The sequence below is a fragment of the Momordica charantia genome (assembly GCF_013281855.1).
Source record: "Momordica charantia cultivar OHB3-1 chromosome 4 unlocalized genomic scaffold, Mcharantia_2.0 BLBB01000004.1, whole genome shotgun sequence".
Taxonomy (NCBI): domain Eukaryota; kingdom Viridiplantae; phylum Streptophyta; class Magnoliopsida; order Cucurbitales; family Cucurbitaceae; genus Momordica; species Momordica charantia.
In genome coordinates this window covers 11,617,849-11,684,954 of record NW_028275162.1, presented here as the reverse complement: position 1 = coordinate 11,684,954, position 67,106 = coordinate 11,617,849, and the positions used below count along the sequence as shown (strand labels likewise).

At 37.6% G+C, this 67,106-nt stretch overlaps 2 protein-coding genes and 1 pseudogene across 2 annotated transcripts; 2 read left to right on the top strand and 1 right to left on the bottom strand.

The window, feature by feature from the left end:
- Nucleotides 1-16,987: 16,987 nt before the first annotated feature.
- Nucleotides 16,988-17,088, top strand: LOC148211808 (small nucleolar RNA R71; annotated as a pseudogene).
- An 18,913-nt stretch (nt 17,089-36,001) lies between these two features.
- Nucleotides 36,002-36,828, top strand: LOC148211807 (uncharacterized). Its single transcript, XM_088122924.1, has 2 exons — nt 36,002-36,162; nt 36,222-36,828. Exons 1-2 carry the CDS (start codon nt 36,002-36,004, stop codon nt 36,826-36,828), a joined length of 768 nt encoding a protein of 255 aa, XP_087979050.1.
- An 8,651-nt stretch (nt 36,829-45,479) lies between these two features.
- On the bottom strand, nt 45,480-66,008 carry LOC148211806 (cation/H(+) antiporter 15-like). Its single transcript, XM_088122923.1, is given in 8 exon segments — nt 45,480-45,740; nt 45,874-46,519; nt 59,744-60,366; nt 60,368-60,904; nt 61,013-61,851; nt 61,854-61,986; nt 62,059-62,257; nt 65,998-66,008. Coding segments are annotated over 8 exon segments (3,249 nt in total).
- Nucleotides 66,009-67,106: the final 1,098 nt, after the last annotated feature.

Here is a 67,106-nt window from a genome sequence, read left to right as displayed (position 1 = left end):
ATACTATTCCAGTTACATCACATAACCTAGGATGTTAGTTTATTGGATTTTGGTTAATGCAATTCTATCAATAACAACTTTATTGAATGAATATTTGTTTTATGTTTACAAACCACGAGTTTAGGGCATAAAACCCAACATGTACAGTATCACAATCGCACCTTTTTAGCACAGCTCGAGCAATTGTGCGGCACTTGATCTAGCTCAAACAAGCAAGTCAGCCGAGAAAAATTGTAAGTCGCGGGCAATCTCGGTCGATGGTCTAGCCTCCGCTCACGTTTTACGAGAAAATTGGTTTTGGAAAACGTGAGAGAGAAAAATAGTTGAAAACATCTTTAAAACAAGCATTGTAAACATTAAATGCAAGAAAGTTTTGATTGCAAGAAAGTATACAACACTTGGTCGGGGGGAGGTTTGATGACTACTTGGTCCCCTCTAAGGTACATTATAAGGCATTTTTTGGTGTGGCAGATGTAGACATACAAAATGGCGAAGAGTCAATCGGTGGCCTCGAGGCCCCGTGTGAACTCTGATTGGCTTGAAATTTGACGTGCTTACATATCTTATCAATACACACTTAGTTCCAAAGCCACTCGGCCAAATTCCACCTACAACCCCAAAAATCCGGTACAAGCAAAATACATTAGAAAGTTTTAAAGACATGAAGTAAAGCGAGTGGTGAGAATGGTTTGGACATGTGGCCATGGGTACCACACCCTGGACAGTCTATTTCTTCTTGAAAACAACAAGTCCCCTTCGACCCAAAACTGGCGGGTCTTCCCAGTCTTAGCCAGCTCAACCACAGTTCGGGCAGAGGGGTTTCTTTGGAGATATTCTCTAATGAGATCGCGAATCGACCCGTCCACCTTCCTGGCGTGGATGTGGGCTAACATGCACAGGGTTGCATGTTCGCCTTTCCGACTAAAAGCGTCTGCAGCTTGGTTGGACTTTCCTTCCTGCTCGAACTTGAAATCAAACTCGGCTAACAATTCTTACCACTTGGCCTATTTGAACGGTTTCGTCACGTCACGTCGACTAGCCCAAGTACTGGGCCTTTCATCATGGCCGCCACTAGATCTTCGAAGGCGTCCTGGCTTTCTTTTGACCACATCCAGGTCTTTCCTTTCTTTAGTAACTCTGTCATTGGGGAGGCTCGCCTTGAGAATCCTTCGATAAATCAATGGTAATAGTTAGCCAACCCCAAAAAGAAGCGCAACTCGGTCACAGAGGTAGGGACTCTCCATTCTTGGATCGCCTTTACTTAGTCTGTGTCCATACCGATTTGCCCCTGTTCGATCACATGGCCAATGAACGTGATCCGCTTTTGTGCGAACGCACAATTTTCTTTCTTCACGTACAACCAATTCTGCCTTAGTTTGTCGAAGACCAATCTGAGGTGCATTTGGTGCTCCTTCAGCGTTGGATTGTAAACCACTATGTCGTCCAGATAAACTACCACAAACTGATCGAGGTATTCGTGAAAGACCTGATTCATCATCGTACAGAATGTGGCAGGGGCATTCGTTAATCTAAAGGGCATCACGAGGAATTCGAAGGCCTCATACCTCGTTATGCAAGCAGTCTTAGGTTCGTGACCTTCTTCAATGTGTACTTAGTAGTAGCCCGATCTGAGATCCAATTTCGTGAAGTATTTAGCTCCATGTAATTGGACAAACAAGTCGATTATGATTGGGAGGGGGTATTTGTTGACTTTGTTGAGGGCTCTATAGTTAATGCACAGATGCAACGTTGCATTCTTCTTCTTCTGAAACAGCAATGGGGCTCCATAAGGAGCTTTAGTTGGGCGGATAAACCCAGCATTTAACAACTCGTCCAGCTGTTTTCAGAGTTCAGCTAGCTTAGGTGGTGCCATCCGATAAGCATTCTTTGCTGGAAATTTAACCTCTGAAATGAGCTCAATCTCGTGGTCAATCCCTAGATGAGGGGGTAATGTCTTTGATAAACTGTCTGGCATTATGTCAACATACTCTCTCAGAAAAGCTTGAATTTCGGGCGGGACATCTCTTGCCTGCACGGTCTGTTCGACCATCGGAATGGCCATGAAGGTGGGTTCCTCCCGGTTGAGGCCTTTCTTTAACTGTAATGCATATATCATCCTTATACCACCAGGCTGTTTGATGCTAGCAATAACTACGGCAGGATTACTACTAGTGGCGATAATGCATTTGACCAAAGGCATCGGTATGACTTTATGCTCGATGAGGAACTTCATCCCCAGTACAACGTTAAAGTCGTCCATGCGAACCACTACTAAATCGACACTGCCTGTCCACGTCCCCAATTTCAACAACACTCTCTTAGAAACTCCCACAATGGGTAAAGCTTCAGAATTGACGGCCTTCATCTTGCCTGTATCCTTCTCGATGGTCAATTCTAGTCGGCGGGCTTCCTGCTCCCTTATGAAGTTGTGGGTTGCACCTGAATTCACCATGGTGCTGTTAGCAGGTTTAGAGTTGATCGTAGCATCTACGAACATAAGCCCCTTTTCAAGCGTTCTTTTGGGTCCATTGATCCTCTTTTAAATGGTAGATAGGAATTTTAACGCCTCCATTCTGGGTGTTCCTTCGTCTTCCTCCTTCTCGACCTCCGTTTCAACTTCAGGTTCATCACACGACTAAACGGCCGCTTTAAGGGCAGTAAGGGTGGCTCGATGCGGGCATTCAGCTACCCGGTGAGAGCCCTTGCATAAGAAACATGATATCAGCCTTTGAACGTTTTGATTTTGTGGATACAGTCCTCGAGAAGGACCGACGTTTAGGCCTTGGGGTCTCTTGTCAACTCCCCCACTCTTTGGGGTAAAGCGTTTGAACGTCTTGTTTCCCCCAGTGGGGTTTGGAGTGTTCTTTTTCGGTTGGGACGGCTCACTGCTATAGTCTAGTAATCATTTGACAGCGGCCATGGCGGTGGCAAGGTCTTACACTTTCTATTCATAGAGCTTTGTTCTGGCCCACGGTTTCAACCCTTCGACAAAGACGAACACTTTGTCTTTCTCTGACATGTCGCGAATATCCAGCATCACAGTAGAGCATTGTTTCACATAGTCTCGAATTGTTCGTAGCTTCCTTCTAGCCATGAACTCGACATTTTTGGGGAAGAACCAACCCCTCAATTCCTTCTTAAGATCATCCCAATTGTTGATCGTGCATAGTCCATTCTGAATGTCGTTGACTTTAGACCTCCACCATAGCTTTGCATCATTAGTATGATGCATGGTGGCTAAAGTCACTTTCATTTCTTCTGACGTTGTCCCAGTAGCCTTGAAGTATTGTTCTACATCGAACATGTAGTTCTCGAGATCTTTCGCATATCTATTGCCATTAAATGGTTTGGGCTCTGGGACCTTGAGCTTGTTGAACCCCATGTTCGCTTGGTTGGGAGCTTGATTTCCCACGGCTCGCATGGTCTGGTTAACTCGAGTGCTTAATTCAGCCATCTCAGCTCGGAGATTGTCTATGGTTACCTTGAAGTCCTCCGTCATTTCGTTAAACAATTGCATCATTGCTGACTGTGAATTGTTTAACTCACCCATACGTACTTCTATCTGGGTGTTTGGGTTCATGGGATTGTCTTCACGTTTGAAGCTACCAGGACGCGTAGCTTTGCTTTTTAGGGCCTCAACCCTTGTAGCTAGACCTTGTATCGGTAACCCGTCCACTCGGGCATTCACAGCGTCTATTTCTCCAAACTTATCGGAGAACTCATCAACTCGCATCTCCAGAAGACGGAGGGTATCTGGGACTTCTTTCAGATAGAGAAGTTGTTCTTCTATCTCGACTAGTTGGTCGACGTGCGACTTGCTCAATTGTTTTGTCGCCGACATGGTTCTGGTCTTTCTCGGGTCGAGGAGCTAACTAAGCTCTGATACCACTTGTCACAATCGCACTTTTTAAACAAGCAAGTCAGCCGAGAAAAATTGTAAGTCGCGGGCAATCTCGGTTGATGGTCTAGCCTCCACTCACGTTTTACGAGAAAATTGGTTTTGAAAAACGTGAAAAAGAAAAACAGTTGAAAACATCTTTAAAACAAGCATTGTAAACATTGAATGCAAGAAATCTTTGCTTGCAAGAAAGTATAGAACACTTGGTCGAGGGGAGGTTTGATGACTACTTGGTCCCCTCTAAGGTACATTATAAGGCATTTTTGGTGTGGCAGGTGTAGACATGCAAAGTGGCAAGGAGTCACTCGGTGGCCTAGAGGCCCCGTGTGAACTCCAATTGGCTTGAAATTTGGTGTGCTTGCATATCTTACCAATACACACCTAGTTCGAAAGTCGCTCTGCCAAATTCCACCTACAACCCCAAAAATCCGATACAAGCAAACTACACTATAAAGCTTTAAAGACATGAAAGTAAAGCAAGTGGTGAGGATGGTTTAGACATGCGGCCATGGGTAAGACACCCTGGACAAGCATGTCCACAACACACAGCCGCCTCTATCAAATGCCAAGCATTGTTTTAATTACTTCTACATTTATGGTTCTTTTTTTCAAAATCCTAACCGACGCTTGATCTTCGGACTTTCCCTATTTAAAGTCGTACCTTATCTTTGCTTTCCTTTACTTAGACCTCTTTTCACAACTTCTCCTTTTCGTTCAAGAGTTCCCTCTCCTTCAGGTGAAGCATGTCTGCGGAGGTGAACAGCCCCTTGTCGTATTCATGGAGATTTCTTCCAACCACTCGGGAAGCGATTCTTCCTCTTCTTCCTCATCTCCCTTCCCTGCTTCGCCACACTCCCCTATGCACTCTCCAATAAAGAAAGAGCCTTCCCCAAGTCATCAGTGTGGATACATTGTGCCTCACTCACATTACAAACTGTAGTAGGCTAAGAGAGTGAACTGGTTAAACTCGAGAGCGAACTACGGGAATCGACTATCAAGTCCTGAAAGTTCGAGTTCGAGTGCAACTTGCTGATGGAAGAGAATGAAATCTGGGAGGAGGAGAATCAGACCATGGAGGAAGAGATAAAGGCGAGGGAAAGGAAAATCTCCTTTCTTGAGAGGCGGCTGGCGATGGAGAAGCAGCAAAGGCGAGGGCGCAACTTGGGGATAATGTAGGTTGACATCCCTATTCTCTGTTTATAAAATATCCCCCCCCCCCCTTTTTTGTTATTTTTAATGTAAATACTGGTGCAAAATCTGGTTATTTTGTGGGATATTAATGGACCGCCTCTTATTGCTTCTTGTGTAGTCTGCTCCCATTTTTTTTTTTTACTTACATGCTTGAGATGTACATATCCATAATGCATAGAAAGAACAATGGACAGAAAGAACACACGTGCATACGGAAAATCTCTTATATTTATAAGATGTTGACATATAACAGTGGTCATATAATGGTAGCCCCTAATTTGATCAGGAAAATGGAAGTATAATGAACAAATTACATGAGTTACTGATAGTAAAAGTTCAAATGTTCACCATTCCAAGGATGTGCAAGTTGTTTTCCATTTAAGTCTATTAGTTGGTATGTCCCAATTCAGACTACATCTTTGATCTTATAGGGTTCATCCCAATTAGGCTCGAAAGTCCCAGTTTTTTTAAGAACTTTTTTCAACACTAAATCCCCTATTTTGAAGCATCGCTACTTTACCCTTGCATTATAGTATTTCGCCATACGGTTATGATACTCAGCGTTTCGTAGTTGTAAAACAATTCTATGTTCCTCCAGTAGGCCTGAGTTCAGGCATAGTGCTTCGAAATTTTGTTGTTCGTCCAAGAGTCACTCAATTCATTCCAAAGGTAGACCTATTTTTACTTTAATCACCGCCTCTAATCCGAAAGCCAAGGTGTACAACATTTGATTCGTTCAACCCCTGGGTGTGGTCCAATAGGACCATATAACCCAAAGCAACTCTTTAACCCATCGCCCTTTTAGTTCTTCTAACATCATCTTAAGCCCACGTTTCAATACTTTGTTGACAGCTTGAACTTGTCTGTTAGCTTGAGGATGCGCAGGCGACGAAGTAATGTGTTTGATCCCAAGCTCTGCGCAAAATTCATCAAATTTTGTATTGTCGAACTAGTTTCCATTATCGGTTATGATTGTGTATGGTATCCCGAATCGGCAAACTATGTTTCGCCATACAAAATTTCTTACTTTGGCCTCCGTGATAGTTTCTAGTGGTTCAACTTCTGCCCACTTAGTGAAATAATCGACTGTAACGATGGCAAATTTGGTTTAACCTTTCCCGAAAGGAGTGGTCCAATTAAACCAAATCCACATTGGGCGAACGGCCACGAGCTTAAGATTAGCGTTAAATTCTCTGGCAGTTGTCGAATTATGTCTGCATATCGCTCACATTTGTTGCATTTTCATATGAAGTCTTTGGCATCTTTACATATACTTGGCCAATAGTATCCTTGTCTAATTGTTTTAGCCATCAGAGTTCGAGCCCTAGAGAGGCTCCACAAATTCTTTCCCAGTGAGGACACTGTCTCTCTTAAGTGTGGAGGGGACAGTCGTTGTGTCAGTTGTTGTTTCAGAAAGATAAAGTGTTATTTATATTTGAAAACTCATGCTATTTTCTTTTGAAAAAGAGTCAGTTGGAAAAACAAATGCTATTACAAAAAGAAAGTGTTGAAAAGAATAAGTGAAAAAAAAAAACAAAACAAAACAAAACAAAAGTTGCAGAAGAGTAAAAAAGAGTATTTTTGAGAGAAAATAAGAGTGGGGAAAAGACTTGTGTTAGAAAGAAAAAACAATGAGAGTTAAAGAAAATGTATTTATGATTTCCGAGTCCTACTGTAGACACCCAGTTAGTTTTAGGTTGGGTGTTGACTCTGAAAATAGCAGTAAAGATGGTGATAAGTGACTTCGTGTTTCTCATTGTCGTCGTTTTATGACCTAGCTGTTAGTTCAGAGTCTTTCTACGAGTAGCTGTGGTTGGAACCGATGTTAGTGTGTGAAAACCTCAGGGGCTAGTAGCCGGTCTTTCAGATGTAAAAGTCTTAGTGTAAGGAGGGAGTGTGCAGATTCCTTAGGGGTATTTGAAAACGTTTTCTGTTTTTGAAAGGAAAAAGGATTTTGAAAGAGAAAGTTTTTATCATTTCAAACTTGGTTTATAATGACTAAGCTTACAAGGGCAATAGAATGGTAGGCTTTGACATCTTTTCCTTGAGACAATTTATGATTGAACATCTCGGTTGCTTTTGCTTTTCCTTGTCCATGTGTTAGAAAGCTGATTAAAGTTGCTAAGTTTTGCTTGAGGACAAGCAAGAAGTTAAGTTTGGGGGTGTGATTACGCTTGTTTACATGCGTAAAAAGAAGGTTTTAGATGCTCTTTTTACTATGTTTTAACTTTGTTTCGGACTTTTTCTCGGTCGTTTGAGTTCCAATTCATGCAAAATTCATATATTATGGTTTGTGGTTGGCTTATATTGTATTTATGACATTTTAGGACCATTTGGGAGTGCAAATTAATCAAAAGAAGCAAAAAGACGGAAAAACCTACATGGGAGGCGCCAGGCGCCTGGGAAGCCTGCAGAAAAACTGGTTTTCTTCCAACTTTGCCCTTAATGAAACGCGTCTTCGAATGCGTTTTGGTGGTTCCAACCGATGCATACGTGTAGAAGAAGTGTTCCACTATCAGTTTGAGCACGATTTGGTCAGTCAAAAGAGTTGGAAATGGGTGATTCACCATCGTTTTAGGACCTACCTAACCAAGTCTGCACAGCTATAAATTCCAGCAACTTCTCCACCAAAGGCATCAAGCCTTGCTTCCTTCTCTTGATCATTTTTAGTGTTTCTTTGTTGCTCTCTAAGTAATTTTGAGTTGCTTTCATTAGTTGCTTTTGGTTTTTGAATCCCGAGCACTTTACATTCCGTTATTGAGCTTTGTTTTGTTTCCATTTGTACTTAGTTATTTTCTACTTATTCAAATATATAAAAATCCAGCACTTTGCTTATCTTCCCTTTGCCTTTACTTTATTTTTTAGTTAAGAGAGTTGTGTTTTTGGAGGAAAGAGCACGTGACACTCCCTCTTGCTTGAAAGAGAAGGACGAAGCTCTCAATCCCGATAAAAACTCTCCGTTAGTTAACTTTTGTTTTTCACACATGCATTTCAATTTCAACCACTCTACTTGCTGTATTTTCTTCAATATGTATTTCTAAATTCCCGTCTCTAGCCCGGTTATGAATAGTTAGCCTTTTTATTTCTAAAAAGGGTTTTTGCTAAGAAGTAGTGTTTTTGCTTTCCATTCATTGCTCAACATGTTTTCCCAAAAGTTAGGATTTAGAGAAGGCCACTGTAAGTCTTAACAAGTCAATACTGAAAAGGTTGCTTATTTGCATTGTTGAGTGGTTAAACCGAGGAGAGGAGCGCCTTAGACATAAGGGTTCCGCTTAAGTAGCCTAGACATAGGACCTTAACCCGAGGTTGCGACTATTTCCATCCTAAAACTAAGATATCTCTCATAATAGACATATTAGCGAATATCTTAGGACTTTGAACTTGCTTAGACATAAGTCAAGTGACAAGCGTAGTCGTTGGTTCCTTGGCGCTTATCATATCGTCTTAGCATATCCTTGATTCTTTGTTGGCTAACTTGAAGTAATTCGGGCTAGGTTTTATCATTATAAGTCCAAATCCCAAATCCAAAACCATTATTTGTGACCACTTCCCATTTTACAAGAATCACTCATTTCAACATTCACTGTTCTTTAAAACTTTAGAGTTTGGAAATTATTTAGAAGTCCTTGAGGATCGATACTTGGATACTCCATCCATTTTATATTAGTCTAACAGGTGTGCGCTTGCATCTATATAATTGTTACCACGCTTAGTGCGTGCGTTCAGCAAAAACGCCCAGTCAGGCAATCATGGAGGAACTCCAGCAAATGATGGTGGAAGACTTAGAAGCAGATTTGGAGGCCGCAGAAAAAGAATCCAAAATTGCGTCTGGCGTAATTTTGCCCCAATTTGAGCGTTTTGAGTTTTTGCAGCCGACAATAGCGAATTTCAAGACCTTGCAACCTTCCATCATTGAACCTCCATAATTGGAAAAGAAACCCCTACCTTCTCATTTAAAATATGCTTATTTGGGTTTAAATGATACTTTTCCCGTTATCATTCCTTCATATTTGTCTAATGAACATGAGTCTTTGCTTTTGCAGGTTTTATCAAAGTGCAAGAGGGCTATTGGACGGACCATAGCGGACATAAGAGGAATTAGCCTTACATTTTGCATGCACAAAATCATCCTGAAGGAAGGAGCCACCAATTCTATCGAGTGCCAAAGGAGGCTTAACTCGAAAATGAAAGAGGTGGTCAAAAAGGAAATCATAAAATGGTTAGATGCTGGAGTGATCTACCCCATCTCGGATAGCAGTTGGGTTATCCTGGTTCAATGCGTTCCCAAGAAGGGTGGTATCACGGTGATTACAAATGACAACAACGAGTTGATCCCAACTAGAACGGTGACTGGTTGGAGAGTGTGTATGGACTACCGTCGGTTAAACAAGGTAACTCGAAAAGACCATTTCCCATTACCCTTTATTGACCAAATGCTTGATCGTCTTGCAGGGAAATAATGTTATTGTTTCCTCGATGAGTATTCTGGTTACAACCATATTACTATAGCTCCGGAGGACCAAGAAAAGACCACGTTCACGTGTCCCTATGGGACATTTGCATTCCGAAGGATGCCGTTTGGTCTTTGTAACGCTCCCGCTACCTTCTAGAGATGAATGACAGCTATTTTTTCAGACATGATAAAAAGCACGGTAGAGATTTTCATGGATGATTTTTCTGTGTTTGGTGAGTCGTTTGATGTTTGTTTAGAGAACTTAGAGAACGTTTTAAAAAGGTATGAAGAGACTAACCTTGTGCTTAATTGGGAGAAGTGTCATTTTATGGTACGTGAAGGTATAGTCTTAGGTCACATAATTTCAAAAAAAGAAATTGAGGTTGATAGGGCTAAAAAAATGTGATTGCTAAACTACCCCCTCCTACAACTGTAAAAGGTGTTAGAAGTTTCATAGGACACGCGGGTTTCTACCGCCGTTTTATAAAAGATTTTGTGAAAATGTCTAAGCCCTTGTGTCAGTTGTTGGAAGTGGATCGACTCTTTGTTTTTTATGAACATTGTTTGAAAGCTTTTGAGACACTTAAGAATGCACTTAGCTCAGCACCTATCATAACTGAACCAGATTGGAACTTGCCATTTGAACTAATGTGTGATGCAAGTGATTTTGTTCTAGGTGTAATGTTGGGTCAACGAAAAGGTAAAGTTCTTCATCCTGTTTATTTTGCAAGTAAAACATTGAATAGTGGTCAGTTGAACTATATTGTGACTGAGAAAGAACTTTTGGCTGTTGTTTTCGCATTTGATAAGTTTCGTTCATATTTGATTTGGACTAAAGTGATAGTGTTTACCAATCATTCTGCACTTAAATATTTTTTTGCTAAAAAAGAAGCTAAGCGTAGGTTGATTAGATGGATCTTGTTGCTACAAGAGTTTGACTTAGAGATAAAAGATAGAAAGTTAACAGAAAACCAAGTAGTGGATCATCTATCTAGGTTAGAGTCTGCTTTGCAACATGATAGTTGTGAGATTAAAGAACGTTTTGTGGATGAGTATCTTTTAGCTATTTCTGAAGTCCCTTGGTATGCTGACTATGCGAACTATCTGGTGAGAAAAATAATTCCTAATGATTTGAGTAAGCACCAGATAAATAAGTTCTTTCATGATGTTAGGTTTTATAGATGTGATGAAAATTTCTTGTTTAAACTATTGACTGAGGTTATGCTGAACGCACGCACTAAGCGTGGTAACAATTCTATATATGCAAGCGCACACCTGTCAGAGTAATATAAAATGGATGGAGTATCCAAGTATCGATCCTCACACTACAACAAATCTTGGTTTTAATGTCGGACCAAAAAAACACATGCAGGAAATGATGACGGACAAGAAAAACAAGGAGAAAATGATGTCGGACAAGAAAAACACGGAGGAAACCATGTCGGACAAGGTAAAAAACGTGCCAATGTTAATATATATATATTTTTTACGTATCTATGTCGGGCCTAGCCCGCCATTGTAAGTTTAGTTTTAATGGCGGGCCAGGCCCGACATGGATAATGTGTGATTTTAATTAACCCTAACTTCAAAATTTCACCCAAAATTTTACAATCGATAATTTTTTGCCTCCCACCTCCCTTTGCGAACCCAACTTCAACTTCAAAACCCTCTCTACCATCGTTGTCAACCCAGCTTCACTACGTGGGAAGGCCAACGAATAGCCATGAACGGCGGTGCGAGCGACGGTCCAGGAGTGATTGTGCGGCAGCGGCGAGCTTCAATTCGGCGGTAGGCGGCGACGACGAGCGAATATATTAGGCGGCGGCCATAACATCGAAGGTTCCATTCTTCTTCTCTTCTCTTCCCTAGTATTAGCTCGTTTTCATCTCCTACTAGTTTGGTAATTTCTCATTTTCTTATGGTTTGAGTTTATGTTATTTTATCTATAACTTTAGTTAATTTTTTTTCTCTTTCTCTGTTGTGCCCTGTTGCACGAATGAAATAAAAAAAATTGGAGTGGGTTTAGATGGGATGAGAAGGGAAGGGGATAATATTGTTTGTTGGAGGGATTTTAAGATCCGGAAAATGGAAAATGAAGAGGAAAAAAACTAATGAACGTGAAATTGAACAGGGAAGAAGGAAAATAATCTTGTTTGTCCCTTGCCATTTCACTTTATCACCACTTGACAAACTAATCATCTGCCGCCTATGCCTTCACCCACTCTCTATCTCATCTTGTAGATTTGAGATCGGTAGTCCTAGTCATCATTTGAATTGGTTAAGTGTTGTTGCTGCTGCTTGGTGAATTGAATTGAGATGTGTGGATTTAGAAGACATGAAAGCAGTTGATTTTGTCTTGTCTTGGGCATAGAATGGTTTTGCCTTGTCTTGGGCATAGAATTTAACCAAAGTCGACAAAAGGGTGAAGCCGAATGGAATGTCAATTGGCATATTTTAAAATTCTAATTCCACACGCCATTCACCCTCTTTTAGTGTCTACTTTCTTGTCTTCTCAATTCTATTGTGCACTTTGCTACTCCCATCAATAATAATACTACTTTCAGATCTATATTCACTCACCCTTCAAACTGACCCAAATCAGCGTGCAGATGAGCTTCCATCTGATCATTGAAAAAAATAAACAAATAAGATCAAAGACCCGAATCAGATCTTTTTTTTTTCTTTTTCTTTTTTACAGCATTTTCTACAAACCTTTGAAAGTTAAAATAATAATAATAAAAACAATAATAACAAACACTTTTTCTTCTGTGGGTAAGTGTAGAGTACAGGCAGGTGGGGTCCATCTATATTTCTGTTATAACCTTCCATGTTTACTAGCTACCACTTTACACACCCCACCTTATCAACCATTTGTTTCTTAATCATTCTTGTTTTACTTCTTAAGAACATGACAAAGTACGCAAGCTTAACCATTGTTTTTTCTTTTTGTAGATTAAACTTTCATAAATTTAGTCATGGATAAGTCGTGGATGACAAAAAATTAAATGTCAACCGAGTATAGTTTAGGGGTTGAGATGTTTATTGAAAATGGATTAAGACATTCAAAAAGATCAAATGTCATTTGTTGTCCATGTTTAAAGTGTGTGAATGCAAAGTCTCAAAATGTGAATGTAGTAAGAGATCACTTTATTTGTTTATGGTATCGATTAAAGCTATAAGACGTGGATTTTGCATGGTGAATCACTACCGATTAAGAGAAACATTGAAAGTATGTCTGATAGTGTACAAGAAGAAGTTGAGGATGACGACTTTGATGACACAATACGGATGTTTGAGGCTGCATATGATTACTTTGATGAAAATCCACAAAATTTCGAGGAGCTACTGGGTGATGCGAAGAAACCATTATATTCAAATTGTAAGAACTTTACCAAAATATCTGCATTGTTGAAGTTGTATAATTTGAAGAAACCATTAGGTGAGTTTGTTTCACCATCCCTATATTTTAATGTTGCCAAAAGGAAGTCAAATTTGGGATTGCAACCTCAAGACCAAGCTGAATTGAAGACTGAGAGCTCACAACCAAAAAAATCCACAACTAAAGTCAGTAATGTCTCAAAGAAAAAGGAGAAAGGGAAGGAAGTTGTCAATGCACATACTAAAATTTTTATCCCAAACGAACAACCAACAATGGTAACTAATTTGTTTTAGTTTTGTCACTTACTGTTTTTTGGCACGACACTTATCTTTTTTGTGCTTAATATTTAACATTTTGCTTTTAAATTTTCTAAGGGAAAATTGTCTCATATGGCTATTGGATCGGTGGAGAACATTGTTGTAGTTGGCACAGTATTTGATAATGACATTCAGAGTCCAACAATTCATGGAGTGCCATTAGGTGTGGACAATGTCAGAGTGATGGTAGACATTGTCATGGGCGAAGATGCTACGATACCAATTCTTATGAAGGGTGAGACAGAGACATTAAATCAAACCATTGGTAGGTTTGTGGCATGGCTTCGTCGACTAGTAATTTTAAATGAGGAGAAAAATGTATGTCTTGTTCTAACTTGAGTGAAGTTTTAACTTTTCGTTTGTTAAATGTTATTTGTAATTTTGTTTGTCAAAGGTTGCTTCTCCTCGAACATCCAAGCCAAGAACACACTCATCTGAACATATTGAAGTCCACATGACTATTAAACTCCTAAATCAATATGACGTGCGTTCAATGAACAACAAGGATGTAATTGAATTCAATATCGATGATTACATATTTGGAATGGAGAAGATCATTGGTTTAATACGTGATGACATCATGCAATACTGCGAAATGATTCAAATAGGCTATATGTGTATGCTCACGTGCATCGCGTAAGTATATTAAATCTATTTCATATCTTAACGTCGCTAACTATGAAGTTTAATGTTTTACAATTATATGTTTAGGTATCTTTGGAGTGAATGTGAGGAGGAGACACATAAGAAGTTCTTGGTGGTTGACCCTGACAACATTGTACCATAAATTATGTCTTAAGAAACTTGTTCTAGACATCTAGCCAATAGGTTAGACATGAGTAACTTGGAACAAGTAGTACTCATCCCACATAACCGCTGGTAAGCTATCAATTTAACTTGATTTTACTTATTTACAGTTTCTTTAGTCCATCCATGAATGTAATATTATCATGTTGGTTATTAATAGTTTTCACTTAAAGTTATTTGTTATACATCTTCGAGACAATTGTGTTTATGTATTAGACTCTCTAGGAAGTAAGATTGAAGAAAATTATAAGGGAATCATAAACACGTAAGTGTCTTGAACTCTTATAGTTATAATTTTTATAATTATGTCATTCTAATGTTTCAAGTTATTTAGATCATTGAAAATGTGGCAAGCCAAACACTCTATTCAACATTGTCACAGTACTACAATTTGGAAACTTGTGATGGTAAATTTGCATTTGATTACATTTTAAATATGCTCAAATTTGCATTGAAATCTTTTGTTAACTCATAATTATGTTATTTTCAAATTTTCTATATGTAGTGTCCTCATCAACTAGGTTCTGTCGAGTGTGGGTACTATTTGCAAAATTATATACGAGAAATAGTACGGAACCCTAATACTCTCATAACTGAACTTGTACATATTATCATATACCTTTATGTGTTTATATATGCTTTATCCTTATATTAATCAGTATTATCTTTCTTTTTTTGTAACTTAATACAAAAAATGCCTACAAACAAGAAGAAATCGACGAAGTTCGAATAAAATGGACATCATTTGTTGGACGATTTGTGTAGTACCTATGGATTCATTACTTTTGTTTATTTGATGTAAGTATTTTGTTCGGGTTACTTTCTGTAGTAGTACTTAGTAGATTTGAAATACTTGGTCTTGTTTATAATATATAGAACTTTGGATTGTTATGCTGAATGTAGTTTTGTTGGAAGGACGGGCGGTCCCATTTGTTTCTGTGTGGAAGGGTGTTAATATATAGAAGTGTTTGGTTGTTGCTGAATGTAGTATATTATTGCTTTCCAAGTTAATTTTGAGTTATTCTAAAGTAGAGAGGTCATGTTGAAATTTGTACTTGTTTGATCAACTCTTAAATTATTGTGTTTTGAGTTTAAGGTTAGTTTTTCAGTTAAGTTTTAGAATAGATCATGATGTTGAAATTAGTTTTAGTTGCATATTATATTTTCAGTTTCAATAATATTGAGATATTATTTTGTGTCAATAAGTTGGAAGGAGATATATTGGTTGGTCAGTTTTGAGTTCTATTTTAAACTGGGGAGGCCATGTTGAAATTTATACTTTTTTTTTTATTGTTTGTGTTTTGAATCTAAAAGTTAGTTTTTGAGTTAAGTTTTTCGAATAGATCATGATGTTGAAATAGTTATGTTTTAGTTGCATATTAGTTTTTGAGTTGCAATAATATTGAGATATTGTTTGCGTGATTAGGTTGGAAGGAGATATATGGTTGGGGTTAATATTGAGTTATATATTCTAAAATGGAGAGGTCATGATGAAATTTGTACTTTTTATTATTTGTGTGTTTTGAGTCTAAGGTGAAATATTATCATAAGTCTGAAGGAAATATATAGTTGGTTAGTCACGTCTCGACAACCAACTATTTTTTTAATTAAATTATTCACGAAATAATGACGGTCAATGTCTGTCATGAAATATAGTCATTCCATGATGCACGAGACGTAGATACAATGACGCTCAAACAATGACGTACAAACAATGACGCTCAAATGATGACGTACAAATAATGACGCACAAACGATGACGTACAAACAATGTCGCACATATAATGACGGGCAAAAACTGCCATGTAAAATTAAACGAAACAAGGACACTCATAAAGATGTCGGTCACCGCCTGTCATTGTTATCCTTCCATGATGGTCATGTCCGTCATGGAAAAAAAGATTTACATGACGGGCAATGCCCGACATTAAAACTGTCCGTCATTGAAAGGAAACAAGGACACTCATATAGATGTCGGTCACTGACTGACATGGTTACTCGTTAATGACGGGCAATGCCCGTCATGAAAAGCCGAATTTGTTGTAGTGTCAAGGACTGCTAAATCATTTCCAAACTCTAAAGTTTTAATGAATAGTGAACGTTGAAATGAGTGGTTCTTGTAAAATGGGAAGTGGTCACAAATAATGGTTTTGGATTTGGGATTTGGTCTTATAATGGTAAAACCTAGCCCGAATTACTTCAAGTTAGCCAACAAAGAGTCAAGGATACGATAAGGACGATATGCATTTTACTTTAGGAACCAACGACTACTCTTTTCACTTGACTTATGTCTAAGCAAGTCCAAAGTCCTAAGACATTCCCTAATATGTCTATTATGAGAGATATCATAGTTTTAGGATGGAAATAGTCGAAACCTCGGGTTAAGATCCTATGTCAGCCGCCGCCGGAGAAGAACCTGAATTGCCATGGGCGACACCGTCGCTGGAGGGCTGGGTCGCAGGAGGGAGCTGTTGCCGGTGCTGCTTCGCCGGAGAAGAAATTCGAAGAGGGGGGGGGGGCGGCTGGACAAGTGAGGAAGAAGAATATGAAGTGGTTTAGGGTTTTTTTTTATTCTTTCCTTTTGTTTTGAAACCAAAAGCCCAATTCCCAAATCTTAAATGAGGCCCAACTAAAACTACAATGGTCAAAAACAAAAGCCCAATAATTATGCTTTAGAAATATAAAACCTATGAATAATAATTCAAAGAAAAGTAGAAATTAAGAGTCCCAAAAAAAAACCATGAATTTAAGATTTAACTAAAAATCTCCTACACAGGTCGAGAACTTAAATTATCTTAATGCAATGAAAATAAACTTAATTCTAATTTAGCCGAAAATTAGAATTTCGAAGTTAAAAGATCCAAGAATTAAAGTTATCAACTTAGGGAAAGATCCAAGGCACTATTTATCTCTGAAAATAAACGAGTCAGAGAACGCGGGGCGTTACAGGACATTTCCTGATTAGTTCTTTAAATCTTTCCCACGCCTCGTGAACAGGTTCACGATCATACTGTCTAAAGAAGATGATCTCCTCTCTGATATCAGCGTGGCGAGTAGGTGGGAAGAATTTTGTTAAGAACTTCTCCACTAATGACCCCCATGTGGTGATGGATCCCGGTGGAAATGCATTGAGCCATGCTCTAGCTTGGTCCTTCAAAGAAAATGGAAAAAGTGTTAGTCTAAGAGCATCGTCTGTTATACCAGGTAATCGAAATGCATTTGAAATTTGAATGAATGATTTCAGATGATCATGTGGATCCTCATGTTCCTGCCCTCCAAAATGTCCAATTGTTTGCAACATTTGGAACATCATTGGTTTAAGCTCAAAGTTTGCGTTGGCTGGAATAGGGTTGACTATCCCTGAGTCAAAGTTCTGAAAAGCCGTGGCGGCATATTCTCGCATTGCCACGTCTCTTTGTCCGCCATCTGGATATGGTTGAATTCATTATTTCTTGCGTGATCCCTCATATTACCGTTAACAGCATGTGGATCAACCGGATCACGAGGTGGAATATCTGCCATTGATGTGCTCGTACTCTCTACCTCACTTTCAGGACTAATTTCACCTTCTCCCTCTTTTTCCTTTTGTAGTTGTTTTCGAAGTCTTTGCTCCTTTCGAGTTTTTCGAAGGGTCCGCTCAATCTCAGGGTCAAGGGGTAGAAGAAAAGATCTTGTGCTCATGCACTTTAACTTACCCTTGTGAGATAAATGACCAAAAACGGTGGATGGAAATTACACCCAACAACAATTCACAAAAATAAAAACTAAAAGAACTTGAAAATAATTTTAAAACTGAAGTCATCGACAACGGCGCCAAAAACTTTTCTGAGGTTATGCTGAACGCACGCACTAAGCGTGGTAACAATTCTATAGATGCAAGCGCACACCTGTCAGAGTAATATAAAATGGATGGAGTATCCAAGTATCGATCCTGAAGGACTTCTAAATAATTTCCAAACTCTAAAGTTTTAATGAATAGTGAACGTTGAAATGAGTGATTCTTGTAAAATGGGAAGTGGTCACAAAAAATGGTTTTGGATTTGGGATTTGGTCTTATAATGGTAAAACCTAGCCCGAATTACTTCATATTAGCCAACAAAGAGTCAAGGATACGCTAAGGACGATATGCATTTTACTTTAGGAACCAACGACTACGCTTTTCACTTGACATCTGTCTAAGCAAGTTCAAAGTCCTAAGACATTCCCTAATATGTCTATTATGAGAGATATCTTAGTTTTAGGATGGAAATAGTCGCAACCTCGGGTTAAGGTCCTATGTCTAGGCTACTTAACCGGAACCCTTATGTCTAAGGCGCTCCTCTCCTCGGTTAACCACTCAACAATGCAAATAAGCAACATTTTCAGTATTAACTTGTTCAGACTTACAGTGGCCTTCTCTAAATCCAAACTTTTTGGGAAAACATGTTGAGCAATGAGTGGAAAGCAAAAACACTACTTCTTAGCAATAACCCTTTTTAGAAATAAAAGGCTAACTATTCATAACCGGGCTAGAGACGGGAATTTAGAAAGACATATTGAAGAAAATACAGCAAGTAAAATGGTTGAAATTGAAATGCATGTGTGAAAAACAAAAGTTAACTAACGGAGAGTTTTGCTCGGGATTGAGAGCTTCGCCCTTCTCTTTCAATCAAGGGGGAGTGTCACGTGCTCTTTCCTCCAAAAACACAATTCTCTTAACTAAAAATAAAGTAAAGGCAAAGTAAAGATAAGCTAAGTGTTGGATTTTTATAAATTTGAATAGGTAGAAAATAACTAAGTAACAACGGAAACGAAACAAAGCTCAATAAAGGAATGTAAAGTGCTCGGGATTTAAAAACTAAAAGCAACTAATGAAAGCAACCCAAAAGTACTTAGAAAGCAACAAAGAAACACTAAGAATGATCAAGAGAAGGAAGCAAGGCTTGATGAATTTGGTGGAGAAGCTGCTGGAATTTATAGTTGTGCAAAATTGGTTAGGTAGGTCCTAAAACGCTGGTGGATCACCCATTTCCAACTCCTTTGACTAACCAAATCATGCTCAAACAGATAGTGGAACACTTCTTCTACACGTATGCATCGGTTGGAACCACCAAAATGCATTGGAAGACGCGTTTCATTAAGGGCAAAGTTGGAAGAAAACCAGGATTTCTGCAGCCTACCAGGCGTCTGGCACCTCCAATGAAGGTTTTTCCGTCTTTTTGCTTATTTTGATTAATTTGCACTCCCAAATAGTCCTGAAATGTCATAAATACAATATAAGCCAACCACAAACTATCATATATGAATTTTGCAGAAATTGGAACTCAAACGACCGAGAAAAAGTCCGAAACAAAGTTAAAACATAGTAAAAACAGCATCTAAAACCTTCTTTTTACGCATGTAAACAAGCGTAATCAACTATGACTTGACAATATTCTTCGTATGTGTGTGTTGTTGAGCATGAACAGAAGGAGATTCTAGAGGCATGCCACAAATCACCATATGGTGGGCATTTTGTTGGACGTAAGACTGCAGCAAAGGTCCTCCAAAGTGGTTTCTTTTTGTCGTCTCTATTTCGAGATGCTCATATATTCACTCAAGGATGTGACCACTGTCAAAGATCAGGTAACTTGACAAGAAAGCATGAGATGCCCTTAAACCCAATACTGGAAGTTGAACTTTTCGATGTTTGGGGCATTGACTTCATGGGTCCGTTTCCACTTTCATACAGTAAGAATTACATTCTCTTGGCTGTTGATTATGTCTCGAAATGGGTTGAGGCTTTAGCCACCTCTACTAATGATGCCAAGGTAGTTTCTCTCTTCTTGCAAAAGTTTATTTTCACTAGATATGGTACACCTAGATGCTTGATTAGTGATGAAGGTACGCACTTTTTGATTAGGGCAGTAAGTAATTTGCTTAAAAAGTATAACATTCACCATAAGATTGCTAATGCATATCACCCACAAACTAATGGACTAGCGGAGGTATCAAATAGGGCAATAAAGTCTATTTTAGAGAAGTCTGTGAATGTAAATAGGAAGGACTAGGCTATTAAACTTGATGATGCTTTGTGGGTGTATAGAACTGCTTATAAAACTCCATTAGGCATGTCCCCATATTGCATTGTTTTTGGTAAAGCATGCCATGTTCCGTTAGAATTAGAACATAGAGCATATTAGGCTACGCGGAAACTAAATTTTGATTATGTGACTACAGGTGAAGCGAGATTGCTCCAGTTACATAAGTTGGATGAATTTCATCAGTTTTCTTATGAGAATGCCAAGATGTACAAAGAACAAACTAAGAAGTGGCATGATAAAAATATACTGGACAAGAATTGAGAATCTGGAAACTTAGTTTTGCTTTTTAACTCTAGATTAAAATTTTTTCCAGGTAAGCTTAAGTCTAGATGGTCGGGCCCATTCGTAGTTGAACATGTTTATCCACATGGAGCGGTGAATTTAAAGGGTCACAAATGTAATATCATTAAGGTAAATGGGTATCGGGTCAAGAAATATTATGGCGAGTACGTAAAACCTCTCTAATACTGAAAGACCCATGAGAAAACAGTGGAAACAGTCCCTCGGACAGTTTGGGGGGCATTTTTCTGTAAAATATTTTTTGTCTTCTTTTTGCGAAATTTTTACATTTTCTTTAAGGCTTTTTTGTGTAGATTCTAAATCTAATTTTTGTTTTTGCAGTTGAATTTTGCAGGATCAAGATCCAACCCTCGTCAAAATTGCGCCAAACGCAATTTAAGAGACAAAATCAATTTTTTTTTAGTTATGGTTAGGGCTTTCATGGGTTTTATGTGGACTATGTTTAAATGGGCTTTAGGTTGTTTTTAAATCAAAAGGAGGCCAATTTTAAACCCAATTTTGTTTTTAATATGTTTTAAACATAAAACAAAAAGCCCTAGGATTTGAAAACACCCCATTCGTGATTTTTACCAAATTTTTCTCACTTTTTTTCAAATCTTCTCAAGAAATCTCAAAGAATCTCAAAGTCTCTCTCATCTCTCTCTTTTTCAGCACATTTAGGGTTTATTGGAGGGATTTTCGTTGTCGATCGTGAAGCAAACTCAAGAACCATGGAAGGTTCATCTTCCTCCAAGCTGCACGACAAAGAGAAGGAAAAGAATAGAGTGTTGTTGCCTCCACGAACTAAACCGGGTATGATTCCTCTTGAACCTTCTAGGATTTCTGATGAAAAATTAGTTTTTGATCCTATGGAACAAAGAAGTAAATATAAGGAAGCTATAAGAATGAACCCTAGGATAAATTTATCCATAGGTAATACAAATTTTGAAAAAATCAATATGCATGGAATCTCATTATGCCAGGGTTAATAAAGAAGGTTCAAGTGAGAAGAAATTAGGAGGTGTTAGTAAAGTCTATCTTCGAAAAAATCAATCTTTAGAGGAAAAAGGTGTTGTTTTAGATGAAGAAATAGCTAGATTTCAAGAGAGAGCGGAGATGTTCAGTAAAAATAACGAAATTAGGGATAAAGAGAATGAGAGGGTTTATGCGAAAATTGAAGAACTAAACATAAAATGGCAAGAATTCATGGAAAACTCAATGAAAGTGAGTGAGGAGATTCAACTTGAGTTAAATAGCATGAGTATACGTCGTAGGATGAATCTTTCTCAAGATAACCCCGTTTACGAGTCTTTAGGACTATCTATCCCTCCTCCTCTTTCCACTACTGTTGATGTGCATGTTGAAGGTCAAGAACAGGTTAGTGGGGACTCAGAACACGACACGGAGCCCTTGGAGCATTCAGATTCAGCCACAGTCAAAACTCAATGCCAAATTACGCCTGGCGCAATCATGGATGACACTCCACCAGCCACTCTACAAGGTATTTTGTCTCCATCTTTTCCAGATTCTATCTTGACTAAAAAGCTCCTAGTTTTTATGATTTAGAACAGGAAAGGACAACACGGAAAATTGCCAAAATTTTGGTGGCGTTGAATGAAGCAAGGGGAGAAGACCCATTGGAGGATGATGGAAACAGTGTGGCGGCACAAGGACAATTGAATGTTGATGGAGAGGATGAAGATCTTGGAGAATTACCCCTAGAAGTACATGGAGATGAGTTTGAAGAGGAAGAAGAAAATGATGATATCTCTCAATATGAAGTGAAAGTACGAACTCCGGTGCATGAATCTCAGCAAGATGATGAAGAGCCCCCTGTACAAGAGCACGAAGGAATATCCGGTCTTGTGGATGTCCCTAGTGAGGCCATGAAGGAATCATCATCTTCTTCTTCACAAGGTAAGACCCCTTCTTCGTCGAGTTTGAATGTTTATGACCCAAACTTTGTTGCTACTACAGAGACTTCAGATGAGGAGGTGAGCTTGGCCGAAGTGGTGAAGAAAACACAAAAGAAGAAAAAAGTGGCAGAAATTGCGCTTGACGCAATTTCTAGTCCTAGGACCCGAGCCGCTGTAACACGTTTGGCTGCCCAAAAAGAAGCCAAGGCTGGTCCATCTAGAAAATCCAAAAGGTCTAGAGTGCAGAGAGGGGCAGAAGAGCCATTTGAGTAGGCCAACGAAGAGGAGCCCGATTCTACCGAACAAACACCATCAAGAGTAAAAAGGGTGAGAATAGAGCGTGAGGAGGCCCACCTTCACAACATGTGATATCCTCGTTGAGAGAGGTTTTGATGAGGCCCAAGAGCCGGTGCCTAAATATGTTAGGAGGAGGCTTGTGGAGAATGGTTGGGAGTCGTTGTTTGCCCCAACTACGCGTGTATCCGAGGCCTTGGTGAAAGAGTTTTACACTGCCATCAACCCAAACCGCGGGGATGTAGTGAGAGTACGTGGTAAAGTGGTTAAATTCTCGCCTTCCATTATAAATACTCACTATGGTTTGTTGCATGTTTTTAATGCCATAGGTAATGAAATTTTGGTGCATCCATCGGACGACCAAGTGGAAGAGGCGCGTAGGCTTATTTATAAACCACACAAGATATGGACCGTCTCAACCACGGGGAAGCTTTCCTTAAAGCCCCTTGACATTAATGAGCAAGCGACAGTTTGGATGTTTGTTGTGAAGAACCAGTTGATACCCACTTCTCACGATTCCTCTATTAAGCGCAATAGGGCGATGATGGTGTACGTTCTTATGAAGGGCATTGAATTCAGCTTTGGGGAGCTCATAAGGAACGAGATACGGAGTTGCTCCGAGAAAATTGTAGGTCCTCTTGTTTTTCCTGGACTAATAACTGAGTTATGCTTGCAGGCGGGAGTGGAGGTCGATGATGCCAATGTTGTGATGCCTAAGAAGCCGTTCACATCCCTAAGAAGAGTTCATGGGTATTCCATTGTTCTAGAGGAAGATTCTCCCATTACCGCCGCGGATCCCGAGACCCAAGGGGTGGTAATTAGGGAGCAGTATGATGAGCTTAGGCACAAGTACGAGCTTCTTTTGGTTACTCAACATGCCACATGTGCTTTCCTTAAGAAGATATACGGTGATGAAGCACCTCCATTCCCCAATGAGCTTGCGGCCGACTTACCATCGTTTTCCCGTTTTCCTACCGATTCCACCGACGATGAATCTTCTGATGATGAATAAGGGAGTATCTCCCTCTCTTTGTTTTAATATTTGGATCATGATTTTGTATGTTAGGTTGTTTAGTTTAGGTTGTTTAAATTAGTTTGCATATTAGGTTTTGTAGGTTGTTGTTTTGTTCATTTAGTTTGCATGATAGGTTTTTTTAGCTTAGTTTTAGTTTTAGGTTAGTGTTGGGATGTTGTGCTGTTAGGACTCCATATAAGTTGTGTTTTTGCATATGTTTAAAGTTGAAGCTTGCGCGCTTCCTTGTTCTAGCTACTAACTTGTCCTTGACTTCTTCAATGGATCTTTTCTAACCTCTCAACATGTTCATCTTTTTAACGAAATGCTTTCCTTTTGTTGGGTGTGTTGCCCTAAACTCGTAGTTTGTATTTTGTAAAAACAAATTTCTATTTAATAAAGTTTTATTCAATAAATTTGTTGTTGAATCATAGCTTTGCGTTGTCCAAAATCCAATAAACTAAACATCCAAGGTTATTTTTGATGTAATCGAGACAGTATATATACTGGGTATATAGTTAATATACGGGGTATATATTTGATATACCCCTGATATATGAATGAATACTGTCCCGTGAATAACCTAAAAGGTCTATGGTATATGGATAAGGCTGGGTACCTTATCCTGGCAACACTATGGATACTGCCCGCTCTGTAAAGGTTACAGACGACTCGATGGTTACCTTATCCTGACATGCGAGTGGGGATATCCTATACAATGAGTTTGTATAAGACTGGACCACGAAATAGGCAATCTTTAGATGTAACACCGTTAACTAATAGGTTGTTATTTCTTAGGATGACCAGGCAACTCGTTCTCAATCCTGAGTGAGTTATGGACTCCTGCCCGTGAGGGCTCGTCCTTTGATCTGTATGGGTGAGAGTGGCCCGAGTCGCCGACTCAACATTCCTACCATTTTGGGGACGAGACCGAGTGAGGAGCTGGGAACATAACTTCACAAGATGGAATTCACTCCTCCCCGACTTTAGGGGAGTAGATGTGTGTTCCCTTAAATGCTGACTCCGGGACTTGAACAAGGGGCCCCACCCTCTCATTGGCCGAGAAGGACTTCCGGTTATTGGTTGGACCATAACCGGGTTGTTCATTAGAGGAGCAGTGGTGTTTAAGGAGTAAGATGTAACTCAGGGGTAAAACGGTAATTTGACCCAACTTGAGTTACGAACACTCGTGAAGGATTGACTCGTCATTAATGGTCGTATATCCATGGACACGAAAACATTCTGTAATGAGAAGAGTGCAACTGCGGGTCTTTAGTGGAATGACCCGTAGTTAACGAATCTAGATTAACTCGGTCAATGAGTTTGACCGATTAATCTTGCATCGTTGGAGCTTCGGATCTGTAGGTCCATTAGATCCCCTTGCTAGCTCATAATGGGTAAAACAAGGATCAAATTTTTGGAAGAAGTTGAATTGTTCAAATAACTTAAGGGATTATATGTATATTGATACATTATAATATATATAGTTAATTGTAAATTAAAACTATATATTATGAGAGATATTATTTGAATGAGATTCAAATAAAATTAATATGAATGAGATTCTTATTAAAATTGTAGGTTAAAAATAATGTGCATAAGATGTACATTAAAACTATAGGTTATACGAGAGAAATGTTTTAGAATATGATTCTAATTTTATAATAAATAATTAAGTGTTAATTATTTATGTATATATATATTTATTAATTATTAATTGGATTAATAATTAATTATATTAATTAATTTTATATATATATTAATTATTATATATATATTTTTTAATTATTATTATTATATATATATATATATATATATATTAATATTAATATTAACTCCCATGCAAAATTGCATGGGAGTGGGAGGTGTTGTGACGTGGGGAGTTACCCCACGTCACCCTTCTTCTTCTTCTCCAAGTGTTGGAGAAGTAGAAGAACAAGTTTGACAGAACTAAAAAAAAGGTCTCCGAACAATCTCTCAAAAAATTCTCTCAATTTCTCCCTTTCTTCTATCAAGGTGCTACCACAAGCACGATCCCGAGACCCAAGAGGATAGCGAGGAAGATCCGGTGGTGGTGTTCGAGGGGAATTCACTGAAGCAACGTTCTTCAAAGGTTTGGAATTTCCCTTGTATTTTCTTCTTTAAAACTCGATTTTGTATCCAGAAAATCAACAATGAAAATCCGTTTCCTCTCCGGGAATCACATCCCTTCACCTTTGTTCTTTGTTTTTGTATCATGTCGATGAGGATTCTTAAGGGCATGAATAGGTTAGATTTCCTAGTTTTATGATCAAGTCATGAGTCATTTTCCATTCTTTTTGTTTTGGTTATAAAACTTTGTTCTGCTTCTTTTTTGTTTTGAAACCTTAACTTTTTCATTGCTTTGGAAGTCCTTGTCCTTTTTATGCCAAAATTTTGCATCTCTCAAAATTTCTTTCTCTAGTGAGAACACTGCTTCCCTTAAGTTTGGGGGAGACGGTGTGTGTCTTTTTGTTTTAAGAAAAGAAAATGCATTTTATGTTTTGAAAAAAGAGTCAAGAAAGAAAATGCAAGGAATAAAAGAGTCATATGCAAGAAAATTTTTTCGAAAGAAAAAGTATGAAAAAGAGTCCAAAAGAAGAAAAGCATGTCAAAAAAGTGTCGTGAGTGAAAATAAGAGTGGGGGAAAGAAAAATAAAAGTGAGAGTAAGAAAATAGTGGTAAGAAACATGAGAGGAAAGAAAACGCACTTACTTTTTCACGAGTCCCACTATAAACATTCATTTTCTTTAAATGGGTAGCATTAGCATCTTGGAAGGTGGTAGCCTACATATTAAGGTGACTTCGTGAAAACCACTGTCGACATCATTTTATGTCGGATTGTTACCTAACAAGTTTCTATGAGTGGCTGTAGTTTGAAACTGATGTTATTGTGTTGAAAACCTCAGGGGCTAGTAGCCGGTCCACGTGATGTTAAAATTTTTGAATCAAAATGGAAGTGTGCATATTCCATGGTTTTGTAAAAGTGTTTTGTGTTTTAGAAAAGAAGAGGATTTAGAATCGTTTTTATTTTCAAAACAAAGGATGGTTTATCGTTTGTTAGCCTGAGATTAAAGTTAGGACGTTTAGCTTGTGGAGCCTTTCCTGAGACTTATATGGTTTATTAACTTAGAACATTTGGATTGTTGATCATTCATATTTCTAGCATGTTGATTGTTTTAGATTTGTTGTCGTTGTTTTTGCTTGAGGACAAGCATATAGCTAAGTTTGGGGGTGTGTTAGGGTTGAGTTTTTACTGTAAAAACATGTGTCGGTAGCCCTGTTTGATCACGTTTTTGACCCATTTCACATTATTATTTGTCAAAAAGGACCACATATTCTTAAAGTAGAACATACATAGATTATTTCTGCATAAAAGTCAAACTATGGTACTTTAGAAAAAATATGAGATAAATGCGGTCAAAGTTGGAAGAAAATAACAAAATTCTGTTTTTGCAGAACTGCACCCGACGCATTTTTGGAGGGCACTTTGTCAAAACTCACATTTTGACTAATGAAGGGCAAGGAGGACATTTCCCACATGTTCAAAACCGTGAGTCCAAGTCCAAGTAAGGTGGTTAGGTGAATCTCAACCCTTTTCCACCTAAAATGGAAAGGAGTTTCAACCAACCTATGGTGCTATAAAAGGAAGCCATCCATCCCTCAGCAAATCATCCCTTCCAAGCTTCATTTCATCTTCTTTAAGATGCTATCTAGTTGTACAACACGTTTTTAGGGTTTATGTTTATGTTCTAGTTGTTCATTTCTTTGTTTTTCATGCTTTTACCTTTCGTATTGCCTTTAATTCAAGTTCTTACTTTCATTCTTTATTAATTCTATTATTTTAAAGTTCTTTAGCGAGTTTCAACTCCCCTCACGCTAGAGAGAGAAAAGGGTCAAGCTAGAACTCCATGTACGACTTATTTATTCATTTAAATTCAATGAAAAATACTTTCTTTATGTTTCCGTGCATTTACTTTCATTTAAGTATGTTCTAAATTAGTTATCAATCTCCTTGTGGAATCCCTTAGTCAAATGATTTTATTTTCAACACGCTCGGGATTTTGGCCAGATTGTACCTGACACTTTTTTGGGTTGGTTTCTAAAAACTTCTCTTTACGTCTTTTTTCCATTTGGCCAATGGGAACTTGATTTATACACCAAAGCCCAACCTTGGGAAAGGTGAGTTAGGTAAAATAATAGGAAACCAATATGGGATGTGACGTAGGAATAAGCGCATAAAATATGGTCATAGGAATAGGCCCTCTGACCCATAATGCAAATGAGTTCGTAGATATTCTCTAGGATTGTAATCACACATAGGAATATGATTGTAGGTTACCCTAGTCTCTGCAGCAACCAAAAGCGTTAGTGAAAGAGTAGAACTCAAATCCCAAGAAAAGTCAGGAATTGCGCCTGGTGCATTTTCCCAACATATTGTGCTTTCCATGTTTTGCATCAAAACCAAGGTAGGAGACAAGGAGCTTGAGTTTCATTAAATTGCTTGTTAGTTAAAACCCCAAACAACAAGATTTCACCACTATTTTCTTCCTCAATCACAATTGCATATTCAAACCATTTCATTGCATTACTTGATTTTGAAAAGCAACAAGTCCCTGAAGATTCGACCTAAGATTACTTCCAAGTATTACTTGTGACCGTGTGCACTTGCATGAGTCTCTAATCATTTTAAAGGTAGAGAAAGTCCCAACAACAACCAAGTTCATCAAGCACCGCCCGGCAGATGGGTCAGGAGTTGATGGGGCCCCGTGTAGAGCTCAACGAAGTTCGATCTGAGTTGGGTGGAGTTGCTCAGTTAAGGGCAAAGATTGCCAATTTGACTGCAGCTCTACGCCGCAACCAAATTCCAGAGACAATAGCAGGAGACACGAATGCACCAGGGCCATCAGTCAGGGTCCGGGAAGTTGATGTGCAGGAACATACTGATGAGTCTCCGATTCTAAGGGACCCAACGAGCAGAAAAGCCCCAGCGGTGTCAGGGGAATAAGATGCACTCCCACGCGTGTCGGTCCATGAGTGACTAAACTTAGAGGCAAGGCAAACCGCAACGATGGATCCAAGGGAAGGACTGCGGGTGCATATTACAGCGGAGGCCCCAGGTCTTTGCCAGACGACAAGTGAGTGTAGTGCACCTCAGCAAGCTGGTCAGCAGACTCCGACTACACCGAATTGGGGATCTACCCCCACAATAGGTAGGGTCAATTCGAACACAATTCAGTGGCCACCAGCTGCGGCGACCGCCACAACTTCGACATATCAGGCAACGGTCGATTGACCGGAGGTAAATGATTCCATGAAAGAAGTAATCAGTAAGCTTCAGAACGATTTTGAAGCTTTGAAGCAAAGCTGTAAGACTAATGATGGCAGTTTGGTAGAGCAGGGTGAACGAGAGGATCCTCATTTTAGGCAACCATAATGACATATCCACTCCATCAAAGATGAAGAAACCCGACATGAAACCGTACGATGGATCAACTGACCCGAGTGATCACATCGACCTATATGAAGGCTTGATGGAGTTAAATGCTACAGGAGACGAAATGAAATGCAGGGCGTTCTTCATCACTTTGAAGAGCCAAGCTAGGTCCTCGTACAGACAATTAAAGCTTAAAACGGTCGGGTCCTGGAAACAGTTTAGGAAGATCTTTATAAGCCAATTTTCGGTGCAGCATGATAGAAAAACGCCCGATACACATCTCCTCACCAATTATCAGTTGGAGGACGAGTCGCTGCGTGACTTCGTCCAGAGATTTATGGCAGAGAAAATCAAAGTCACAGACTGCTTGGATGATGCAGCCAGGATGACTTTCACTTCGACAATAAATAATCTCGACCTGGTACATTCTTTCGCCATTCAACCCGCTCGGACTTATGCCTAAGCAATCCAGCGAGCACGCCAGTATATGCTTGTTGAAGATGTACTCCGAGAAAAACATCTCCAGCATCAAACAATAATATCTAGGCATGCAAAGGCTCGAGGGCAGAGTTCGCAGCCGAAGAGAGGTCACGCAAGTCGTGATTATGAGACAAAGAAGCCTGTCCACGATAATTGATCTCGATAAGAACGAACAGTACGAGTTCATGATCGTCGTTTAAGGGAGTTCGACCATTACACCCCGCTCAACGTTCCTTTATCAGAGATCCTGGCCAACATCGAGAATAGCGATTTGCATATGATGTTGGAGAAGCTGGGTAAAATGAAGTCGAGTCCGGATAAGTGGAGTAAGAGCAAATACTACAGGTTTCATAGAGACTATGGACATGATACTTTGCAGTGCTTTGACTTGAGAGACCAGGTAGAAAACCTGATTGGGCGAGGTCATCTGAAAAAGTATGTTGGGAAGAAAGATTCCTGTTCTTCTCAGGGAAAGAGAAAATTCTACCGAACAGATCTTGATGATCAAGACAAATTTCCCTCACCCAGAAAAAGAGAAGCGGCTGGGAAAAGGCCCATGGTGATAAACACCATTTTTGGTGGTCCAAGTGGAGGACAATCAGGCAATAAAAGGAACGCCCTCATTCGAGAAATTAGCCACGAAGTCAATATGTAACGCCCCGAGTCCCTCAGGTTAGTTAGTCTCGAATCAGGAGATTTTTCATTTAATTTTAAATTGATTGTTAATTAAATTTATCTATATTATCGGGCTCTAACCTCCAATTTAAATTAATATTTACTGGACTCCGTGTGGTGGGTCTTGTTTAAGAGGGGATGGATTTCTTATCTTTTGAGCTTGGACTTGTTGGGTCACCATTGGGTTAATTTGGTTTTAAAACGAAGGAAAAAAAAAAAGGATTTCATCTTCTTCTCCTCCTTATTCCTTTTGCCCTAGTCGTCACACCCACCCCCTTTCGAACCTTCTTCTCCGGCGAAGGAGCACCAGCACGGCAACCTGATTACGCTTGTTTACATGCGTAAAAAGAAGGTTTTAGATGCTGTTTTTACAATGTTTCAACTTTGTTTCGGATTTTTCTCGGTCGTTTGAGTTCCAATTCATGCAAAATTCATATATTATGGTTTGTGGTTGGCTTATATTGTATTTATGACATTTTAGGACCATTTGGGAGTGCAAATTAATCAAAAGAAGCAAAAAGTCGAAAAAAGCATCATGGGAGGCGCCAGGCGCCTGGGAAGCCTGCAGAAAAACTGGTTTTCTTCCAACTTTGCCCTTAATGAAACGCATCTTCCAATGCGTTTTGGTGGTTCCAACCGATGCATACGTGTAGAAGAAGTGTTCCACTATCAGTTTGAGCACGATTTGGTCAGTCAAAAGAGTTGGAAATGGGTGATTCACCATCGTTTTAGGACCTACCTAACCAATTCTGCACAGCTATAAATTCCAGCAACTTCTCCACCAAATTCATCAAGCCTTGCTTCCTTCTCTTGATCATTTTTAGTGTTTCTTTGTTGCTTTCTAAGTACTTTTGAGTTGCTTTCATTAGTTGCTTTTCGTTTTTAAATCCCGAGCACTTTACATTCCTTTATTGAGCTTGTTTTGTTTCCATTTGTACTTAGTCATTTTCTACTTATTCAAATATATAAAAATCTAGCATTTTGCTTATCTTCCCTTTGCCTTTACTTTATTTTTAGTTAAGAGAGTTGTGTTTTTGGAGGAAAGAGCACGTGACACTCCCCCTTGCTTGAAAGAGAAGGGCGAAGCTCTCAATCCCGATAAAAACTCTCCGTTAGTTAACTTTTGTTTTTCACACATGCATTCCACATTCAACCATTTTACTTGCTGTATTTTCTTCAATATGTCTTTCTAAATTCCCGTCTCTAGCCGGGTTATGGATAGTTAGCCTTTTATGTCTAAAAAGGGTTGCTAAGAAGTAGTGTTTTTGCTTTCCATTCATTGCTCAACATGTTTTCCCAAAAAGTTAGGATTTAGAGAAGGCCACTGTAAGTCTTAACAAGTCAATACTGAAAAGGTTGCTTATTTGCATTGTTGAGTGGTTAAACCGAGGAGAAGAGCGCCTTAGACATAAGAGTTCCGCTTAAGTAGCCTAGACATAGGACCTTAACCCGAGGTTGCGACTATTTCCATCCTAAAACTAAGATATATCTCATAATAGACATATTAGGGAATGTCTTAGGACTTTGAACTTGCTTAGACATAAGTCAAGTGAGAAGCGTAGTCGTTGGTTTCTAAAGCAAAATGCATATTGTCCTTAGCATGTCCTTGATTCTTTGTTGGCTAACTTGAAGTAATTCGGGCTAGGTTTTATCATTATAAGTCCAAATCCCAAATCCAAAACCATTATTTGTGACCACTTCCCATTTTACAAGAATCACTCATTTCAACATTCACTATTCTTTAAAACTTTAGAGTTTGGAAATTATTTAGAAGTCCTTGAGGATCGATACTTGGATACTCCATCCATTTTATATTACTCTGACAGGTGTGCGCTTGCATCTATATAATTGTTACCACGCTTAGTGCGTGCGTTCAGCATAAACGCCCAGTCACTTCCCCCCCCCCAACGACGGCGGCGATTTGATCACGGTGGTAGCAGCCCTGATCCAACGAGATTTCACGGTTGTGGCATTCCCCGGCGGTGGCTCGACCACAAATCGACGTGAAGCGACTTCCGACGGCGACCCGGCGTATAGCTCCTCTAACAGCGTCCGGTCTTCAGATCCGGCGACATCCGGCAGGTCGCGCGACTCGTCCTTCGGTGTTTCTACGTGCAAGGTCGCGACGGTCCTCCTCAAACGGCAGGTCCGACGAGAGTCGCGCGGGTTCTGCAGCAAATCTGACGATACCCAGCAGCGGCGCGTTTTCCCGATGTCCCGGCGATCTGCAGCAGCGGCGGCGCGTTCCCCGGCGGTCTGCAACAAACCAGAACCGCTCCTCCTCGCGGCGGCACACGGCGACGGGTTAGATCCGTGGCGGCGCACGGCGAACAGGTTTTTACAGTGGCGAACCGGCGGGATCTGTGCGTTACAGCAGTGTTTAGGACGTTTAGCGGTGACCCACATCCGTTCGAAGCTCGATTTAGGCTACCCACACCTTGGCGAGCTAGATTTAGGTTACCCACATCTATACGAAGTCGGTTTTGGTGGTAATGCGTCATTCGAACCCTTTTAGAGTTGATTCGAAGGCTAAATAGCATACGTAACGTGCTGTATTTTCTGTTTTGGTGTGCTTAGGTGTGAGGTCGACGCAAAACTTAAGGGCGCGGTGATGAGTAAGTAGACAACGGGCGTGTGCGTGCGTTAATGTATGCTAAATGGTCTCTAACGTGATGATTTTGTAGCGTTTTATGCAAATTTTGTTACGTCATTGTGCTAAATAATTCTTGTTGTGTTAGTTGATGGGCTTGGAGTTGTGTTGGATGTTTGTCGATGAAAATGGTGGGATTTCTGCTTTGCTAAACTGTTGAGTATTGCTGCGGTAATGTTGGTTGCCTGGATATGCATGAATTGTTCGGCGTGTTTTGTGAGTCATTATAATTAGTAATGCTTGTTAAATAATGATGTTTGATATTAAGCATGATTGGGTTATTATCTCATTATTAGAAAGTTGTCTATGTTGTGGAAACATTCTGAATTGTATTTGTGAGTTGAAAGATGAAGGGGTAGTGGCTTAAGAAAGTATACAGTAAGACTCTGGTGAGAGTTGGATTCTTGGCGTGAATGAATGTGTGAGTGTCAGGGCCTCGGGTATAAATGGTCGGGGCTGATACGTCACTAATGGAGTATCGAGGCCTCGGGTATAAATGGTCGAGGGTCGATAGGAGGAGTCCTTTGGAAGGAAGACTATTGGGGCCTTGAGTATAAATGGTCAAGGGCCAATAGATGGTGAAGTCATCGGGGCCTCGGGTATAAATGGTTGAGGGCCAATGCAGCAGTGTCGGGGCTCTGGGTATAAATGGTCAGGGGTCGACTCTACTCGAAGGAGATAACTGTGGAAGGTTAAAATAGCTGTGATAAGCGTAGAGGTACTTGTGATGTTAGGGAGACTAGAGGTTGGTTGTTAACGTGTTTACTGGTTGTGGTTGTCACTAAATTTTATGGAATGTGGTTATGTTTGAATGCATAATGTGTTGAAAGGCATGACTACGATTGTTTCATAATATAGTTGAGCATGATGTGTGTGTGTGTTGGTGAGGGCTACTTACGGATTATATTTTATATACTCACCCCCCTCTACAATGATTGTTTCAGGTGAAGGACTCGGGGGCGACCGTGGTGATGGGACGGAGGAGACATGACGAGCGAGGACCATAGGCTACTTAGTCACTCCTGTTTAGTTTAAGTCATTGGTTAAGGCCTTATATTATGGCCAATAAACTATTTGTTCGTATTTGAATGATTGGGAGGTTCCCACTTGTTATTGATTTTATTTCAGGATAGGTGTCTATCTTAGTTCTCTACTATTCATTGAGTTTGCCTAGTTTGAACAATAAAATTGCCCCGTGAGGCTGTCCACGGATGTTGTTGATTGATATTCTATGAATTTGATTTATTGTTAAATTGATGAGAAGTGGAACTTGATGTTATATAATGGTTGCATAGGAAGATGGCATGACGTGTTTGGGGTTAAGTTTAATCAGTTGGGTAGTTAACGTGACTTAGAAGTGTGGGGGAAATTCTGGGTCGTTACACAATACATCATATGTTCGGTCAACGGTGGCAATATCTTTTTCTGTAGATGATTTGGAGGGAGTTCATTTACCACATAATGACGCTTTGGTGATCTCACCCATAATTGATAACGTACAGGTCCGGCGGGTACACATTGATAGAGGTGCATCCACCAACATACTCTCACTTTCAACATATCTTGCTTTAGGATGGGAGAAATCACAACTAAAATGATGTCCAACACCCCTAGTCAGCTTCTCAGGAGAAATGGTCACAACGGAGGATTGCACTGACCTTCCGGTCACTATTGAAGAAAATGACAACAAGGTTTAAAAGGTTACAGAGTTCGTCGTGGTCGATGGTGCGTCAGCATATAACGCAATATTGGGACGACTATATATACACGAGCTGCAGGTTGTCCCCTCCACATACCATCAGGTGATGAATTATCCAACCCCCTGTGGCGTAGGAATCATCAGAGGCGAACAGAAGGCCTAACGAGAATGTTATGCAACGGCACTGAAAGGTACTTGAACTTGTGTCGTCGTAATTGGAATTACATCATCTGAAGTGACACTAGGCGAAAAGCTCAACAATGAACTTGGATGGGGAACTTCGAAGTAAGAGCTCGAGCAAATTAAGCTAGAGTCTGATGAGAGGGTTGTCAGCATCAGACCGGGGCTAAAAGCTCCATTACGAACAGAGTTAGTTGATTTTCTGCAAAAAAATGTCGATTGTTCGCATGGTCCCATGAGGACATGTCAGGAATAGATTCCAGCGTGATAACTCATAGGTTGAATGTAGACCTAAATTATAAACCTATTAAACAGAAACGTTGACTTGTCAATGCAACTCGTAGCGTTGTAATATCTGAGGAGGTAAAGAAGTTTATGTTGTAATGGTAAAAAAGCAAACGGGAAGTGGAGAATGTGTGTCAACTTCACAAATTTAAATAAAGCTTGTCTAAAAGACAGCTTTCCACTCCCCCAGATTGACCAGCTCGTCGATGCGACAACCGGTCACGAGTTATTGACCTTCATGGATGCATATTCGGGATACAACCAAATAAGAATGCATGTGTGCCCAACCAAGAACATACTACCTTCGTAACAGATCAGGGCCTTTATTGTTATAAAGTAATGTCTTTTGGTTTAAAAAATGCAGGGGCAACTTATCAACGGTTAGTTAACATGATGTTCAACAAGTAGATAGGTTGAAATATGGAGGTCTACGTAGACGACATGTTGGTTAAAAGCCTTACAGCCGAACAACATGTGACCGACCTGACAGAAGCTTTTGACGTATTGAACCATTATCAAATGAAGTTAAACCCAACAGAGTGTGTGTTTAGGGTTTCTTCAAGGAAATTCCTAGGATTTATGGTCAATCGTAGAGAAATAGAAGCAAACCCAGATAAAATTAAGGCTATACTAGAGATGGAGTCTCCTAAGAACTTGAAATAGTTACAATGCCTGAATGGCCGAATAGCCGCATTGAATCAGTTCGTCTCTCGGTCAACCGACAAGTGTCTCCCATTCTTCAAAATTCTATGAACGAGAGGGAAGTTTGAATGGACAGATGAATGCGAGCAAGCCTTTCTCAAGTTAAAAGAATACTTGAGTTCGACACCTTTGTTGTCGAAGCCAAAGCATGGGGATTGTTTATATCTTTATTTGGCAGTTTCAAATTCTGTGGTTACTTCGGTCTTAATAAGACATAATGGAGGAGTAAAAAGTCCACTGTATTACACAAGTAAATTATTGAGGAACATGGAAGCAAGATATCCCAATATTGAAAAGCTAGCTTTGGCTCTAGTCAATTCGGCCCGACGATTACGACCTTATTTCCAGGCACATAAGGTAGTTGTTCTAACAAATTTTCCCTTACGACAGGTTTTTCAAAAGCCAGAGACATTGGGAAGATTGATGAAGTAGGCCCTAGAGCTAAGTGAATATGATATAAGTTTTGAACCTCGGTTGTCCATGAAAGGATAAGCAGTCGCCGACTTTGTGGCCGAAATGACACCAAGTCATCCGGTAACGATTCAAAACAACAATGGACACTCTATGTTGATGGCTCCTCAAGTGACAAAGGGTGTGGAGCTAGGATACATCTTCAGTCGCCAGAAGGGACTCGTTTCGTGTATGCATTACAATTCAAATTCAAAGCATCAAATAATGAAGCCGAATACGAGACATTATTAGCTGGTCTTCGTTTGGCTCAGACCATGGGAGTAGATTTTTTATTGATTTTAAGTGATTCTCAGCTTATAGTCAACCAAGTAATGGAAGAGTTCCAAGCAAAAGATGGAAGGATGGCCAAATACTTAGGAAAAGCGAAAGAAACTTTGGCTAAGTTCAGAGAAGAAAATTTGGCTAAGTTCAGAGACTTTGTAATTCGACAAGTTCCTAAGTCTGAGAATTCCAACACAGACGCCCTGGCAAAATTAGCGGCGGTGTACGAGACTGATCTAGCCCACACAGTACCGGTTGATGCTCTGAGCATGCCATCTGTTGAACAAGAAGAACACTGTTCAGTTGAGGTCCGACCTTGTTGCTGGATGGATCTAATCAAGGATTTTATTAAAGGAGTTTGACCAGACAATTAAAAAGAAATAAAGAGACTAAGGCGTCAAGCAGCTCACTATTTACTTCAAGGAGATGTACTATACAAAGGTGGATATTCGTTGCCCTTATTGAAGTGCCTAGCACCGGATTGAAGCAGACTATGTAATTAGAGAGATACATGAAGGAATCTGCGGAGATCATGCCAGGGCTCGAACTTTGATGTCAAAGATTATAAGACAAGGGTACTATTGGCCAAGTATCAGCAGAGATGCAAAGACTTTCGTACGAAAGTGTGATAAATGTCAGAGATATGCTTATTTGATTAAACAACCACCTGAGAGTCTAACTCCAATCTCCAGCCCGTGGCCGATCGAACAATGGGGAATCAATCTGATAGGACCCCTCCCTACAGGGAAAAGCCAAGTAAAATTCGTAATAGTAACAGTTGACTATTTTACCAAGTGGGCTGAAGCAGAACCTTTGGCTACTATTACAGAGGCAAAAGTAAGAAACTTTGTTTGGCGGAGCCTAATCTGTAGGTTTAGGAGTCCACTAGTGATAATTTCAGACAATGGAAAGCAGTTCGACAATGTAAAGTTTAATTTATTTTGTACGCGACTCGAGATTAAACACATCACATCTTCTCCCGCCCATCCGCAAGCCAATGGATAGGTCGAAGCGGTTAATAAGATTATTAAACATGGATGAAAAGTGAGACTGGAACAATTTAAAGGAGATTGGCCTGAGGAACTCCCTAGGGTTTTGTGGTCGTATCGAACAATACCAAGGGGGTAGACAAATCAAACACCTTATTCGTTAGCCTTTGGCTCGAAAGCAATGATCCCAGTAGAGATTGGATCACGGTTAGAACGAACTAGTCGGCCTTTCAATGAGGCTGAGAACGCAGAAGCATTGAATTTGAATCTAGACCTACTTGAGGAGAAATACTGTAACGCCCCGAGTCCCTCAGGTCAGTTAGTCTCGAATCGGGAGCTTTTTTTTCATTTAAATTTCAAAGTGAATGTTAATTTAATTTATCGATAATTATCGGGCTCTAACAATCCAATTAAATGATTATTAACCGAGCTTGGTATGTTGGGTCTTGGGTTGAGGGAATGGACTCCTCCTTCTTTGGGTTTGGGCTTGGTTGATTGGGCTTAATAGGAAAATTGTTTTAAATCAAAACAAAAGGGGGAAACCCTAACACTTTTCTTTTTCCTCTTTCCCTCCCTTTGTTTCTTAGCCGACAGCGCCCCCCCCCCCCAAGTTTCTCCTCCTTCTTCTTGTTCAGCCGGCAGCCCCTCTTTTTGTTCTCCGGCGAAGCAGCACGGCAGCGGCGAGTTTCTTCCCCGACAGCAGCGGCGAACGGTGGACCCACGAACTTGGCAATTCTCCGGCGATTCCCTTGCATCACCCTTTTTCTCCAGATCCGGCGACCCAATCTATTTTTCTCCTCACGGCGACGCGAATCCCAGCCTTACCTCGACGGCGGCGTGTTTGGTTTGGCGGTAACCCTCCCGTCCCTCAACGACTCCGACGGCAGCGGCCTGTAGCAGTGTGCGGCGGCGCGAAGAGCAGCAAACCCGGCGGTGACTCAAGAAGTTGCGGCAAATTCCAGCGGCGCCGGCGTCGTACAGTGGCGGCGCGTGACCTTTCCTGCGTGCAGCAAACTTCGACAGCCCCGAACAGTCCGAACTCGTGAAGCCCAACGAGTTTGGTGACGTTTTTCGGCCTTCCGGTGACGTTCGACGTTGACCCCTTCTTATTCGAACCCAAATCGGCATTACCCATTGTTTTTCGGCATCAGACCAGCAAGCGCGAATCATTTCGAACTTGGATTTGGAAGTCCGAACCCCTTCGACGTCAACCCACTCCTAACCCAAGTTGTTTTAGTGTGGGTTAGTAGGTAACGACTCTACCTAAACTCGGTTTCGTTTATAAATAAATGTTTCTAATTGGTTACTAACCTCGAGATCATGCTCTTTTGTAGTAGGAAGTGCTCAACGAGCTTAGGAGCTTTAAGACAAGTGTTTGTAAGTAGCACGGGGGCGGGTGTGTGCGTTGATGTTTGTTATTTGGTTGTCGATGTACTGTTTATGATGCGTAATATTGGTTCTGATGCGTGGTTGTGCAGTGTAACTCTTGTTTATGTAGTTTTGTATGTCTGGTTAGTGTTGAATGTCCGTCGGTGATAATAGTGTGAATTTTGTGTTGTTGAGCTACTGAGATCTGTTGTAGAATGATGTATGATTGTAGGGAATGTTCGTTAAAGTGAATCTATTTTGGAATGTTCGTTGTCTGAATTCATATGGAGTGTTTGGCGTGTCTCGTGAATATTTATTATATCTAGCAGTGCTTATTGATTTTGGACGATGGGTATTAAAAGTTTGGATGAATTGGGTCGGGCTCCAATCGTTTGAAATTTGTTGACTATGCTCTGTTATGACTAAACTCACTGTGGCGTTGTTGTTAGGATTTGGTATGTTGTGAAAGCATGCTTGATTTATTGTTTTGCTATTAGAATGATGTTTATGTTGTGGAAGTATGCTGTAATGTGTTGGTGAGTTATGAGATGCATTGAAATCATACTAGTGGTGGTGTTGTTGATGGGCGTTGTGGTGGTTGGTGTTATTAAGGGGTTAGTACTGGAATCTTTGTTGGAGGCTAGAAACGATATGTGGAGTTTTGCAAATTATGAAGTGAATGGGTGAGTGTCAGGGCCTCGGGTATAAATGGTCGAGGGCTGATACGTCACTAATTGGGTATCGAGGCCTCGGGTATAAATGGTCGGGGGTCGATACGCCAATACTGGATAAAGATGAGTATCGAGGCCTCGGGTATAAATGGTCGGGGGTCGATGCGAGGAGTCTTTCGAAAGGAGAACTATTGGGGCCTTGGGTATAAATGGTCAAGGGCCAATAGATTGTAAGACATCGAGGCCTCGGGTATAAATGGTCGAGGGTCGATGAACTAGTGTCGGGGCTCTGAGTATAAATGGTTAGGGGCTGACACTACCAAAAGAATGGTTTCAAAGAGCCCGAACAACTGAGGTGATCATAGTTGTATTTGAGTTGTTGTGAAGCCAGGTGGACGGTAATTGTTTTTATAAAGTTGTGGTTAGTATTGGGTATTATCGAACATGTTTATGGGTGAATATATAATGTACCAGTAAAGCATGTCTATGGTTGTTCGCATACTGTAATGATAGAGCATGACGATGCATGTTTTTCTTTTATGGTTATGAGCATGATGTTTGTGAGTGATTGGTGAGGGCTACTTACGGAGTATATTGTATATACTCACCCCCCCTCTTCTACAATGATTGTTTCAGGTGAAGGACTCGAGGGTGACCATGCTGATGGGACGGGGGAGACCTGACAAGCGAGGACTATAGGTTGCTTAGTTTTTCCTATTTAGTCTAATTCATTTGTTAGGGCCTTATATTGTGGCCAATAAACGGTTTATGTACCTTTGAATAATTGGGAGATTCTTCCCTTGTTGTTAGTTATGCTTCGGGTTAGGTGCCTATATGAGCTTTATTCCATTTGTTTAGATTCTTCTAGATTGAATAATAAACTTGCCTCATGAAGTAGTTCACAGATGTTGTTGCATGTTTTTTTTTCCATGAGATTGGTTTATCATTAATTTGATGAGGTTTGGAGCTTGATTTTATAAGCTTATGTGCTTAGGAAGTTGGCAGGTTGTAATCGGGGTTAAAACTGATTAGTTGGGTAGTTCATGTGACCTAGAGGTGTGTGGAAATTTCTGGGTCGTTTCAAATACAGAATATCAAAATAGAATGACAAGGTATTACAATTCACGAGTAAAGAAGCGATGCTTCAGACCGGGAGATCTCATACTAAAAAAAGTTCTTCAAAAGACTGCGGCTCTAGAGCCAAATGGGAAGGATTGTTCAAAATTAAAGATGTCGTCCGAACTAGAACATATAGTTTAGTTGACCTGAATGGCAAACAATTCGCTCACCCCTGGAATGTAGAACATCTTGAGTTGTATTACCAGTAAACAAGTAATTTATACAGTATTCTTCGAGCTCAATCCAAATTAGGGGCTATTATTGTCAATGTTACTTACATAAAATGTTTATCATTGACGTGACTTATGAATTCCTTATTAAATTGATTTTATGTGTCACTTATTGCAAATAAAGTGCTCGTCAGAATCAAAGAAGACAATGCTACACACGAATAAAATTAAACCAATGTAGTTCATTTCATTCTTAAAAAAAAAAATTCGGAGTGTGTACCGAAATTACATTGCAAATAAAAAAAAAATTAGGAAATGGGGGTAGAATCAGTTCAGCTTCCTTCTCTTCTCCTCCATGTTGACACGACGCTCCAGAGACCTAACCTTCCTCTCCATCGTGTGAAATTCATCCTCCATGATCATCTTCTCCTTCTCCCGGCTTTCCTTCTCCTCCTTCAAAGCTTAGCCCTCAAATTCAAACTGTAAAGACCCAACTATTGACTCTTGAAGTTCATGTACAAGACGAGAAACTTCTTGCTTAAGTTTAAAAACTTTTGTCGTCGCCCGTCGCAGTTCAAAACGGGAAGGAAGAGCAGTGTAACGAGGCAAATAGTAGGATGAAAGGTGCTCGCCTTGACAAATAGGGAGAAGAGTGGGAATGTTAGGAGATGGTGAGGGAGGGGAAGAAGAGGATGAGGATGAGTCTCCCGAGTGATCGGAGGAAATCTCCATAAAAGTCATCAAAGGGCCGTTTACTTCCTCGGACATATCCTAAGTACGGGAGTTTAAATAAAAAAATTAGAGAAAGGAAGAGATAGATAAAATGAGTTCAAAACATAAGGTTGAAGCGACGTTTAAATAGATGATTCACTCAGTTGAATCCGAAAAGACCTCCGCCACATAATGAAAGTTTTACAGAGGAAATAAATGCAGTTTCCTCGGAATACGCAATGGCGATTGAGAATTGATTTGATTACGGAGAATCAAAACTGCGTCAGGCAAAATTCAATGAAAGTGATGATTTCGTATTAAATTCAAAGTTTGATTCCGTGCGAAGTCTGTAATTAGATCTAGTAAAATTATAATAGAAAATAGATATACATGTGGATAAGAGAATTAATAAAATAGAGATTAAGCCAAATCAAGGTTTGCAACCCCGGGAGGCTCCATGAGGTCGTTCTGCACGGAATCAGCGAGGAAGGTACTAACTTCTCTTTCAGCATTTGCGGAGTCTAGCTCGGTAACTCCGACCTGGGGCTCTAGCTTGGTTACTCCAACCTGGGGTACCTCCTCGGGCACATTAACCTGGGGCGAGGAAAGGTTGATTCTCTCACTCGGATTCGAACGCTCACTCTGATCAGCTGATCTCTTCATAGCAAGTTTCCAGCGCGATCAAACAAAAGAAAAAGTTGGTCCAAATTAACCTCCTGAGTAAATTTTTTAAGCCACTCGACTGCGTAGTTAAGACCACCATATTCCAGATCCTTCTCTAACTCCTTGAAGTCTAGAAATTGAGACATAATCTCATAAAGAAAATCAAAATTGCCAAGTCGAGCTTCTGTATTTGCAAGCGTAGATTCAGCATCAGAAAGTTTTGTCATAGACTCAGCAACTACTTTCTCAGATTCATGGAATTTGGATTCAATGTCGGCCAAATGTGTAAAGACCCAGAATTTTACGCACACCTCTAGGTCACATTAATTATCCCACTAATCAAATTTAACCCCGGCTACATCCTGCCAACTTCCTATACACACAAACTTATAAAGTCAAGTTCCAATCCTCATCAGTTTAACGATAAATCAATCTCATGGAATAACATTCAACAACATTCGTGAACCACTTCACGAGGCAAGTTTATTATTCAATCTATATGAATCTAAACAAATGGAATAAAACATAAATAGGCACCTATCCCGAAGCAAAACTAACAACAAGGGAAAAAATCTCTCAATTATTCAAATGCAAATAAACCGTTTATTGGCCACAACACGAGGCCCTAACCAATGACTTAAACTAAACAGGAAATCTAAGCAGCCTATGGTCCTCACTCGTCAGGTCTCCTCCGTCCCATCACCATGGTCACCCACGAGTCCTTCACCTGAAACAATCATTGTAGAGGGGGGCATGAGTATATAAAATATACTCCGTAAGTAGCCCTCACCAAGCACACACAAACATCATGCTGATAACCATAAAGGAAACATACATCGTCATGCTCTATCATTACAGTATGCGAACAACCATAGACATGCTCTACTATTATATTATATATTCAACCATAAACATGCTCTATAAGACCTGATGCTAACCACAATCATATAAAAACAACTACCGTCCACTTGGCTCCCTAACACCTCAAATACATCTATGTTCACCTCAGTTATTCAAGCTCTTCAAGACCATTCTATTGGTTGTGTCGGCCCCTGACCATTTATACCCAGAGCCCCGACACAAGTGCATCGACTCTCGACCATTTATACCCGAGGCCTCGATGTATTTTCAACCATTGGCCCTTGACCATTTTTTACCCAAGGCCCCAATAGTTCTCCTTTCGAAAGACTCCTCGTATCGACCTCCGACCATTTATACCCAAGGCCTCGACGCTCATCTTTATCCAATATTGGCGTATCGACCCCCGACCATTTATACCCGAGGCCTCGATACCCAATTAGTGACGTATCAGCCCTCGACCATTTATACCACAGGCCCTGACACTCACCCATTCACTTCATAACTTCCAAAACTCCACATATCATTTCTAGCCTCCAACCAAGATTCCAGTACTAATTCCCTAATAACTCCAACCACCACAACGCCCATCAACAACACCACTACTAGTATGATTTCAATGCATCTCTCAGTTCACCAACACAATTCAGCATGCTTCCACAACATAAACATCATTCTAATAGCAAACCAATAAACCAAACATGCTTTCACAACATATCAATTCTTAACAACCGTGCCACAGTGATTTTAGTCATAACAAAGCATAGTCAACAAATTGCGAACGATTGGAGCCCAACACAATTCATCCAAACACTTAATATCCAGCGTCCATATCGAATAAGCATTGCCAGATATAATAAATAACTCATGAGAGACGCCAAACACTTCATACAAATTCCGACAACAAACATTCCCAAATTAAATCCACTTTAACGAACATTCCCTATAAACATACATCATTCTACAACAGATCTCAGCAGCTCAACAATACAAAATTCTCACTATTATCACCGACGGACATTCAACACTACCCAGGCATACAAACCAACATAAACAAGAGTTACACTGTACAACAACGTATCAGAACCAATATTAAACGTCATAAACAGCACATCGGCAACCAAATAACAAACATCAACGCACGCACCCGCCCCAGTGCTACTTACTACAAGATCCTAACGTGGTACTAAGCTCGCCGAAAGATCCAAACTCACGCCAAAACACTTGGGTTAGGAGTGAGTCGACGCCAAGGAGGCTTGAGCTTCCAAATCCAGGTTCGAGAAGCTTCGAGCTTGCTGGTTCAATACCGAAAAGAAATGGGTAACTTAGTTCTAGCTCCGAACAAGGATGGGTATCACAATTCGAGCTTCAATTTGGTATGGGTAACTGTCAAAATGCACCGGAATACTACTGCTCGCGTTGGGATGGGCTGTCGGCTTCAACTATGGCTTAATCAGGGTGTCGCGTTGTCGTTCCAACTGTCGAAAGATGTCTGAATGCTACGAACTGAGGCAAAAATCATCGAGACGCCATGGCCCGTCACTGCTGCACCTGTTCCACGCTCAGGCCACCGCAAACCCGACGCAATAACCCGCAAGGAAGACGTCGTCGGCCAGGCTGCCGTGGATGCTGCTAGGGAGTTACGCCGACGCTACCCGTGTACGAGGAAGATACCGATCGATGTTGGCACCGCTCGTGGAGAAAACCCGCCGGGGAAGACGCCGTCGTGGAGCTCGCTGTCGATGTCGGAGAAAAATCGCTGCTGCCGTCGAGATGTTTGTGGAGGGACGCCGCGCCGGAGGTGCCACTGTTGCTGTGCCGCTTCGCCGGAGAACGAGAAGGTGCTGGCTAGGTTGCTCGAAGAAGAAGAAGAAGAAATCTGGGGGGGGCTGGCGGCTCGGGCTAGGAGTGGGGAAGAAGAAAAAGAAGAAAAGAAGAAGAAGAAGAAAAGAAGAAACTTGGGCTAGGGTTTTGTTTTTGTTTTCTTTCTTTTTCCCTTTGTTTTAATACCAAAATAACCCAAAGGAGGCCCAATAAGTCCAAGCCCAAAGATAAGAAATCTACCCCTCTCTTAAACAAGACCCACCACACGGGGTCCGGTAAATATTAATTTAATTGGATTTTAGAGCCCGATAAATATAAATAAATTCAATTAACATTCACTTTGAAAATTAAATGAAAAAAAAATCTCTTGATTCGAGACTAACTAACCTGAGGGACTCGGGGCGTTACAAAATGTGACTTTGCTTGTGTGAGTGCACACTTGGTGTCTATGAGTTCGGCTTCAAGCAACTTATTCTTCTCTGCCTCTACACTTAGAATGTTCTCTGTGGAAGACCTGAGGTCGGACAGCTCGGCCTTTAATTGTGCAAGAAGAGGCCTAAACTAGTTAGCCTCAATAGTCAACTCAGAGACTCCAGTCAGCAAACGGCGATTTTCCTCCTCCAATTTGGTCTACTCGGCTTTATATTTGTTGTTCTTGACGATGCACGACATTGAGGGTTTCGCGTTTCAAGGTCTTGAAATCCTTTTTTTCCTTGGTCAGACCTTCCCGGTCTCTTCTGAGCTCTTCAAGAAGGGAATTGTACTCGGCCATTTGAGCAGAACAGGAAGCAGCTTTCTTGGCGGCCTCAGCAAGCTTGATTTTGTTCTTCCGTCTGGCTGAATCACGATGAAAAAGCTCGGCACCAACAGAGGTCATTACCCAGCAAGACAAAGCAAAAGCCTGAAGTCAAGCATAGGCATTTAAAGGTTGAAAACTACAACGAAAAATCAAAGAGTAAGGAATTACCTTTATGATACAGGAAGAAATTTCATAAAAAGAGTTCCTGAGAAGATGAAGGATTGATACAACAAACATGTTTTTCCAGATCACCGATGAAAGCATAATAGAGTTTGTTGGTGGAAGCTAAGATGCCCTCACTATTGAGGTTGATAAGAAAATGAGGAATCCCAGCAGCATGAGTTAGAGGACTCTTGGAAATCTCAAAAGAAGTGTCTCTTATGTTGGACGGACCAGCGGCGAAAGTTGTGTTGTCTCCTAAAGGAGAGTGAGAGTGGACTTCGTCGAGCTCTTGAAGGGAAATGCCAGGTCCGTCCCCCAGTCCAGCAGAGTCCGATCCTTCGCAAATTCTGAAGGTTGGATCGATCAGGGCGGTAGGCTCAACTTGGAGACCACTGGATTCGACCTTAGGTAGGGAAGATGTTGGAAGGACAGAAGTTTCGGGATTAGCCGTGGGACCGGTTTTTCTTTTTCTTTGAAGTTGACCGTCATAACTGTCATTCTGCGAAGTATGAGTGGAGGACGCATGCACATCAGCTCTCTGTTTGGGTTTTCTCTTCGAAAACATCCACCTGGGCGGAGGAGACTGATCACAATTCCATGCAGCAGTCCTGATCTCAGGTATGGAATGGACCTGGGGGTCATGGGCCACATTATTACCCCCAGCGGAATCAGCTAAACCATCTCCAAGAGGTACGCCTCGACAACAACTGCTGTTGAACCTAGAGGGACGGGGGCGGCCTATTTCCTCAGCGAGGAAGAGAAACAGTATGAGATATTATGAGTAAGGAAGATATGGAGATATGGCAAGTTAGAGATAGGGTTAACCAGATGAGAGTTCAGCTGCAAGTCCTCAACTTCTCAAGTTCCCATTGGATAGAAGGTCGAGACTATATCGATCTCTGGCTGAGAGGGTTGCGCAGCCAGCCAAAACTGTAACGACCCAGAATTTCCCACACACTTCTAGGTCACGTTAACTACCCAACTAATTACACTTAACCCCAAATACGTCATGCCAACTCCCTATGCAAACAAATATATAAAATCAAGTTCCACTTCTCATCAATTCAACAATAAATCAATTTCATAGAATATCAATCAACAACATTCGTGGACCACCTCACGAGGCAATTTTTATTATTCAAACTAGGCAAAACTCAATGAATGGAAGAAAACTAAAATAGGCACCTATCCCGAAATAAAATTAACAACAAGTGGGAACCCCCCAATTATTCAAATACGAACAAATAGTTTATTAACCATAACATAAAGTCTTAACTAATAACTTAAGCTAAGCAAGAGTGACTAAGCAGCCTATGGTCCTCGCTCGTCATGTCTCCTCCGTCTCATCACCATGGTCGCCAACGAGTCCTTCACCTGAAACAATAATTGTAGGGGGGTGAGTATATAAAATATACTCCGTAAGTAGCCATCACCAACAACACATACACATCATGCTCAACAAAAATCATGAAACATTCATAGTTATGTTGTTCAACACATTAAGCATTCAAACATAGGCACATTCTATAAAATCTGGTGACAACCACAACCAGGAACACATTAACTACCAACCTCTAGTCTCCCTAACATTTCAAGTACCTCTACGCTTATCACGGCTATCCTAGCCTTCCACAGTTAACTCCTTCGAGTAGAGTCGGCCCCTGACCATTTTTACCCAGAGCCCCGACACTGCTGCATCGGCCCTCGACCATTTTTACCCGAGGCCCCGATGACTTCACCATCTATTGGCCCTTGACCGTTTTTACCCGAGGCCTCGATACTCAATTAGTGACGTATCAGCCCTCGACCATTTATACCCGAGGCCCTGACACTCACTAATTCATTCCCTCCAAGAATCAAACTCTCACCAGAGTCTTACTATATACTTTCTTAAGCCACTACCCCTGCATCTTTCAACGCACAAATACAATTCAGCATGCTTCCACAACATAAACAACTTTCTAATAATGAGATAATAACCCAATCATGCTTAATATCCAACATCATTATTTAACAAGAATTACTAAGTATAATAACTCACAAAACACGCCGAACAATTCATGCATATCCAGGCAACAAACATTACCACAGCAATACTCAACAGTTTAGCAAAGCAGAAATCTCACCATTTTCACCGACAAATATCCAATACTAATCCAAGTATATCAACTAACACAACGAGAGTTATTTAGCGCAATGATGTATCAAAATTAATATTAAACGCCACAAAACCAGCACATTAGAGACCATTTAACACACTTTAACACACGCACACGCCCCTTGTCTACTTACTCACAACCGCGCCCTTAAGTTTTGCATCGACCTCACACCTAAGCACTAAAACAGAAAAATACAGTAAGTTACGTACACCATTTAGCCTTCGAAATCAATTCTAAAAGGGTTTAAATGACTCATTACCACCAAAACCGACTTCGTATAGGTGTGGGTCACCTAGATCTAGCTCGCCAAGGTGTGGGTAGCCTAAATCGAGCTTCGAACGGATGTGGGTCACCGCCAAACGTCCTAAACGCTGCTGTAACGCACAAATCCCGCAGCTGGAATTGCTGTTCGTCGGATCGTAGCAGCAGGTCGTCGAGGTTCGCTGTGGATCTGGCCCATTCGTTGTGCGCCGTCGGTTCGCCGCTGTAACAACCCGTTCGCCGTGCGCCGCCACGAGGAGGAGCAGTGCTAGTTCGTTGCAGGCCGCCGGGGGACGCACCGCCGCTGCTGCAGATCGCCGGGACGTCGGGGAAGTCGCACTGCCGCTGCTGCTGCTACAGATGCCGCTGCCGCTCGTGGTTGTTGTCGGCCGCCGCTGCCACGGGTTCAAAGCACGTCGAAGCTACTCACCGGATTTGTCGTCGTTCCGTTCGGAGTGGACTAGCAACATCGGTGCTGCGTCAAGGCGCCGGATGAGCTGCCGGAAACGAGAGGAGGGGGCGGCGGGGTTGGGAATGAAGAAGAAGTCGGGGGCAGCTAGGGTAAGAAGAAAGAAGAAGAAGAAGAAAGAAAGAAAACTTGGGCTAGGGTTTCTTTTTGTTTTCTTTCTTTTTCCCTTTTCTTTTACTTTTCCTTTGTTCTAAAAAAAACCCTAACCAAACCAAAAAAACCCAACATAACCAAGCCCAAGAGCAAAAGAAGCCATCTCAACTTAAGATAAAACCAACCACAAGGAACCGATAAATATAAGTTTAATTAGAGTTTAGAGCCCGATAAATATAAATTTAATTAAAGTTTAAATTTTAAAAAAAAAAACATAAAAATCTCCAGATTCGAGACCAACTAACCTGAAGGACTCGGGGCGTTACAAAAACTGACCTGGTCTCCTTAGTCAATTTAGGCGGAAGATCGATCAGCATTGCCGAAGAGATAAATTGATCGGTAAGAAGGAGAGCTCGAGTAAAGAATGCACATACCTACTAAACAAAATAGTAAGGGATCTATAAGCCAGGGTTTACCCAATCTACCGAATTCCATGGGCACCTCACAATAGGGGGCCTCTTCGCTGGTGGTCATAAGTCAATTCCCAGATACATAAAACCACCTTTGCTTCCAGTTCTTTATGGATTTAGGTCCATTCACGATTGAGGAAAAACCCTTTTCCATCACTGGTCCGTTAACTAATTTGGCAATACCAGGGAAGCAACTTAAATAAAATTGACCAGGGGCCCTAGACGACTTCTTAATGGTGTGGATAGAAAGCATGTGTTCAACGGACAGAACACAAGCTCTATCTCTGCAGAATCACCACCGTAAGTACCAAAAGCCCATGAGGGTGCCCATCCATTTGGTGTCAATTGAGCAGGGGCTAGGTTGACAACATTGAGGAAAAATTAGGCAAAAAGGTGTAAGGGTAACCGAACACCATATTCAAACATTTGAGGATAAAAACTAACACATCCTATTGGAGGTTTATCAATCGTTTCACCCGCTGTAGGAATCCTCAATTTGATGTCACTTGGGATAGAGTAGTTATACCTAAGAATCCCTAACAACTCTTCGGGACAGTTGGAGTACGAATAAATCTAGGTCTCGATCTATATCACTAAGGTCAGTATATGAATCTGCGTCGGAATAATCGCCACTTATTATTGGTGATTCACTTCGTTTGCGACGATGGGATGTTTTATTTTTGGCCGGAGGATCAACTAAAGATAATGGAGAAGTTGAAGCCCTGGACTGATTACGAGTATCAGCATCGAAAGATTAAGTCCTAGCCATTTACGAAGCTTAAAGAACTAGGACAAAAGTGAAATAAACGCAAGGTCAACTGAAATGCAAAGTGAATGAAGAAGAAATGCCTAACCTTGCAAGATTGCGACAATGGAAGTCCCCAACAACAAGAATGAATTAACTATTCAAGCAAAGTTCGTATTAAGCCTTTTTAAATACTTGATGGGAGACGACGTCAACTCGGAAGGGAAGGAAAAAAATGAGTTCGGCTCAGCGTTTCGCAAGTCTGACGTTAAACTCTACTTCGGGAAAGTTCGAATGGGTCATTACAATTTTCTCAAAGTAGGGGGCTATTGTTTAACCATAAAATTCTAAAGGACACGTCACCTAGTTTCAATCCATATAGCGCGAGGTCGGATAGTGGTCAAACTGAACACTCTACCAAGCTGGGTGTCAAGATAAACCGTTTGCTCCACTTTTCAGGCCATGATAGCCAAACTGCTCTCCCACTCAATATGCAGTTTTCCTATTTTCACGGAGATAAAACCGTATAATTCAAAAACGGAGCCAATCTCCACAACGGTCATCTGAGTGTGAAAACAGGTGATTATACTTCTTAATTAATTTTATTTGTCACGGGGACTAACTAGACCGTCGAAGTGCTTACTTGTTTTTGCAGGTTCAAATTCGTGAGTGTTCTCAGGATCTTATTGTGATTACCGGTTATTTTTGGTAAGAACAGTAGGTATATATATACCTCTCACCAATGTTGAAGATCTACTACACTAATTTAGAAACCTCAAAAAAAATCGTGAGAGAAAAAGTAAAAACAAATAAAAGAAGAATAAAGAAATAAACCTATAAATATTGTCTACATATATAATATTTAATTAAAAAATAATGATATTATTGTAAAAAAAAACATAATAATACTTATTATAACAAAAAGTATCAACAAATACAAAATTAAATACATAATAATATAGTAATTGTAAAATAACTAAAAAGACAATAGTAACAAAAAGAATTAAAAAAACTAATAACCAATACACACATTCTTGAAGATAGACAAACATCATTATTCAACTTTATCAAAGTAAAATTGTAAGTTGTAACCACTCATACTTACGAATTGAAATATAGTTTTGATATATGAATTTTGTATCGACTTGAATGTATCAGGTATGCGTTGAGTTGCTTTCAAGATTAGAGAGACTTTAAGAGCAATAAAATGAGAGAGAACTAACAGATATAGAGATCGAATGTTGGGAAAGAATGATGGAATAAAATGCCCTTTTATATTAGTACATGTGAAAACGTTATCATCTTTTGGAATTCCAAGACTTTTCAAATTCTATTATTAACTATTATCAGTGAAAATCATTAAATTATTCATAAATCAAATAACAACCTTTTTCATATTCCAAAGAATTATTATGATTGATAATTAATCTTTTTAGTACAATTAATTACTATAAAGGAGCAATATAGAAAAATTTATTGAATGAAAAAGAATATTAAGAAATTTATCTTTAGGCGAATTATTATAAACTACATTTAAACTTAAATAAAAATTGTATTAAAAAAGAAAAAACTGAAACTAAGAAAAAACAGTGAAAACTAACATAGATACAAAGAGCAATAAATCGAAGAGAAAGAGAGCGGTGAGAAATGTAAATCGAAGAGAAGGATAATTTAGATATTACAGAAAAATGTAAAGTTGAATATTGTCCATAAAATATTTTTTCCACATCCTACTTTTATATATACGTGCGGTGTGATGCACGTAAAATTTTGTAGTTTTATTTTAAAGTATTTAAAACATAATATTTAATTAAATAGTTAAAATGTTAAATACAATTTTATTATTTTCTCTATCATCATCGACATTTTTAAAATTTTTTTCTTTGTATCTAACACAAAAGCACGTGTGTCCAACGTGACATAAATAATTATTTATTTATTGTAAAAAGAAAACCTATAAATTATTAATTGTTAAAAAACTCACGTGCACTCCGTAGAAAAAATAAATCGAGATGTGAGGGGCAAAGATTAAAAAGATTCAAAATTATTATATTTAATTAAATATAAAATAAAAAGTAAACCTGATTTTGAAAATTATTAATTTTAAAATAAAATACAGTATTAAATCTTTATAAACGAAATTGAAATCAAAATGTAAAAATTGGAAATTTAGTATTGGGAAATAACTAAGAATCCATAAATCAGATCTAGTTTCATTATACATATTTTGGTCTCTATACACAAACTTGGCCCAAAGCACCTGTAAAAACCTAAAATAACCCTAAATATAAAATCTTGATAGACTCGAGACTGAACGATAGAGACGGCACGCAATGGTGACTTCAATATGGGCGACTTGAACGACATAATATCTATCGTGAAGAGAAATGATTACATGTTTCAATTATCTCTAGAAGAAATCACAATCTCTCTTGCTTTGTATTTAAGAATTTCCTGCGTGAATAAGGCGGAAAAAGAATCCCTTTCAATTTTTTTATCCCTATCTCTCGCGTGCAGAATCGCCATTGAAGAAGAAATCCAATTTTATTTCTTGCATGAATAAGGACATAAAAGAATTCATTTTAGTTTCAGTTTCTTTCCCATGAATACGCAGCAATATATTTTCAATCTCTCCCTCAAATTTCAATTTCAATAAGGAAATTTGAAGAAGAAAGATGTAGGGTATCTCCATTTTACCAGTTGGTACACATTTTGCTCCATCCACTAATATTTGATGCAAACTTGAGCTTCGATACTCCAAACGCTTTTCAATTCACGTGCAATCTAGTTGGGAGCCTCCCCATGTATACCTCCATTTCATACCCACTCTAGATTTTTATTTTTTATTTTTTACTTTGTTTGTGTTGTTGTATGGTTGGTGTATAGATTTATAGACGGGTCCAGAGAGGAATATGAAAGGATTATTGAGAGGGAGTAAGTAACCGAAACATGAGAAATAACTAAAGTGAAAGTGCATAAATAAATTAATACTTAAAATTAATAACAAAATAATAGAGGAATTTGGAAGGGGGCTAGGAATTTATAGGGATGCTAAGAGAGATAAAAGTTAAATTAGAAAAAGATTTATATGGTTGAAAGACAAAATTGTCCTAAATTAATAAGTGAAAAAGGTTAAATTAAATGGGCAAAATAGGGAGAAAAAAGTTTCTCCCTATATCCCTTTTATATATAGAAAAAGGTTTCTTCCACATCCGCATATATGTATATATACTAGTTTTTACACGTGCCGCGTACGTGATATCTCCAATTTATTTACTTATATATTAAATATAATAGGAAACTTATCATGAAATTGTATTTTTTGTTATTTGATATGACAACTAAAACAATTCAAGTAAAATTTACTAATTTTTTAAAATTAAAAAATACTTCATTTAAAAAAATGACCAAATTAATATTTATTTTCACAATTAGAAATTTGTTTAAAAAAAAAATCATGCTTAGAAATACAATAATAACATTTTTAAGTTATTAGAAAAATAATTAAGAACATTTTAATAGCCAACTAAAAGAGGGTTAAATCTAAAAATAGTAATTCTTATTAATACCGTCAATAAAAGTAAAAAAAATACAAAAAACATAAGAGAAAAAAAAAACTAATGAATTTCAAAGTTTGCCGGAAATACACCAAATAAGGGCATAAAATTTTCATATTTTGAACTTTGAAATGAAAAATTAAGTGAATGCAAATATAACTGTAAAAGACAAACAAATTAAATAGATTTTTTTTTTCTTCTCATATCATCAATAGAGGCAAAAACTCATTTAATACTTATATTAATTATATTACTGATTCTAAAAAAAATAATTATATTAGATTACTTTATATGAAATTATCAGAAACTCAATTTCACCTTAAATTTTATTTTTTCAAGAATTAAATTAAAGAATTCAAACCATGCATAAAATTATAGAACAAAATAAATATAATTAATTATATGTATACATAATTACCTTTCTACAATGTTTAATATCGTTAAACAACATTACTCTAAAAAATTGGAATGCATTCTATTGCACTAATTAAGAAATTTTAAAAATAAAAAATTGTGAGTAGAAAAAAGTAAAAATAATAAGACAAAAAGTAGAAGAATAAGAAACAAAGAAATGTACCTCAAATTGTTGTTAGAAACGAGTGAAACAGAGTATTTTTATAGTGGTAAGGAGCAGGAGGTTGCAAAACTTTTTAGATTCTACCCCTTTAATATTCCATAATTAAATACTATTAAATAATATTGTTAAAATTCTTTGTATTCTAAACTTTAAAATGATAAATTAATTGAATAAATAGAATTGCAAAAGACAACAAATTAAATAGGTTTCAAAAGTAATATTTATTTTCACAATTAGAAATTTGTTTCAAAATAAATTTCATGCTTATAAAAACAATAATAACATTTTAAGTTATTAGAAAAATAATTAAGAACATTTTAATGGCCAACTAAAAAAGGGTTAAATCTAAAAATAGCAATTAAATGTAATTTGAATTTTATATTTATACACCATTGTAACTAAAAGAGGGTTAGCAAAACTTTTAATATTTCATAATTAAACACTGTTAAATAATAATGTTAAATTCTTCGTATTCTAAAATTTAAAATTGAATAAATAGAATTGCAAAAGACAACAAATTAGGTTTCTTTCTTATTAATACCATCAATACAAGTAAAACAAAAAACAAAAAACAAAAAACATAACAGAAAAAAACAACTAATGAATTTCAAAGTTTGCCGGAAACCCACTTAATAACGACATAAAATTTTCATATTCTAAACTTTGAAATGAAAAATTAAGTGAATGCAAATATAACTGTAAAAGACAAACAAATTAAATAGAATTTTTGTCCCTCTGATATCATCAATAGAGACAAAACTCATTTAATAATTATATTATATTACTGATTCTAAAAAAATTAATTATTATATTAGATTACTGTGATCAGAAATTCAATTTCATCTTAAATTTTATTTTTTCAAGAATTAAATTAAAGAATTCAAACCATGCATAAAATTATAGAACAAAATAAATATAATTAATTAAATGTATACATAATTAATTACCATATTTCATACCCATAGGGAAGCAAACTCCTGTGCAGATTGGTTGGTGAAGCACGCATGCATTCATCCTATAGGCTTACATGTGTGTGACGAACCTCCTAGAGGTCTTCTGCATATACTGATGGCAAATAGTGTAGGGGTCTCCATGTCCCGCCTTATTTCTTTTTAGTTTTTATTTTTGGGCATTTTGCCCCTTTGTTCCTTCGAAAAAAAAATATATTTCATACCATTAAACAAAATTGCTCTGAAAAATTGAAATGCATTCTACTGCACTAATTAAGAAACCTTAAAAATAAAAAATTGTGAGTAGAGAAAAGTAAAAATAATAATACAATAAGTAGAAGAATAAGAAACAAAGAAATGTAACTCAAATTGTTGTTAGAAATGAGTGGAATAGAATCTTTTTAGAGTTGTAAGAAATCAGCCTCATCATCGGGCCCGAGGCCTAAAGGCCGGCCTAGGGCCAAGCCCGATCCAAGCTCGATCCAAGGTCAACGTCTGATCGGCCCGGCCCAATCCAATCCTTCTATTAATTTGATTGGATATGGATATTCATTTTTTACGGGCCGGCCTGTTTGAGCCGTATTTGGATTGGCCCGTAGGGCCGACCCAAAAGCCCGATCCAATATTTATTAATATTTATATTATATAATATTAATATATTTATTTATTATTTATTTATTAGAAAAAATAAATTAGATATGGTAGGCTAACATGTAAGAAGTAGGATCTTTTGTTTCTCCCTCATAAGTACATATTACGAAACTGTACCACTTCCCAATATCTCATTTAAATCATTGTTTTGAAATATATTAGGAGGAAACTCTCTAACTTCCAAAATTCAAAATTTAAAATTATTTTAAACATATCTAATATTTAGGTTGTAATTTTTAAAATTTTTTAATACAAAATTTTCTTATAAATATCAACCTTCTTTTCTTTTTCTTCACTCAAATTCTAATTCTAATTCTCAATCTCAAATTCTCTCAAGTTCCAATTCAAAGTGTTCAAATTTTCAATTTCTCTTGTATTTTACCTGTTCATCTCAAATTTTTTCAAATCTTCCAATATTCTGTTTCGAGTTAAAAAAAAAAGATTTTATATCTTCGAGACTTGTTTGTTTAACTATTTCCTAAATCTTCTCTCATTTACAGTATTTTTTTGAAATGGCTCATAGCCATATTCATGAAAATAATCTTCCTTTCACCATTGCCAATGATGATGAAGTTGAATTTATTGAAGGTGTCGGCTCACAATCTCGAAGTACAGACGCAACTACTACAAGTGTAAGTGTTGAAGTTGTTCAACGAAATACAGGTAAGAGAGCAGCATCTTCTGTTTGGGAATATTTTGAAAAGGTAGAAAAAAAGTTAGATAACGGAAAAATAGAATTGAGACCAAAGTGCAAAACTTGTGGTAGTTTTTTTTCAAAAGATGGTACTAGTCATCTTATTAGGCACATGAGATCTTGTAGTCAAAAACACAATGTAGATATTGGAAAATACATGCAATTAGGTAAAGATCAATCAGGTAATTTAACTAATTTTTCTTATAATAAGGAATATGCTAGATCTGAATTAGTAGATTACATAATTAGAGTAGAACTCCCTTTTACTTTTATAGATAATCATGATTTTACTGGTACTATTCAGAGATCGTTTAACCCACAATATGAAGGTTTTTTGGCTTCTACTGCAAAAAGAGATGTTATGGAAAAAAAATTGGCCAAAAAAGGTGTTTTAAAAACTTATTTTTCTAATTTTAAGGGACGAATTTGTTTGACATCTGATATGTGGACTTCTTGTCATCAACAGAGCTATCTTTGTTTAACTGCACATTATATTGATGCTGATTGGAAATTATGCAAACAAATTATATCATTTAAAATGGTTGAGTCTCCTCATACTAGTTATATAATAGGAAATGTCATATTAGAATCTCTTAAAGAATGGAATATTGTTGATAAAGTTTTATCTTTTAACTCTAGATAATGCTAGTAATAATGATATAGCTACTTCATTTTTAAGTCATTATTTGAAATCACCACTAGGCATTAATTTTCGTATTCGTTGTTGTGCCCATGTTTTAAATTTAATTGTACAGGATGGTTTGTCGATTCTTTTTTATTCTATTTCAAAGTTAAGATCTTTTAGTTCGTAATATTAATAGTTCTCAATTTAGACGTGAATTATATTTTAAATGTTTTAAACAATTAAACAAAAAGAGAAGAAATATTAGAATTGATTTACCTCATAGATGGAATTCAACATTTGAAATGTTGAAAGTGGCAGTAGCATAAAAAGAAGTTTTAGATTTATATTGTATTGAATTGCGTAATAGTTCTCGTCATGTTAATATTGTACAACTTACTGAGCTTGATTGGAGATATGCATCTGTTGTTCGAGATTTTTTAAATGTTTTTGATACTTCGACAAAATATTTTTGTTCGGTATATTCTTCTAGTATTTGTCAAGTTAGACCAAATTTACATAATATTTGCTTTATGTTTAAGAATTATTCAAATGTAGACTTATTTAAATCTGTGATTGAAAAAATGAAAGAAAAGTTTAATAAATATTTTGATGATTTGCATATTACGTTTTTGCTTGGAATGTTTTTTTATCCTAGATATAAAAATCATTTTTTTGATACTTATTTAGATTTGTTGTTCGATAGTAATACTGATAAAATTAATGATACTATAAATTCATTTAATTCTAAATTATATGAGATATATGATTTTTATAAGAAAACGGTAAATAATTCTACTGCTATTGTTGGTGCATCTTCTTCTTCATCTACATATTCAATAAATCTTGATAATTTCTCAACATCACATTTAAATGTTGTCATGATACTTTCTAAAAAGAAGAAAATTGATTCTTCAAAAAATTTTGAAGCTCTTGATTTAAAAAATTATATGGATTTACCCACAATATCTATGGATACTATTGAACCTTTTAATATTTTGGATTGGTGAAAATTATATGAAAATACTTATCCCGTACTCTCTCTTATGGTACGGGATATACAAACAATTCCTGCTTCGACTGTAGCATCAGAATCAACTTTTAGTGCAGGTGGTCGAGTTATATCAGACACTAGAAGCAGCTTATCACCTTCAACCGTTGAAGCATTAATATGTCTAAAAGACTGGGGTCTAGCGGAGAAAAGAATGTACGAAGAAGAAAATATTAAAAAAGTGGCTGAAGAAATGGAAAAGTTGAAATCATCGGTGTTGGAATTTAAGGACAATAGTTCTTCCGAAGAATGATTTTTTTTTTAATATTAGATTCCATTGTATTTATTTATTTTATTTGAGAAAATGCACATGATTAGCAAATGAGTAGGTGCCAACCTAGTTGGGATGTACACAGTGATGCAATAATTCTCAAAACAAAATATAAATAAACAAATAATAAAAGCATCTATTATATTTTTTTTGTCATTATTTTTGTAGTTTTGTTTAGATAGGTTTATATTAATAAAGTTAAAAATTATAAATTTAATTTTTAAAAATAAAAGATATAATTTTTAAAAATAAGGCAACTTAAATTTGTAACATATGACATAATAAAATTTATGAGTAAGATTATAAAAATAACAAAAAAAATGTACCAAAAATTATATAAAAACACATATTCTAGATTTTAAAAATAAAAAACTTAGTTTGAAAATTATTTAAATTTTAAAATTTAATAATTAAAAATATATTAATATACGGGCCGATCCAAGCCCGATCCAATTTTGGCTCATCAACTTAGGCCCATAGATTGGGCTATGAGCCTAAGTTTGAGTGGTTGGGCCGGCCCAAGCCCGGCCCAAACAATACTTGAGGCCCGTAGGGCTTGGGCCTGGGCCAAGCTGAGTAAGAACGAGGAGGTTGCAAAACTTTTAAGATTCTACCACATTTAATATTCCATAATTAAACACTATTAAATAATAATGTTAAAATTCTTCATATTCTTGTTTTTTTAAAATAATAATTCTTCATATTCTAAACTCTAAAATGATAAATTAATTGAATAAATAGTTCAACCCTAATAAAAAAGATTAATAATTTTTCTCAAAAAAAAAATATTAATAAGGGAGAGAAGTAAAATTAAACGATAGGGAGATGAATGGGAGAGAGAGGAGACACACGTAGAGAGAGATGGGACGGGACAAGAGAGAGACACATAAATTCATGGGAAGGAGAAAGATAACTTCGGTATTACCAAAAATGTAAAGGTCAATATCGTCCATAAAATGTCCACATCCGTACTTTTTAATATATTATAGATTATACACTAGTTACAAAATATTAACACCAATTTTCTAGTTTTTTTTTCAAGATATCAACTTTTTATTCTAAACTAAAAGATAGCAATTAAAATTAAATTAAAATCATTATTATGAACAAACATAAATAAAAACAAATATCAATATATTAACCCAACACAAAATTGAGTAAAATTGGAAGGGAAATTGACTAGCTCTAAATGGTGTTGTTTGGTTTACACATTCGAAATGTACATTGGTGAAGCTCAAAGAAAAAACAAAGTGTGAGAGAGCAAAAATAACACTTCTCCAACTTTGAATCATTGGAGTATGTAAACTGAAGAAGAACATCAAAACTTTGAATAATCGAAGTAAATTTCTTCTCCATCATCCTATACTAAATACCTGTCAATGGGAACATTAGGTTCCAGGTGATTCTCTTGGTCTTCGTCAATCTCGTTTGTGTGTTGTTGCACAACCAAGATTAAGGCATTGCCCATGAAATTTGAAGAGGCCAACACCTCCCCAATTGTTCCAAGTTTTGTATCTTCATTCCAAAGTATCAACCCTTGAACCAGAGGCGAACTCAGGCAATGGCGTCTTCCTACTATTACAAGTTCGAAATTGTTCCCCATCGAATGGAGTATAGAGACCGTTCGAGTGTCGTCCGTAACCACTTGTTCTTTGTACATTACTCTGCAGTTGCCTACCATGGTTTGTCGAAACTTGCTCACTGTCTCATCATCAAGCCTCCTCTCTTCTAAGTTATAGCACGGTACATTTCCATTCTCCACTAGACGAATCATTGTCAAGTTGATATTGCGGTGCCCAGCCATTCTTGCCCCAATGAACATTGCCTCTCGGTCATCTGGTCCACCTATGAAGACCACGGCTATGTGAAAAGAATGCAAGTTCGTTGAGATAGAGCTTGAGACTTTCAAGAGTCCACGATCAACAACAAGGGCGATAGAGCAGGGTGCCTTGTCAACAATGTGATTGTTAACTGTTCTCATTTTACTTTTGCACAAATGACAACACACCATTGGAATGAAATCTATTGTGGAAAGGAACAAGAACCAAAGAAGTCTCTTTGTCGAATGCGAGCGTACAAACGTCATGGTGCATAGTCACATAACGAGATATAACGGTGAAGGGATAAATTTCAACTATGTCACGGTGGCTCTGTCCAAAGTATTTGAAGGCATTAACGATGTGCTCAGAAGGGTAGGACCTTGAAGTACCTACCTTCTTAAGTTTGTGGGCAATGAATTGTGGGTTAGCACGGCCAAGAAGCTCAACAAGATGAAGCATGTAAACAACAATATGGCTTTGTCTCGTTGGATTCAAGGCCTCGAGAAGTTTAATGGCATTAGGAACATCGTCTTGGTCATGAATGCAAACTAATAAATGGAGATCAGAATTTGATCTCGAGTGCATCATCGTTCGTTTGTTGTAAACTACATACGTACTTGAATGATCATTGAGATATCTCATTATGGGAGTGATAATTGCAACCAAAATCACCATGCATATGCACATAACTGAAAATGTTTCGTTATCAAATATCTGCACAGAATTAAAGAAAAAAAATTTCAGTGAGTATATCGTAAGAAATGATCGAATGCAATTAGATGATAATGATGATCAACAACGAAGGCTTAGGCTTGTTCCTACCTTTTCTTTCTTCCTCGAATAAAACAAACCAAGCTCCATAGCTCCTTGACTATTCACGATGAGGCCGAGCAATACGGCGTCTCTCACGCGTAGTTTGAAGTAGAGTGAAATCATAAAGGTGCCTAAAAACTTTCCCAACGCAACAACAACAATAGTGCAGGACAGGAGTAAGAAATGTTTGAGTTTAATGGTAAAGATATTGATAAACCAGCCTATTTTGACAAAGAAGATTGGCATGAAAACCCAGGAGGTGATGAAATTAAGCCTCTCTACCAATGTTGATCCAATGGGAGGCCCCGAAGGGATTGCAATCCCAAGTACAAGGGAACCAAAATGTAGATGCAAACCAGTGGCCTGGCAAAAGAGGCTAGTCACCAGTACCCCTAAAAGCAAGGTAATCACATAACCCTCCGTCAACGGCTGTCCGGTCGGATTCTGCTTCATCATCCCAACAATGGCAGGCCGAAACACATAAATGATGATGGATATGAGAATGATGGAAGACAAAATTATTGAGAACATCTCATATCTTTTAACATTTGGTGCATTCAAGAGATGTCCTAGAAACATAATGCAATAGCTGTAGAACGCAGAAGCCATGGAAGATGACAGAGCAATTCTGCCCAACTCAGAGTTCATTCTATGAAGTTCAGAAAGAAAGCAAGCAATGGTGGGAAAGTCGATGAAGGACTCTATTGTAGCAACAGTGGAAATGGGTTTTGGGATTTGAGAGTTTATAGTGCAAATGGTGTTAAGAAGCAAAGGTAAAGCCATAGTACATGAGCCAATAACAAGTGCCCTCTTGTCAATCTTCTTTACTATGGAAGGATCTATTTGCACCCAATGAGAAAGAAGTAAAAAATATATCCCATTGAAGCTACTATGTCAAGGAATATGAATCCCCTCATGGGGAAAAGGGTTTCTCTGACTCCCTCGAACTGGCCCAGAACCGAAGAACCTAGAACTAAGCCTCCCTGAAAAAAGCAAATTAAATAAGAAAAGATAACAAGATAATTGCAAGTAATCAAGAGAAGATAGAGAGTTACCAAGATTTGAGAGACGATGAGGGGTTGGCCGAGGGGTTTGAGGAGCTTATAAAACAACAGAATGGCCCCTCCAGAAATAACCAACTGAATTAGAAAAGAAGGTAAAGAGTACTCAAAAGGGTTGGATTCGGTGAAAACCCCATGGGAGTGAATTCGGTCACCATATATGCAGTTGTTGGTCAAGTTCTCGGGTGAATGTCTAAATTAACCGCCGATGTAGGCAACAATTTCGTCTGGTTCCATTACAACAAAACTTAGTTTTCCAAGCTGAAAAGATCCTTCGGACATAGAAGAAATCAAAAGGAAAGATTGGGAATAGAATGAAAATGGAAATTGGGGATTCTTTTCTTTTAAACCTTTTTGTAAAATGACTAAATTGAGTGATTATGCTTAACTTGGAAATCAGTTTAAATTTGGAAGAAACTCAGCTTCTATTGTATTGTGATTTGGCCTACAACCAAACGCCCCAAATTTTAATATTAGATACTCCAGCTTTATTTTTAAATGTTGTGAGTTAAGAATTATTTGTTAATAATTGATGTAGTATTTATTTTTTAAGAAAATTTTAGCATTTGACAACGAAAATACAACCAACAATAATTGGATAGAAATTTTAGAGCATTATTTTGACTTAATTAATATTATTATATTGTAATATTTTGAGTGGGAGACATTGAAAAAACTATTTTTAGTTTTTATATTTTTTTTTAGTACAACATGTGGGATGTGGATCGAACTAACAAGCTCTTGATTTGAGATATATGTCGAATTATGCTCACTTTGGCTTTTAGTTTTTACTTTAGTATATAGAAGATATGTTTCAAAATTTTATATTTTGTCATAGGTTGATGAGATAATTTGAATTAGAAAAGAGTAGATTTAATTTTAGCATACACCCTCCAACAACACCACCAATTGAAGTTGTTGGACTAAATAAAATTGAAAAACATGAATTTTTTTTCTTTAAAGCAATATTTTTAATGAAAGAAGAAGAAATAAATACAAAATTACATCTGTATTTCATATCTTGAAAATGAAAATCTTTTTTCTATTTATTGATAATCATACTTAGTTTTTTTTTTAAAAAAAAAAAAGAGTAAGAAAAAATTTTATTTTTCTCTGTTTGAATGGAGAATAATTTCCCAAGGAAAAGAAAATACCAATCATGAGAAAGAACTAAAACTAAAGAAAAAAAATAGATTTCAACATTTTTGAAAAAATTTTATTTCTCTGTTTGAATGGAGAATAATTTCCCAAGGAAAAGAAAATACCAATCATGAGAAAGAACTAAAACTAAAGAAAAAAAAAATAGATTTCAACATTTTGGTGAGAAATGTTGGAATAAAATGCATTATTTTTACATGAGTAGAGGGTGAAAAAGTTACAAATCTTTTGAAATTACAAGACTTTTCAAATTCTATTATTAATTATTATTAGTAAAAATCATTAAACTGTTAGAGAACAAAATTTTCATATTTCAATTTAGAAATTACTCTATTGGATGGGGAATATGGATAAATTTATTAAATTATAATTACCCACCGCTAAACCAATGTATTAATACATAAACTCAATAAAGGTTGGATTAGTAGAAAAGAAAATGATAAAATAAATCTAAATAAATGAGAACTAACATGGATGCAAAGTGAATTAAAGGGATGTGATAGGAGAGAGAAACATATATTCATGGGGGAGGATACTTAGGGTATTCTTAAACTAGTCAAGGTCAATACCGTCCCTAAAATGTTTCTTCTACGTCCGTACTTTTATATATACATACATACATACTAGTAACTTAACACGTTCGATGCACGTTGTAACTTAATTCAAATATAAGTGAATATATATTTTAGACTACTTTTTTGAACCACATCTTTGTCTCTTATTATTGTTTAAGATCAAATTAATAATTATTTATTAAAATACAATATTATATAATTGATAGAACCACAGTTTAGGCGAATTGTAATAGTAGTTCTGTGAAAGCCATTGTTGATGGAAACATTTGAGGTGAAAATTAGGAGAGAGAAAAATTAGAAAATTTTCTTGATTATTGGTCATAATATTTTGAGTGTAAAAAATATTTAACACTAAAAAATCTACTAAGAAAGAAGAGAAAAAAATAAAATAAAAAAGCTAAAATCTTTAAAGGAGATGAGTGGAAAAAAAATCATTTTATAGGTGTAGAAAATGAAAGAGTTACAAAACTCTTAGAATTTCTAAAACTTTTGGTATTCAAAAGTTAAATATAATTATAGGGGTAATTATTAAATTATTTTAAGCTAAGAATCAGCTTTTCATATTACATTTTAGCATTTAATTTTTTTTTGTTAAAATTCAAAATTTCATATTTTTGTCTTTCAATTTATGAATGCATCTAATTATTCATTTCAATATATTTTTATATTTTATTATTTTTTGTAACATTGTTTAATCGTTAAAACACTATAACTTTTGAAATTCCATTATTATTATATAAGTAAATATAAAATCATTAATTTTATAATTAATTTTAAGGAATAAATTTGAAAACAATTTTATTCAAATTTTCAAATTCTTTTCCTTATTTTCATATTATTTTCCTGATTCATTTTAATTTAGATGAATGTATTAAAAAGATAAAATAAAAAATAAAAAACCCTTAAATAAAGGAGAGAAGAACCGTGGGACTGAAAAGTCTTTTTCTTTAATAAAATAATATTAATTTAACAACGTCATATATAGATTAATAAATTAAAATAGAATTTCAAAAGGTAAAAAGAAAGAAAACTGAAATGGAAATCAAAGGCGAAAAAAAAACGCAATTGATAGGAATTCAAAAGGAAGAGAAACCTCACGAGATGGAATAGGAATTCAAAATGAAGGGACAAAGAGAGGCAAATCAAAACGTATATATAAATGAAGGACATGGATATTATTAAATTAAAAAATGAAGGATAATACTGTCTAAAAAAATGTTTCTTCCATATCCGTAGTTTTATATATATTATAGATATAGATTAGTATTCTTATGCACGTTGTATCTCAATTTATTTTATCATATATTAATGTTAATTTTACCTTGAAAATGGTTGAGTATCTATGAAATATTATAGTATAAACAAAATACTATATTTAATAGATGTTTTAAAATATAAGTATAATTTAAATTTCAATAATATAATTCAAACATCTTAAACATTCAACACTAAATATCCTAAACAAAATACTCAAAAAGTTGAGAGCATAAATCTATATATAATTTTATATAAAAAACAAAAATTGTTTAATTATTATGTAAAAAAAATGAGTACAAAAAAGATTAACCAATATCCAACTTGCATGCATTTCTCTCCTTTATAAATATTTAAAAAATATTACTAAAAAATTATTAAAAATAAATAAATATAAACCATTGCCAACTTGAAATCTCAAAGGCGGTTCATTTTTAGAAAATATCGTCGAGGAACGTGATAGGTCAAAAAAGCTCTCGTCCAATTAATAGTTAAGTTTGGCTTTATAGGAGATTGATTGTTGCTCTCTCTCTTGAATTAATTAAACCTAAAACTTCCGAAAGTCAAATATTTTCAATAAAAACGTCTAATTACATTTTTTTTAATGACAATTATTTTATTTTTTTTAAATTAGTTACTATTTTATTTTAGAAGTGAAGATAAATTTTAAAAGGTAACCTTTATTTCAATTTATTAAAAAGAGAAAACAACTTCAATGTGACATTTTATTCAATAAAAAGGAAAAAAAGTAATATAACGGAGACTTGAACCCACCCAAGACCTCTAGATTAATAAGCAGATACACAACCACGATAATAAAGTGATAAGAGACAACATACCAAAATAAAAAATAAATAAATCTATATAGATTATATATTAAAAAGATAGCATCTCTGACAAATATTTTTGGACAATGATACCCCTATATATTTTTTTAATTAATTACATTATTGCCATTAATGGCCACTACTAAGTGTCACCTCTATTTTTTTAATTAATTACATTCCATTAATGCTCACTATACATTCCATTAATGCTCACTATTATATGCCGCCTTATGATTTTTACGGATTTACCCTCACTCCGTATTTATAATAGAAACGTTAAATTAAGACATTTATTTACATTTGGACTTTTCATTTTTTTTTCCCTATTACTTTATTAAATTTGGTGGCCACTACCCATGATTTCATAGGTTTCAGTTATAAATAATTGCAATTAATTAGATTGACCTTTTAATTCCTTTTATGTCTCATTAAACATGAGAAAAAAATGTATAAATATGGTTAAATTAACAATTTCCATATCCGAATTTGGTAATTGAGGAGCTCTCTTCTTGGTAATTCAAATTCTCAAATTTGGTAAATCAATATTCTTAGATTGCAAAGATGAATATGGTGATTGACGACCTTAGGCCTTTTCAAAAGATTTGGACAATTAAGGTTACCATTGTTCGAAAATTTTACATACAAAAGGTGACAAACAAAAAAGGGGAACCATTGAGAATCATGAAATTGATAGTGATCGACACAAAGGTAATTTTTTTATTGAGCAAATTAGTCTTTGTCGTCCAATTTTTAATCTCTCCCACTTATCTATAATAATGTTCCACAATGCAGGGAGTTTGTATTCAAGTCAATCTGTTTAACGACTTGATTGAAAAGTTTGGAGACATGTTGGAAAAGGGAAAAACATATGCGACCAATGATGGAAACATCAAACCGATTGATGTGAGATACATAAATGTTCATTCCAAAATTGAGATATCATCATCTTAAAACAGCAAGGTGAAAGAAATTGAAGGAGAAAAATTCTTTCTCACGAAACAAGATTTTTGCAATTTTGAATCGATTCTCAATTATAAAGCATAGGTACCTACCTAAATTTTTGTAAAGACATTTTCATAATTATTTTATTATTTAATTAGTTGAAATAATCTTTTTTTTTCAGATGTGATAGGTGGAGTTGTACAAATAAAATCTATAATTTTCAGAAAGACTCGTGATGGAAATTATTCAAAGAAAAGGGAAGTTCTACTCATGGACAATAAGTAAG

What these genes read in the sequence shown, in the direction of transcription:
- LOC148211807 (XM_088122924.1), top strand. Translation starts at nt 36,002, where the DNA reads ATGGAAGCAAGATATCCCAATATTGAAAAGCTAGCTTTGGCTCTAGTC. An exon ending in ACATTGGGAAGATTGATGAA is followed by an intron (nt 36,163 to 36,221) that starts GTAGGCCCTAGA and finishes TGTCCATGAAAG; the next exon opens with GATAAGCAGTCGCCGACTTT.